This window comes from Zea mays, chromosome 8 (genome assembly GCF_902167145.1).
Source record: "Zea mays cultivar B73 chromosome 8, Zm-B73-REFERENCE-NAM-5.0, whole genome shotgun sequence".
NCBI lineage: Eukaryota > Viridiplantae > Streptophyta > Magnoliopsida > Poales > Poaceae > Zea > Zea mays.
Genome location: NC_050103.1, coordinates 116416358 through 116488446, shown reverse-complemented (window position 1 = coordinate 116488446; position 72089 = coordinate 116416358). Strand labels below are relative to the sequence as shown.

General features: G+C 47.2%; 2 protein-coding genes and 1 pseudogene across 2 annotated transcripts; 2 read left to right on the top strand and 1 right to left on the bottom strand.

Moving 5' to 3' along the window:
- The first annotated feature begins 15127 nt into the window (after positions 1–15127).
- On the top strand, positions 15128–22583 carry LOC100194393 (uncharacterized). The gene is made up of 4 exons (NM_001352342.1): positions 15128–15787; positions 15947–16072; positions 16164–16748; positions 21515–22583. Exons 1-4 carry the CDS (start codon positions 15562–15564, stop codon positions 22207–22209), a joined length of 1632 nt encoding a protein of 543 aa, NP_001339271.1. The 5' UTR covers positions 15128–15561; the 3' UTR covers positions 22210–22583.
- Positions 22584–45644: 23061 nt separating this feature from the next.
- LOC100277664 (uncharacterized) lies at positions 45645–48063 on the bottom strand. Its single transcript, NM_001151171.2, is given in 1 exon segment — positions 45645–48063. A coding segment is annotated over 1 exon segment (1089 nt). The 5' UTR covers positions 47483–48063; the 3' UTR covers positions 45645–46393.
- A 4828-nt stretch (positions 48064–52891) lies between these two features.
- On the top strand, positions 52892–58778 carry LOC109941852 (uncharacterized; annotated as a pseudogene).
- The last annotated feature ends 13311 nt before the right edge of the window (positions 58779–72089 follow it).

Sequence of the window (72089 nt, the reverse complement as noted above, 5' to 3'; positions counted from 1 at the left end):
GGTGGTAGCCTCGGCGCACCCTCTCATCGAGGTGGGGCCAACGGTCGCGGCGGTGGTGCTCGTTGCCGAGGCGACCTGGGGCCGCAGGCGCTGAGTTCCGCTTCCCCCGGTGTGGACCGAGGCTTCCCGCATGAATCGGGAAGTCGCGGCGCGATGCTCCGGGGGGGTACCCCTGCCTTCGGGAGGCAGAGCTTTCGGCCCGTCGGACCGCGGCATCTTCCAGGAGATTCTTGAGCTCTCCCTGGATACGCCGCCCCTCGGTGGTGGATGGTTCCGGCATCGCTCGGAGTAGTATCGCTGCTACAGCCAGGTTCTGGCCGACCCCACTGGAAGCCGGAGGCAGCCTTGCCCTGGCATCGTCGGCGATGCGGTGCTGGACGTCCTGGGCCAGGTGACGCGCTTCTCCGGTCGGTGCTCGGCCTGCCCACTCCTGCCCGATATTTTGCCGAAGCTGCACAAGTTGTCCTGCTTCCTCGTCGAGCCTGGCCTGTACCTTGCGGATTTGCTCGAGCTGTGCGTCCTGACCCCCCGCAGGGACTGGGACCACAGCTAGCTCCTGAAGGATGTCAACGCGAGGCGCAGGCCTAGGGGGATCACCGCCCTTCGGCATACCAAGATGGTTGCCTTCGTCGAGACCCCCTAGATCGACGTGGAAGCATTCGCGACTTGGGCCACAGTCCTCGTCGCCGAGGCTGTGGCTGCTATCGAAGCAATCAGAGAGGCAGTAGTCACATGCGGTCATGAAGTCCCGCATGGCACTAGGGTTATCGAGCCCGGATAAATCCCAACCAGAGTCGGGCTCGTCATCTTCCTCGGAACCCAGAGGCCCGTAGGTCGAGACGGCCGTCAGCCGGTCCTAGGGTGACCGCATATGATACCCCGGAGGGTTTGGATATGCCTTTATGAAAGCATCCACCGAAGCGATCGCTCGGCGGATCGCAGCTGAATTCAAAAGGCATGGAACGGGAAACGGATGGTACCTCTTGATCGACGGGTGGTGACGAAGTCGCGTCAGGGACGGACTGCACCGTTGTCTCAGGTACGAGGCTAACGCCCAGCATGTCCTTCGCGAGTGTGCTGGCGTCGTCCATCTGCTTGGGGTTGGCGTGTTGTGGGGAAACGGCGCTCGTCTTCGTCTCAGACGCGAGGTCGACGCCCGACGTGTCTCCCGCTGGGGCGCCGGCGCCGTCGACTCGCTTGACAGCCGACGAGGTGCCGCCCCCTGCTTGGCCATGCCTGCCCTGCCTCCTCCTCCGTCAGCGGGGAAGGTGACGGGACATACCCGGATGTTGCTCTTCCGCCACGAGGGGAAGACGTCGTCGATTCCGCCGCCGGCGGGCGGGCTGACGGCCGCCATTGTCATTGTCGCGCAGCGGAGGAAGGAGTATCATGGCGTAGCTGCCGTCGAGGGACATGAACTCCAGACTCCCGAAACGAAGCATCGTCCCAGGTTGAAGAGGTTGCTGGAGACTACCCATCTGGAGCTTGACGGGAAGCTGTTCGTCAACACGCAGCAGGCCCCTACCTGGCGCGCCAACTGTCGGCATTTCGACCCCGGGGGGCCCCTGGACCGACGAGTAAATTGTCGCCGCGTGTCCCAGCCCAGATGGGTCGGCGCGAGATGGAGCACGAAGGGGGGAGAAACGGCAAGAGGGGAAACCCGCGGCCTTCGTGTTGCCCTATGCCCAGGTCGGGTGCGCTTGCAGTAGGGGGTGGCCTTCGTGTTGCCCTGCGCCCAGGTCGGGTGCGCTTGCAGTAGGGGGGTTACAAGCGTCCGCGAGGGAGAGTGAGAGAGACTGTCCGCCAGCCCGTTCTCCCGCGCGGCCAACCTTCTCGTGCGAGAGCCCTGGACCTTCCTTTTATAGGCATAAGGAGAGGGCCCAGGTGTACAATGGGGGGTGTAGCAGTGTGCTAACGTGTCTAGCAGAGAGGAGCTAGAGCCCTAAGTACATGCCGTCGTGGCAGCCGGAGAGGTTTTGGCGCCCTGTTCATGTGATGTCGTGGTCGTCGGAGGAGTGCTTGAGCCTTGTGGAAGTACAGCTGTCGGGGCTGTCGGATCCTTGCTGACGTCTCCTTGCTTCTGTAAGGGGCCGAGAGTCGCCGTCGTCATGGAGCACGCGGGGTGCCATCATTACTTGTTTACCGGGGCGAGCCAGATGGGACGCCGGTCTTGTTCCCCGTAGCCTGAGCTAGCTAGGGGTAGGGTAATGATGGCCTTCCCTGTGACGTGGCGGGTCTGAGCCCGAGGTCGGGCGAGGCGGAGGCTCCTCCGAGGTCGAGGTCGAGTCTGGGCCCTGGGTCGGGCGAGGCGGAGTTCGTCTTCCGGGGTCGAGGTTGAGTCTGAGCCCTGGGTCGGGCGAGGCGGAGACCGTCTTCCGAGGCTGAGGCTGAGTCCGAGCCCTAGGGTCAGGCGAGGCGAAGTCTGTCTTCCGGGGTCGAGGCTGAGTCCGAGCCCTGTGTCGGGCGAGGCGGAGACCGTCTTCCGAGGTCGAGGCTGAGTTCGAGCCCTGGGTCGGGCGAGGCGGAGCTTCCCATGGCGCCCGAGGCTGGACTTAGCTGCTGTCAGCCTCACTCTGTCGAGTGGCACAGCAGTCGGAGTGGGGCATGCAGCGCTGTTTTCTTGTCAGGTCGGTCAGTGGAGCGGTGAAGTGACTGCGGTCACTTCGGCTCTGTCGACTGAGGAGCGCGCGTCAGGATAAGGTATCAGTCGATCCTTGCATTAAATGCTCCTGTGATACGGTCGGTTGGCGTGGCGATCTGGCCAAGGTTGCTTCTCCGTGAAGACTGGGCCTCGGGCGAGCCGAAGGTGTGTCCGTCGCTTGAGGGGGCCCTCGGGCGAGACGTGAATCCTCCGGGGTCGGTTGCCTTTGCCCGAGGCTGGGCTCGGGCGAGGCGAGATTGTGTCCCTTGAGTGGACTGAGCCTTGACCTTAATCGCGCCCATCAGGCCTTTGCAGCTTTGTGCTGATGGGGGTTACCAGCTGAGATTAGGAGTCTTGGGGGTACCCCTAATTATGGTCCCCGACAGATGGTGCACGCATGCTGTGAAACGTCCTCGCGGACGTGGAATAACCGCTGCACGGGTCGGTGTCGGGGCTGGTGTCAGACGAATACGAGGAGGAGGCGCCTGCTCCCACGCCCTCTACCGAGAACAGGGTGGCGCGGAGGCGGAGACATGACGGGAGAGAAAAAAGAAGCAGGATGATGAATGAGGTGGTGTCAATTGAGGCGAGAACCATCATTATCGTGCGGAGGTATAGATAGCCAAATGGGCCGTGTCTAACGGGCCGGCCCGAGGCATGACTCATTTAATTGTGCCTGGGCCCGCCCGGCAGGAGCACCGTGTCGTGCTTGGGTTGTAGCCTCGTCCCGTAGTGCTAGCCTGACCCAACACAATTTTTTTTATTTTACAAAAAATCTATATACATATGTGCAATTATATTCAATATTAAAAACACCTAAGCATGATGTTCTACTGGTTAGACGACTTCACCTAGTGTCTCCTGCCCTTCTTCCATTAGGGTGTGGGTTCAAACCCCACCTCCTGCACCGTTTTTAACATTTTACGTTGACTTAACCAAATGCCTCGGCGGGCTAACGAGTCGGGCTTGTCGGACGAATACTGGGAGGAGGCGCCTGGTCCCACGCCCTGAGAACGGGGTGGCGCGAAGGCCAAGACATGAGGGGAGAGAAAAAGGAGCAGGATGGCGAACGAGGTGATGTGAACTGAAGCGAAGACTATCATTATCGTGCGGAGGTATAGATGACCAAATGGGCCGTGTCTGACGGGCCGGCCCGATGCACGCCCCATTTAATTGTGTCTGGGCTAGCCCGGCACGAGTGCCGTGTCGTGCTTGGGCCGTAGCCTCGGCCCGTAGTGCTGGCCTCGCCCAGCACAATTATTTTTTTACAAAAAATCGTATATACACATGTGCAATTTATATTCAATATTAAAATCACCTGAGTATGATGTTCTACTGGTTAGACGACTTCACCTAGTGTCTCCTACTCTTCTTCCATCAGGGCTTGGGTTTAAACCCCACCTCCTGCATCGTTTTTTAATATTTTACACTGATTTAACCAAATGGCCCGACGGGCTAATGGGCCGGGCTGGCACGGTCAGTAGGGCGAGCCAGAACTACGGTCCGCGGGCATCGGGCCACTGTTTGGCCATCTTTATGCGGATTTGTCGTTTGAGACGTGGAGGTTGGCTGCGCAGAGGGGACACAACTGGTTAATTTGAAATAAATGTTATGGGTTATTTGTAAAAAGATGGTGTGGTACGTTGAAACTGATGTTTTAATATGAAATAGACATATTTATTTTGAATAACAAAAGCTTGCCAATATTTATGAAATACCAAATTTTACATCCCTATATCTTTAGTCTTTAGGTTGTCTCCAGCAACGTCCTCTAAATTTCATCCCCTAAAAGAATATTCTCTTTTCTTTACAGCACTTTTTAAAAGATTCTGTACTCTATATCTTCTTCATCTCCAGCAATATCCCCTAAATTTCATCCTCTATATCAACAGTGCTACCCGATTTGACATTCTATATTATTTTGTACCGCTTGTCAGCACGTGCACAGAAATCAGCACAGTGTATAGAGCACCACCGTACATCCTCTATACATAGCGCATGCATGCCATCCTCTAAATTTTAGAGGACCTTTTAGAGTCTCTTGTTAGATTGACTCCAGCAGCAACCTGTAAAGGGTCCTGTACTCTAAATGTAGGGGACGGTCAAGTCCTTTATCCCTCCAACAAGAGACTCTAAAAGGTCCTCTAGAATTTAGAGAATGACATGCGTGCGCTATCTGTAGAGGGTGCTCTATACACTGTACATGCGTGTCATATCCTTTTTGTGTCTGTACGCTCACGTGATGACGAGTAGTAAAAAATAATATAGAATGTCAAATTTAGTACACTATTGATATAGAAGATGGAATTTAGGGGATATTGCTGGAGATGAAGAAGATATAAAGTACAGAATCTTTTAGAGATTGTTGTAAAGGACAAAGAATATTCCTTTAGGGGATAAAATTTAGGGGACGTTGTTGGAGACAGCCTTAGGGATAAATGATCTGATAAATCTCTATATTTAGAGGACAGGATCCTGCTGGAGCCCGCCTTAGGCTGTCTCCAGCAACATCCTCTATATTCATCTTCTATATTTGTTATTTACAGTCTTCTCTAAAAGATTTCATCCTCTATATCTCATTTCTCTCCAACAACGTCCTTTAAATCATGTTCTCTATACTCAAATACCCATATTAAAGACATTTTTAAATTTTAATTTTTGTACATACGTATTTATCATACTCTCAAATATATTGTATACTGTTGGGACTATGCTTCGTCGCCGAAGGTCTTGTAGGAAGAAGCGGCTTTCGGCTGAAGTTGTTTGTATGAGATGGCCGAAGGTTCCTCTTCATGAAGCTTCGGTATTACAAACCGACTTAAAGATAGAATGACCTTTTAGTCCATAAAGGTCTGAGTCAATGTTGTAAACTTTTATGAGGGGCATAATTGTAATTCTTCACAGGCTGTGTCCTGTGTCTATAAATAGTGAACAGTATTCCTTTACTGTTCACGCATTCTGGTAATGGCAATCGCATCATTCGGGAACCAACCTTTGCCAAGGCAGAGGTATAACTATATTCAATGATTCAATATATTAAGTAAATATAATACGATTCGTTTATGATTCATTTACCTTTGATACCCTTTATTTTATGTTATTTTATACAATCTATTAAAATTCAATTACGAAGACTTAACCTTCGTAATTATATTCTCATCAACCTTCGTCCAAGGTTCATTATCCTCAAGGGAATAATGCTTCGTGGACGAAGGACGTTAACATTTAACATTTTATGTTGCCTTGTTCTTAATTCATAGCATTTGAGAACAAGTCCCCAACATTGGCGCCCACCTCCGGTGAACTCACTTCCACTTTTTTGAGCTGATGGCTTCGTTCAACGATCAAGCTGGAGCTGCTTCGGCTCCGAAGCTGCTACTCCCGATAACAGGCGGTTCATGTTCAGAGCCAGCCAACAAGAAGCAGAAGAAGGAAGCACAGAGAAGGGTACAGCATGTTGGGGTGCAAGGACCCTTCATCAAGTCAAGATGGTCTCACATTCCTATTACCTTCTCCCAAGAGGACCTTCAACTCAAGGATTACCCACACAACGATGCCATGGTTATCTCTTGTGTTATCAAAGGATTTCTGGTCCACAATGTCTTGGTTGATACAGGCAGTGCAGCTGATATCATATTTGCTAAGGCCTTCAGGCAAATGCAAGAGCCAGAAGATAAGATTCATGATGCTACACACCCTCTCTGTGGCTTCGGAGGAAGACAGATTGTAGCACTGGGCAAGATCACCATGTCAGTGACCTTCGGGTTCATCAACAACACTAGAACTGAGCAAGTTGTGTTTGACATTGTTGACATGGAATACCCTTACAATGCAATTATTGGTCGTGGCACCCTCAATGCTTTCGAAGCAATTCTTCATCCTGCTTATCTTTGCATGAAGATACCTTCGGATCAAGGACCCATCGCTATTCATGGAAGTCAGGAAGCTGCCAGAAGGGCCGAAGGAAACTGGATTGACTCAAAAGCAATCCATAACATAGATGGAGCTGAAGCTTGTGAACAGTACAAATTCAGAAGGGAGAAAGCAGCTTCAGCAGATCAGCCGAAGCCCATGCTCTTATGTGAGGACATAGCAGAGCAGAAGGTGTTGTTGGGTTCTCAATTATCCGAAGAACAGGAGAAAACCTTGATAAGGTTTTTGTTCAACAACAAAGATGTTTTTGCATGGTCAGCCAATGATCTCTGCGGAGTTAATAGAGATGTTATTGAACACTCGCTTAATGTTGACCCATCCTTCAGACCCAGAAAGCAGAGGCTTCAGAAAATGTCTGATGATAAGGCCAAAGGTGCTCGTAATGAAGTCAAAAGACTCCTCAGTGCAGGAGTTATCAGAGAAGTAAACTACCCAGAATGGCTAGCTAACACTGTTATGGTAAAAAAGGTCAATGGCAAATGGCGAATGTGTATCGATTTTATAGATCTCAACAAGGCTTGTCCGAAGGACGAATTCCCATTGCCAAGGATAGACTCCTTAGTTGATGCAGCAGCTTCGTCAGAGCTTATGAGTCTTCTCGATTGTTATTCAGGCTATCATCAAATTTGGATGAAGAAGGAGGATGAGCCAAAGACCAGTTTCATAACCCCTAGTGGAACATATTGTTATCTTCGGATGCCTGAGGTGCTCAAGAACGCTGGAGGAAGTTTCAGCAGAATGACTGCGAAGGTTCTTCAATCTCAGATAGGCAGAAATGTGCTAACTTATGTTGATGATATCATTGTAAAAAGCACGAAGCAGGAAAATCACATTGCTGATTTGCAAGAGACCTTCGCCAGTTTTAGGCAAGCTGGCCTAAAGTTGAATCCAGAAAAATGTGTCTTCGGAGTCAAGAAGGGGAAATTTCTTGGATGCTTGGTTTCAACAAAGGGAATTGAAGCTAATCCAAGTAAAATTGAAGCTATACTTCGAATGGAGCCACCAACTACAAAAAAGGGGGCCCAAAGATTGACAGGGAGGCTGGCATCTCTTAATAGATTTATATCCAGATCAGCAGAAAGAAATCTACCATTCTTCGAAGTACTGAAATCAGTCGAAGTCTTTCAATGGGGACCAAGCCAACAAAAAGCCTTCGAGGACCTGAAGCAATATTTGATAGATTTAACAACATTAACTCCACCAACGCCAGGGGCTCCGTTGTTATTATATGTGGCAGCTTCGCACTCAGCGGTAAGTGCAGCACTTGTCCAGGAGAAGCTTGACGGCCAAGTCAAGAAGCAGGTCCCAGTGTATTTTGTATCTGAAGTTCTTAGTATATCAAAGAAAAACTATACAGAATTAGAGAAGGTGTTATATGCTGTTTTGATGGCATCCAGGAAGCTTCGGCATTACTTTCAAGCATACAATGTTATTGTTCCTTCTTCGCAGCCGTTGAAGGATATTATGAGAAATAGAGAAGCTACTGGGCGGATTGGAAAATGGGCTGCAGAGCTCAATGAATTTTGCATTGATTATGTGCATAGATCTTCGATCCAGTCCCAAGCGTTGGCAGATTTTATCGCCGATTGGACGCCAGGGGCTCAGGATGAAGAAACAAATAAAGATGCCGAAGTATGGACAGTGTTTTGCGATGGGTCTTGGGGAACCTTCGGGGCAGGAGCAGCTGCTGTGTTGGTCTCGCCATCCAAAGTTAAAACTTGTTATGCGGCAAGACCCGATTTCTGTTGTACAAACAATATTACTGAGTACGAAGCCCTGCTTTTGGGTCTTCGGAAGCTAAAAGCAATGGGAATCAGAAGGGCCATTCTTAAAACTGATTCCCAGGTTGTTTCGGGTCATATCGACAAGAGTTGCAAGGCTAAAGATCCGAAGCTTGAAAAATATCTAGACATGGTTCGAAGAGTCGAAGCTTCCTTCGAAGGATTTTCTGTCAAAAATATCCCTCGAGGACAAAATGAGCATGCTGATTTGCTAGCTAAGTCAGCAGCACAGGGGCTGCCCTTACCTTCGGATGTGTTCTTCGAAACAATAAAGGCACCTTCAGTGGAACTTCTTGAAAGAGCAGTCCTCAATATATCTCCTGTTTATAGCGAAGATTGGAGAACTGAGATCATCTCTTACCTTCAGGGTAAATTCCTTTCAGATGACGAAACTTATAACAGGAGGATAGAGGCAAGAGCTCGTCCATATGTCATGATAGAAGGGGAGTTGTACAAGCATGGAGTTTGTGCTCCGCTACTCAAGTGTTTATCTAGAACCGAAGGCATAGAGTTGATGAAATAAATACATGCAGGCCTGTGTGGATCTCACATTGGATCTAGGCCATTACTTGGAAAAGTTTTCCGCCAAGGGTTTTATTGGCCGAAGGCAGCTTCGGATGCAGCGGAATTAGTTCAAAAGTGCGAAGGTTGTCAGAAATGTGCAAGAGATCAAAAACAACCTTCGTCCTTAACACAGCTCATACAACCCATCTGGCCATTGCAAAGGTGGGGCCTTGACTTGTTAGGTCCATTACCACCGGCCCAAGGGAACTTAAGATATGTTGTAGTGGCTGTGGAATATTTTTCTAAATGGATTGAGGCAAAGCCTTTAGCCACAATAACTTCGGCCACCGTCCAAAAGTTTTTCTGGCAGAATATTGTTTGTCGTTTCGGGGTACCAAAGGCCATCACTGTAGATAATGGAACACAGTTCGACTCCGAAGCTTTCAGAGATTTCTGTGATCAAATTGGTACGAAGATCCATTTTGCATCAGTCAGGCATCCGGAGTCAAACAGACTCGTTGAAAGAGCCAATGGCATTATAATGACAGGAATAATGAAGTTAATCTTCAATCAACCTAGGGGAAAGTGGCCAGATCAATTAATCAAAGTGGTATGGAGCCACAACACAACAATATCAAGGTCAACAGGCTTTACTCCATTCAAACTATTGTTTGCTGACGAAGCAATAACTCCGGAGGAAGCCAAAACTGGATCAATAAGAGTAGTAGCTTCGACAGAGTCAGATTCTGAAGCTGTTTATTCTGTGGAAAAAGATGCTATAGAAGGGATCAGGCTTCAAGCTGTGGAGAACATTAATAAGTATCAAGCCAAAACAATCAAATGGCGTGATAGAAAAGTTCGGCTAAAGAATATTGAGCCTGGACATTTGGTGCTTCGGCGAGTGGCTAACCCAGATACAGTGGGCAAGTTGCAGTTGAAATGGGAGGGACCTTTCTTAGTAGCATCTTCGTCAAGACCCGGTTCATACAGATTGAAGGATATGGACGGTAACGACATTCCTAGATCTTGGAATGCGGATCAGCTTCGGCGATATTATGTGTAACTTGATGTAATTTTTTATGTTTTTTCTTTTTCATGGCACCCTTTTCCTTTCTGAAGGGGGAGAAAGGTTTTTAATGGGGCCATCATATGTAAGTTCCTTTTTTAGTTCTATAAGAGCAAAATCCCCCAAGGAATGTAAATGTAAAAGCTGAGAACACACCATCGAGTGCCGAAAAGTAAAAGGCGAAGAAGCTCCAAAGTCGTTCCTAAGGGAATGCAGAGCTTACAGCGAAAAGTCAACGCTGATTCCGCCGAAAGTAAAAGGCGAAGAAGCTCCAAAGTCGTTCCTAAGGGAATGCAGAGCTTACAGCGAAAAGTCAACGCTGATTTCGCCGAAAGTAAAAGGCGAAGAAGCTCCAAAGTCGTTCCTAAGGGAATGCAGAGCTGATGTGTGATTGTTTCTAAGGGAATAATGGCTGTGAGTATGGCTTCGGATATGTGTTTGGACATTCATTTGCACATCACATTACATCATAGCATTTGCATTCATAAACATTCATCCAGGCATATGTAGGATAATCATCATCATGGCATAACTGGTTGCTTCGCCAAAAAGGAAAAAAAAGAAGAGCTTCTTCGTGTACAAAAAGGAGAGCTTCGGAAGAAAGGGAAATGTTGTTTTCTATGCTTCGCTGTGTACGAAAAGAAGGGAAGGTGTTTTTTTTCGCCTTCGGCTCAAAAAGATAATTTCGTCCACATCAAAGCACCTCTCATACATTAATGGAAGGATAAGAGCATATTACAAGGTATGAACAAAATTCATTAAAGACAAGTTTAGTTACATTTACAAAAGTTATCTCAAAAGTTTCTTGAGTCTGTCTACAGTCTACTCCTATTTAATCTTCAAGGGACTTCAGCTTCGGCGTCATTCTTTTTAACCATCGGCTTCAGCTTCGTCATCCTACATGAATTAAGTTGTTGTAAGTAAAAATCGAGCTTGAAGGAAGAGGTAAGCACAAGGTACGACTTCTTACTGGTTCAAGATGACTCCGAGCTTCGTCCTCAGCCTTTTCTCGCCCGCCTTTTGTCCATATCATCTTTACAAATCTATTGAAAATACTTCGGGCGAGATCAGGAATGTCATCTAGGATTGATGGTGATAAAGTGAAATTGGGCCTATTGACAATCTTTCCATGATCGCAGCCAGCTTTTAGGAAAGCTGCAGCAGTGCCCCGAGAAGCTACCCAGGCATAGAAGTCACCGTGCCCGGCTATAACTTCGTCAAGCTCATCGATTTCACCCTCAATATGTTCGAAGGTCTTTGGTAAATCTTCAGCTGATGGGGTGAATTTCTCACTGCTGGCTGCAACTGAGTGGAAAATTTTTCTTAGTCGTTGAATACATTTGTTGCTAAATTCCAAACATTTTTCTTGAAGGCATGCCAATAGTTTTTTCAAATCTGAATTTTGTTGAACTTCGGCTTCAAGTTTTGCATTAAGTTCTTGCTTTTCTTGTTCAAACTGCCCAGATTGGCAGAGAAGCTTCGTGTTCAGTTCTGTTATTTTAGCTTCGGCTTCCGCCAATAAACCTTCAGTTGCTTGGAGCTCGAAGTTCTTCTTCTCAATAGCAGCTGATTGCTCCTTTATTTTGCTTTCTAAATTTTCAATTATAACTTCGTGTTTCTTGTCTTCCAAATCTTGCTGCATTTTCAAAGCTTTGCTCAACAGCATACTCTGCACGAAAACAACCTTCGTTAGACATGTTTTCATTATTAAAAACAATAAAAGTTAAGGGAAAAGTAGTTCACCTTGAAATTGGAATAAAATAAACTACCAACGATATGTTGTCGTCGGTAGCGGCTAATGTCCGTTTCTAGCTTCGAAAAACCGATACTCTTTGACAGAGTACCGATAACTTTGGCTCCAGTTTGATCTCGGATACAATCTAATTTTTCATCATCAATACCTCCGAAGAGGAGTGCTCCTGGTTTATACCCGCAAGATTTGGCATACTCTTTAAGCTCTTCTATTTCGGGTTTTGACAATTTTTCTCCAACTAAATTTTGAAACATGAAGGCCTCGTCCTCTGAAGCTTCGTCAACAATTTCCTTTTCTTTCCCCAGCACTGCGGCCATAGCCTCTTCGGCGGCAGTGGTAGCTTCTTCTGTGGCCATGTCTAGCAGTATTTTGTCGATGTGTTCGATTGTGCTTTCCAGGTTCAAATCTTCAATTGAGGCAGCTTCGGCAGCCGCGACCTCCGAAGGTGTGATTTCAACATTTGTTCTTTCCTCAGCCGCTGGTGTCTTCTGAGCTGAAGCTCTTGGTGGTGTCTTGTCAATGACCTATGTCACAGTGACGATTCTTTGTCTCTTTGCTTTAGTCGTTTTCTTCGTTTTCTCGGGCTCCTTTTCCTTCTGAAAAAACTTTGTCAGTTGAGGCCCCAATGGACTTAGCTTCGCAGGCAAGGATTCAGTCATTACCTTCAAAATTTCCTCCACGTCAGTGGCAGAGGGTGATGCGGGGGTTTCTTCTTCGTCGGATATTTTTTGCTTCGGAGAAGACGCTTTCCTCTTCTTCGGAATTTTCTTCTTTGATAGTTCTTTCTCATCTTCATTTAAGGCTTCAGTTATCCTTTTCCTTTTCTGGCCCCCGACACCTTTATTCAGATTTTCATAGTCAGGGTATTCAAAACCCAAGGCGTCCAGCACTCGATTCAGTCTTCGTTTCGGACGGGTGCCGAAGTTCGTAGTCATCAACTGATCTTCTTTTTTGGAGTAATTGCCAAGTATTTCATTGCACATTACTTCAATTGTATCCAGCCACTCTTGGCAAGGTGTTTTAAAGTATTTCTTAAACTTGAAATAGTAAGGTAAACACACAAGTTCACCTTTTTTCTTCTCCCCCTTTAGCTTCGGCATTTCCCATTCTTTTAAACTAGGAAAAACCTTGAAAGCCAAAAATTCCTGAACCAGGTCTCTTGTACTGATATGCTCTGCAATAATTCTGAATTCATCCAACGCTTGTTGGGTTGGACCTTCTGGTGTCATGTTGCAACGAGGTCGGGTTTCTCCGAAGATTAATTCAAGTGGACTTTGCACAAGCTTTTCCTTGTCATCATCAACCTTGACATAGAACCACTCCGACTTCCAGCCTGCTGCCCATTTGCTTTGGTAACTGATTACAGGAAACTTTGTGGTTTTCCGATAAGCAAAATTATAGCAACCAAAATTATCATGCAATCCATCTTTTCTAGCCTTCGTCTGATAGTGCAGCTCGTGAACTCGACAAAAGCTGTCCGCAAACGGCTCCACCGCTTGGCTTCGGAGTGCCCAGATATAAACACTAAGCCTAACGATAGCGTTAGGAGTCAACTGATGAAAGTAGATACCAAATCTCTTCAGTACCTCTGCAATAATCCCATGTAGGGGGAATCTTAATCCAGCCTTTAGAAAGCTCTTGAAAATGACTATTTCATCCTTCTCCGGCTTTGGGGTAGTTTCTTCTCCCCCGAAGCGTAATAGCTTCTTCTGATTTTCACTGAAAAAACCCGACTTTACCATCTTGGAGAGATCAACCTTCGAAACAGTAGACTTTCCGAAGTCCAAGTGGCTGGGCTTGCTCGGCATGGCAATACGATAATCATCTTCGGGATCAGTTTCCTCAATATTTTCTTCTTCTGCTTCGGCAGTTGCCTGTTCTGCTTGTTCTGCATCATCGCTGGGGATCTTTTCCGAAGTTACCAGCCCGGATCGTTGCATCGCTTCGAAGATGGGAACAGTCTCCGAACCTTCAGCTTCGCCCCCTCACGCTCAACCCCAGCGGTAGAACGCACTCTGGCCATTTAATTATGAATTTGTGGAAATTAAATACTTTTTTCTTCCGAAGTTTTTTCTTCTGACAAAGCAGGCTTCAAGTTGGAGCTTCGTTCGATTCCGAGAGTCAAGCTTCGGCGATGGTTAAAAATTTTGGCAGCAAAACAGTGCAAATAGCAATGAATGCTGTGGTAACTTCACACCTACTCGTCTGTTTATATAGTACTGCAGGTAAGAAGGCGAAGCGCCAGGATTTTTACACCAGGCGGACACCCGCTTGCACTCGCTGCGTGGTGGACCGCAGAGACAAACAGTAACTCTGCAAGGTGGGACCGCTACGCGCTGGGAAACTGAATCGTTTCTCGACAACGAGCTCAGGGAAGGTGTTTTTTGGACCTTCGGCTCCCCGAAGCTTAAGAGACTTTTTTCACGGATCAAGCTCGTTACGAAAAACGATCTAGCACCACGAAAGGGGCTACTGTTGGGACTATGCTTCGTCGCCGAAGGTCTTGTAGGAAGAAGCGGCTTTCGGCTGAAGTTGTTTGTATGAGATGGCCGAAGGTTCCTCTTCATGAAGCTTCGGTATTACAAACCGACTTAAAGATAGAATGACCTTTTAGTCCATAAAGGTCTGAGTCAATGTTGTAAACTTTTATGAGGGGCATAATTGTAATTCTTCACAGGCTGTGTCCTGTGTCTATAAATAGTGAACAGTATTCCTTTACTGTTCACGCATTCTGGTAATGGCAATCGCATCATTCGGGAACCAACCTTTGCCAAGGTAGAGGTATAACTATATTCAATGATTCAATATATTAAGTAAATATAATACGATTCGTTTATGATTCATTTACCTTTGATACCCTTTATTTTATGTTATTTTATACAATCTATTAAAATTCAATTACGAAGACTTAACCTTCGTAATTATATTCTCATCAACTTTCGTCCAAGGTTCATTATCCTCAAGGGAATAATGCTTCGTGGACGAAGGACGTTAACATTTAACATTTTATGTTGCCTTGTTCTTAATTCATAGCATTTGAGAACAAGTCTCCAACAATATTGTATATATTTTAGTTTTACTAAACCGGTTATTTAAAGTAGTCAAATGAATAGAGAATCGTTTAGAGAAACTCTATATATAGAGAATCCAGCAGCGTTCTCTAAATTTAAAGGACCGTTTAGAGGACGTTGCTGGAGAGTGTAGAAGACCGTTTGGTCCTCTATATTTAGGGTAGAGAACCCTTTAGGGGACCTTGTTGGATCCAGCCTTAGCCCGTATAGGCTGGACGCTGGATTACTCGACCTGGGTTGACTGACCCTGGTGCTTTTGGACCAGGCTGTTTCAGGCTCAGGCCCATGCCCAGCCCGAAGCCACACTAGGCCTGTTGTGTGAGAACGGAGAACCTGCAATAATTATTAATCTAGAATCTAAACAACCCATTTCTCACACCGTATGGCTTTGACTTTTGACCAGTTGGAACTACACGGATTAGCTGCAGACAGAGGGGAGGAAGTTTAGCACACGTCATCAAAACACCCTGTTTCTCCTTGTCTTCCATGTGAGCCCGGTGCTCTGCATTCTCCTTCGTCATTTCCTCCACCGCTCACCTCTTCTGCTCCCCACCCCAACTCCGCCCCCATGAATATGATCATCAGATGCGGCTAGCATCATATCTCGCCTCCACTTCGTCACCTCCTCGCCATTCTATCCCACCAGCTGCATATATCCCTGGTGTGTGAGGTCAGCTGTTTTAGCTCAGCGCGCGCGGCGTGGCAGCAAAGGAAGCAAGGAGGGAGAGCAGCGGCGGCGGCGTAGCATGCGGCGGTGAGAGCGAGGGAGCTAGGGAGGAGGAAGGGATAGCCGAGAGAGCGAGAGCCAGAGGATGATGCAGCTGCCGCAGCATCACAAGCCGTCCGCCCACTCCTGCTGCCCGTCGTGGATCCGGAGGTCCCCGCCGTCGCCGCCGCCGCCGCCGCACAAGAAGCTGGGCGGCGGGAGGAGCCGGTATGCTTGCCGCCTCGTGCCCCTGCTCGTGCTCACCGTGTACAGCGTCGTCACCGTGCTTCGCATCCCCAGCGCCTCCCTCGTCGTCTCCACCGCCGATTCAGGTAAGCCGGGCGCCCGAGTCCCCAAACCCCTTCTTGCTCTCTCGCCGGGTCGCAGCCATGGAATGCTGGATTGGTCGCGTCTCCTTCCGTCCTTCGCTCCCTGCGTTCGCGTGCGCTGAAACGGCGACTCGTCCCCCCCCCCCCCCCCCCTCCCCGCAGAGCGCGTGGACAGGCGGGAGGACTTGGAGGCGCTCAAGACCCACCTGCCGTCGAACCAGAACAGCCTCGAGGCCCGCGAGGAGACGCGGTCGGTGGCCTCCCTCCCCTGCTCCGCCTTCATCAGCGGTGAGTTGCTTATTGGCTTGGCTGGGGGATCAGCTTGGTAGCTATGTCCGACCGGATCGAAACCCAACCGAATCGAAACGAACTGGTGCAGGTGAGGCGGGGCACGGCGAGGAGGGCGTCCTGTGCTGCGACCGGAGCCACTACCGCAGCGACGTGTGCTACCTGCGCGGCGACGTGCGCACGGACCCGTCCACCTCGTCGGTGCTCCTGTACAACGCGGCCCGCGGGAGCGGCCCCGAGAAGGTGCGGCCGTACACGCGCAAGTTCGAGGACAGCGTGATGAGCAGCATCGACGAGGTGACCATCGTGCCCGTGCCGGGCGGCCACAACGCGAGCGCCAGCGCCCTGCGGCGGCGGTGCGACGTCCGGCACCCGCGCGGCGTGCCGGCGGTGGTGCTCTCGACGGGCGGGTACACGGGCAACGTGTACCACGAGTTCAGCGACGGGCTGATCCCGCTGTTCGTCACGGCGCAGCGGTTCGGCGGCGAGGTGGTGCTGGTGGTGCTCGAGTACCACTACTGGTGGCTGGGCCGCTACGGCGCCGTCCTGGAGCAGCTCACCAACTACAAGGTGGTGGACTTCCGCTCCGACCGGCGCGTCCACTGCTTCGACGAGATGATCGTCGGGCTCCGCATCCACGGGGAGCTCGTCGTGGACCCCAAGCTCATGCCCAACGGTACGCGCCACAAATCCCTAGCTAATCTCCCTCGTTTTGCAATCACACCACATCAGACGATGATGGCAATGGCATTGCATTCCCCCCGATTTGCGGTGTCGATTTGTTAGTTAAGTTCCGTTAGGGATTCGGGATCCACCTGTTAACTAGTAGTAGCTAAAAGCTTAGCTTGTGGCTGAAGAAGGGGAACGGCAAAAAGGCGTGCCGAAATCATTGGGTGAACTTGATAGAGCTCGAGGGCGTCGTGCTTAGGCACTCCGTCTCCTAACTAATCATTCTTTGGTTGGTGCCCGTGCCCCTCTGTCTCTCTCAGTCGCGGTAGTTCGTTAGGGTGGTTCGTTAGGGAGGGGCGGTAGATTGCTGCTGACGCTTCCGTCTCTCTCCTCTGCGCTGCGTCGCTCCCTGCTGGTCACCCACCGGCCACCACAGCATCCTCCTACGCCCGCCGGTTCCTCCAAATCCTTCGCAAGTGACGGCGACAGCCGCGGGTCGCTGTTTCGGCTTGCCGACACGACATGCTCGCACCGCACGGGTTTGTCGCATCGGGCTTGCCCTCTCCCGCACCTGCCGCTCACGGTCACGGCGCACGATTCTGACCCGGCGCACCTACTGCACGGGCAAAAGGCATCGTCGTCGACGGTCGGATGCCGAAAAGGCGAACGGAGCGGGGCGCCGAGACCCGAGACCGAGAGGGGGGGGGAGTAACGGACTAACGGGAGGCTGAGGTGGAGAGGAAGCATCGCCCGCGCGGGAATCTTACAGCGACCGATCATGGGCGCGACCGCGAGGTAGCAGTGACGGAGGATCATTGCGCGGGGCAGGAGGAGGGGAAAGCGGGGGTGGCGGCTTTCGCAAAAGCGTCAGTGCAAAAAAAGCGGGTGTGCTCCCCGCACAAAAATGAGGAAGGAGAGGGTCCCTCCCGTGCCCGCGACGCCGGCGCATCGTGGCCAGCCCCCCGCGGCTCGCCACTTCGAGCGTGCTCCTGCCCACGCACGGAAACGGCCGCGCGTCGTGCGAATCTAGTTGGGTATCAGCATTAACAAAGCTCCTAGTGCCAGGGATTTTAGTGGCCACAAACGCATGCACTAATTCGGCGTGACCGCAGGGATTTTTGGTAACGGATCCACGAAGCTTTAGGTCAGGTCTGCACGTCGATTGACTATGGGGGGGTAACTAGTACTGTACCCACCTTCGCCGCTTCAGGACGAGCTCTCGCGGAGCCAGTCCCTACTGCGACCTGAGGTGTTCGCATCCATTCATGGGCTCATGGCATGGCCCATTTTAAAACCCCCTTGTACGTACTGTACTGGCTGTGCCTCCGGATGTCGGAGGGAGAATGATGCTCCCGCAGGCTGCACGAGCAGTAACGGATTGGAGGGGCGAAAACCCCTTTCTCTTATTCAAACTAGTAATCCTAAATTGAATAGAAATGGATTTAATCATCATCAGGGGCGTTCGTTTATGCCGGATTTGGCCAAGAATCATTCCAGCTCATCAACCCTTATATAAATTAGACTAACAATACAACTAGGAATCATTCCGGGTGCTCAATCCACTGAAACCGAACAAGCCCTCAATCTCTTTTGATCGAGACGTAACCGAATAAGACCTTAGTGTCTACGGGGTTTTAGGCTCTCAGTCCTTATGTGGTGGAGTAGAGCTGCACGACCCCGTCCAGCGATGGTCTGCCCCCCTTTTTTTCTATTTATCTTCATCACCTTCTGCAGCTTGCTTGTTGTGACAGCACGGCGCTACAGCACGCACGCTGATTAATTTGAAGCGTTACAAGTGTCCTAAGTAGCTGGTACCTGACAGGAATGCGATGGTTCTAATTCTAAGTGGCCGTGATCAAACTTTGTGCTTGTGACTGAATTGAGGGCTTATTTGAATGCACAGGGTTTACCCTCCAATACCCATGCATCCAAACAAGCCCTAATATGATGTTGAATGACGTGCTCAGATGGGTTGGGTTTAGATATTTTAATAATCTGCCTGCTGCTCTCGGAGTGCAAGCTTAGGCCCTGTTTGGGAACAAAGTTTTTGAAAACCACAGTTTTTGAAATACTATACTATACTTTAGTTATGACAATACCGTAGTTTATAATACCGCAGTTTTGAAAACTGAGGTCCAGAGCTAAGTTTAGAATGCCTTAAAACAACTATAGTATTTGCAATACTTCAGTTTTAAAAACAGAGATTTTACCCAGCTTGCCAAACACCATTATGTATATAATACTGCAGTATTTGAGAATACTGCAGTATTCTTCCAAAACTGCAGAAAAACTTTGTTCCTACAACGAATGCGCTTGCTTAAGACCCCGTTTGGTTAAAAGGGGCTAAAGATTAGTTCCTCTATTTTAGTCTTATTTAGTCACTAAATTGTCAAACGGTGGGACTAAAATTGGGACTAAAATGTTTTTGTCTCTAGTCACTCAAGGGGTGACTAAAAGAGACTAAACCATATAAATTTCACCTTTTTCCCATACTTTATTTCAGTTACACCAATGGCGGGAGAATGTTATGTGATATTTTAGTCCTCTTATGATTCTTTTAATGTGTTTTGAATAGGTTTAGTCCCTAGAACCAAACAGAGTAGGGACTAAACTTTAGTCTCGTAACTAAACTTTAGTGTCTGGACTACAGGAACCAAACGGAGCCTAATTATGTCTTAGTAATAAGAAGGAAAATTGCACGAGTAACAGAAATGAAAGATTCAGCTGTAGTGAACAGGAATGTGGTTACCGAATGGAGATAGCTAGTGCATGTTTGATGCTAGGAGTTCAAGAAATATGCGCTTACTACTTAACTATCGAGTGCCATGAAGCAAATATTTTCAGATTGATTCAACTTATCTATTTAGCAACGAGAGAGGCTGGGAACTTGTTATAGCCATATAAAGGCAACCAAACTACCGAAAAACATTCTGCAAAGCGGGGGAGAAAAAAAAAGAGAACTCTCCCGTCCGCCCAAAAGGGTAATAGTGGGCAGGAAAGAGTTGAGTTGTTGATAGAGTACTAACCGCTGCTGTTGTGGCATAGCTCTGTTTTGGCCATTGTGCCGGTGGGTTCGAGGGGGTAGCCAATTTGGTGGGGGCACTGAGCTAACCAATAGTAGTGGCTATTTTTATTTTTTTTTGCAATGTTTGTCTTGGTCTTTTCTTTTTTTCGTCTTAGTACTAACCATCATGCCTACCTAAGGTTCCTCGCTTATGCACCACTTGTGCATTGACAGTTAAGGCCCTGTTTGGGAACAAAGTTTTTGAAAACCACAGTTTTTGAAATACTACAGTATACTTTAGTCATGATAATACCACAGTTTACAATACCGCAGTTTTGAAAACTGAGGTCCAGAGCTAAGTTTAGAATGCCTTAAAACAACTATAGTATTTGCAATACTTCAGTTTTGAAAACAGAGATTTTACCCAGTTTGCCAAACATCATTCTGTATATAATACTGCAGTATTTGAGAATACTGCAGTATTCTTCCAAAACTGTGAAAAAACTTCACTCCCGAACACCCCCTAAGGATTGTTTGCATACATGATAAAAAACAGGTAAATATACTACATTCATTCCCTTCTATTCTGCAAGGCATGCTACTACTCTCTCCTGTCCACATCTCCAAGGCATGCTACTTACTATTCCACCGGCGTTTTTTATTATTATTAATGGGGCAGGAATAATCGAATAATGCCTTATATACCTAGAGATATAGTGTTCAGGACACTCAGTGGTGGATATAGATTTTGTTGGGGCGGCATACAAAAATATTTACGTAGAGATAATAGTACCGTGTTTTACGCTTACTGATATAACTAAAAATCTCCGTTTGCATTCCGGTGGCAAGCCAGGGGGCGGCCGGCCTTCTGTATTCAGTGAGGACAATCCGATTAGTTAACTTAATGGAAATTTTTAATATAGTTAGCTTATTCCAGGTACAATACATTTAAAAACGAAGGGACGATGTAGATAAATTGAGGCTATCTGTTTACCTCATCAGATTACTCCCACTGGCCACTGTTAGCTCCAACTAGGGGTTGACAATAGGTTTTAAATTTTACACGAAATTTAGGATTGAATCGAGTTAGGATCGAGCTCTAATCTTATTCTTTTTTGAACTAAAATTTATGTAGAGTCTTAACAAGTTGTGAAGAAATATTTGGATCGCGATCTATTACCACTCTTAGCTCCAACTTGCATCCTTTAAAACGCGGGATATTTTTTTTCTATTCTTTGTTTTCGCATAAAAATAAATTGATTCCTATAGAGTTTGTGTACAATTATTGCGTCTAAAAAGAGGCTCCTGTTGGCCCCCAACAGCTCCCATTCAAGCCTCCCGCCTGGGCCCCTACCAAACCAACCACGGCAAAATCTAGTTTAAAATTGATTCCTGGTTCATTTGGTTGGTGGCATTAGTGCTTGAAGAGGTAGAGCGGCGGGGCACACACGGTTTCCGGAGCCAAAGCCAGTAGTAATGCGAAGTGGGTCAATTGGGGATCTGGGAAGGCAGCTCGCACGGACGACACGGGAGTGGACCAAGGCACGCGCTGCCGGATCGCTGCTTGCTGCTCGCTGATCTGAGTCTGCAGTTTGGTGTCATGGACTGGTGGTGATTGATGTTTTCCGACGACCCGATCGATTCAGTGGCTGTGACTTGTGTGAGCTAGTACGATGTGATGTCAGTGATCCATGTCCCATATGGCCATGCCTAACACAAGACATCGAAGTTGGGGAAATCCTTAACGCAAGAATGCTGATGGTACGCAGGCAAGAGCATCAAGGATTTCCAGGCGCTACTCCACCGGAGCTACAGCCGGACGACGACGACACCGTCGGCGTCGCCACCCGTGCCAGTGCCGCTTCCCCTGGCGCCGCCGTCCCGGTCCCGGTCCCGGGCGTGCCCGCGCCCGGCCGCCAAGCCGAAGCTGCTCATCTTCATCCGCAAGCAGAACCGCGTGCTGCTCAACCTCCCGCACGTGGTGACGGCCTGCCGGCGGGCCGGGTTCGCGCCGCACGTGATGAACCTGCGGCGGCAGACCCCGCTGGCCGCGATCCACGCCGCGCTGGCGTCGGCGGACGCCATGGTGGCCGTGCACGGCGCGGCCGTCACCCACTTCCTCTTCATGCGCCCGGGCTCCGTGCTCCTCCAGATCGTGCCCGTGGGTCTCGACTGGGCGGCCGACGCCTTCTACGGCAAGCCCGCGCAGCAGCTCGGCCTCGAGTACCTCGAGTACAAGGTGGCGCCCGAGGAGAGCTCGCTGGCCGCCGAGTACGGCCTCGACAGCACCGTTCTGAGGAACCCCTGGGTGATCAGCAGCCGCGGCTGGTGGGAGATGAAGAAAGTGTACATGGACCGCCAGAACGTCACCGTTAACATCAAGCGGTTCGGCGAGCTACTCAGGACGGCGCGGACGCACCTCAAGAACACCACGGCGTGCGCCGCCGCCGCGGCGCTGAGGTAGAAGATGCTAGTTGAGCTTGGTCAGGTGCTAATGACTTAGTCATACTTGTCAATTTCTTTGTGTTTTCGTCGAGATCCTGTAAATATGATTGGGTTGGTTCTTTTGGTCGAGAGATTGGTGGGGATCGATCGCCTTCTTCTACAGTGCATTCGTTTGGTTCATGGTGTTGCTAGAGCAGAAGCAGATGAAGAATAGTTTATGGCAGGGGCAGCTGTCCTCAAACACCTTGTTCACACTAGTTCATAGGGGTAGCAGCTCTTTTTATTTCTCTTCAAATTTTCTTTTTGTTCTTCTCATTCTTTGGGTGTCATGATGATGTATAAGAAACTACATGTCTTTCTCTGTAACAAAGATCAATAGTCCAGACTCTTTTACAGATTGTCGCGTGCCTTCTCTCTTCCAGCGTGTGGCACGAACCAAAAGAAGCAGCACGAAACTACAATGCAGTTCTTGTGGATCCTTTTGAAGTTCGGTCCACATGGAGATGTATAGTTTGTCGATTTGTCTCCCAACCTACCCTAGTGAACACCGAGGCAACGTTGCTCGCGAGCAGTAGGGTGTAATCGGATTATGATAAGATTTGAATATATATTGATATTTTAAATGTCTAACTTCGACCAGAACCTGCCAAATGAAGCTCCAACGACTTTTAGGTCCTTTGAGGCTATAAAAGGACCCCTAGACGTATAGATCATAACACCAAGCATCCTTTGAACATCCAACAACACCGAGACACTGCGACCACACTTTTACTTTGTTAGATTGATATTCGAGCAAGTGTTTGAGCTATAATTCTGTTGCGTTGTCTCTTGTGCTCCTCTCTCAACTTGTGTGCGTGTGTTGCTATGATTTTGTCTCTTACGTGTGTTTCTACTTCCCCTTACTCTTGTGGTTTATTTGAGATTAGTTGTGTAAGCTGTGAGAGACTCCAAATTATAGAGATTTCTCACAACGGGAAAAGACTTGAGATAAGAAAAAGAACCGTGATACTCAAGTTGATCATTAGATCACTTGAGAGGTTTGTATTTCGACCGTTGATTTTCATTTTCGTTTTCGTTTTCGTTCCGGCCAAAAAATATAAAAACAAAAATAATTTAGCTGTTTTTTTGATCGTTTTTGACCGTTTTCATCCCTATTGGTATGATACTCTGGTGATCTGCTCTATCGGCTTCTATATTCAGATGAACTGTGGAGACTCGTTCCGAACCTGTGCACAGCCTCCAGCCAGCATGCCAACACACGCGTCGTTCAAAACTTGTAGCCCAAACTTTGGACGGCTTCCATTCCATTTCGCTGCAAGGACTGGACGGGCGTATTCTGCAAATTAATAAAAGGGCCCAAGTATGGATACAGCTCCCGTCAACACGGACCTTCTCAAGTTTAGATGTACTGTCTGTGTACGTTGTTGAGTGAGTCGTATGCAGGAGTGCAGGACGATGAGGCGTCTACTAGACTAGTGATGTGATTCCGTGGTTGGCTGAGGCTGACCACTCCTGCTAACGAAACCGCAAAGCAAGACACGATGTGTGGGAAGTCAGCCGGTCACTATAGTGTGTTGGCCCCTGTTGGGTTGCCAGCTTCGGAGCTCTGGCTAGGTAAAGCTTCATCATCATCAATGACGACGAATAGCGCTGCTTTATAAGTGCGCGCGCGCTTGTGTGTATCTTTCAGTTTCAGCTCTAACGTGAAATTGTACTTTATAATATAAATTAACTAATTTAAAAATAATTTTAATCTAAAAAATAAAAATGATCGGTCGTGTTCTAAAAATACACTAGAGCTAATTAATTGTTAGTTGGCTAAAAGTACTAACAAATAGTTGACTAACTATTAACTGATTTACTAAGAGTATCTAATAACTGAACTATTAGCTAGCCGGGACGTTTGGTTTGGATGTGTGCAGAACAGAACATAAATGTCTTTCAAAAATTTATAACTTTAGTTTCACCAAGAGACTCTATATTGTTGACTCTCTATTTGACTTTTTATTTATATCTCTATAAAGATTAAACTATATATATAACATCTCATTCCAATAGACTCTCTAACATGCAGCTTAATTTGGAGAGCCGGATGGTTTGGCTAGTTAGATGGCTAGTCTGTTTGCAAAGTTATTTTGCTGTGTTAAATATTTAAATTTTAACTTGACGAGTCAGTCCAAATTTTTGGAGATGCATGCTCCGATAATCTATTTTATAAAATGTACTAATTTTATTTAGAGCTGGAGCAGTCACACTATATATAGTCTATCTACTCCCGATGACCGAAACCACGATTGGAAAATGAACTGCCAGGAACCATAATTAATGTTTCTAAAGTTTATGACGAAGAAGAATAGCAATGAAATGACCTGGGGAAGCTGCTCGGAGGCTTCTGCCGCTATCTGTTAGTAGCAGGGGTCAGGACAAGGGCTCTCGGTCCCAATGCATCGCGCGCGCCTGCAGAAGCAGAACCAGTGCTTGCTGCTGGCTAGTAGTAGTGTATGAGCCCCGCCGCGTTCCTTACCCTCACGCAACGACGCACTCGGTTGATCATGCTGCTGATCAATCCCCACACGCCGTTGTCTCTTAGCTTGGAGCAGGTCCGCTGTCCCCAAGCCAAGCCTGCGGGTGCCGGGGAACATGGCCGTCATGGACGAAAGGGCTAGCCTAGACGGACTGCCGGAGCGCCCACGCGTCACCACGTGTGTCGCCGCGCGGCGCGCGTACATGTGGTGTCAAGTGATTTATAACAAATATTTTTATTAATCTAAATAATAAAAATGATCGGTCGTGTTGGAAAAATACACTAGAGCTAATTAATTGTTAGTTGGCTAAAATTTACTAGTACAATTAGCTAACTAAGAAATAGTTGACTAACTATTAACTGATTTACTAAAAGTATCTAATAACTGAACTATTAGTTAGCTGGGACGTTTGGTTTGGATATGTGCATAACAGAACATAAATGTCTTTTAAAGATTTATAACTTTAATTTCACGATTTACTAGAGCATTTCCATGAGACTATATATTTTTGACTCCCTATTTAACTCTTTATTTATATCTCTATAAAGGTTAAACTATATATGTAGCATCTTATTTTAACAGACTCACTAACATGCAACTTAGTTTGGCTAGCTGGAGCAATTTGGAGAGCCAGATAGCTTGGCTAGTTAGATGGCTATTATGTTGCTAAGTTATTTTGTTGTGTTAAATATCTAAATTTTAACTTGACGAGTCATTCACTACCGGAATCCGGGTCTTTGCCAAGTGCTCGGCGCTTTGCCCAGTGCTTTCTATCGGGCACTCGGCAAAGACGTTTTTGCCAAGTGTCACACTCGGCAAAGTCCTGCTCTCGGTAACGTCAACGTTTACCGAGAGCAGGACACTCGGCATAAAAATACACTCGACAAAGAAATCTTTGCCGAATGCCGAACACTCGGCGAACGGCGGCTCTCGACAAAGGGCTGTCAGCAGCCGTCCAAAGCTGACGACCGTTATCTTTGCCGAGTGTCAAGCTTCGACACTCAGCAAAGAAACTTCTTTGTCAAGTGTCAGACGTGAGACACTCGGCACAATATTCTTTGTCGAGTGCCATTCCTAGATAATCGGCAAAATACTTTTTATTTTTTTTATTTTCCTAACCAAACTTTTTGTGGTATGTTCCTACACTATGTATACCTACATGTATCGTTTTTGTATGCAGGATTTCTACAGATGCGAGGCTGGATACGAGGCTAGGACGGATGTGGTGGCCACCACGAGCTATAAGAAGCTCGTCGTGGACATGCACTATGAGGCCCGAATCTAGGCCATCGTCAGCTACCACAGCTCCGTCCTTGGGGAGAAGGTGACCAAGCAGCAAGCCCGAACCATGTCGTTGACCAGGGACCAGTACCTGTAGGTAAAGTCATGCATGTTTGGTACCAGTACTCCATGCATGAATTTAATTTTATCTTCTGATATGCAGTGTACGTGTTTACTTTGTAGATGATTCCATATTGGTGTGCCACACATCCTCTGTGCTGGGAGCAGATGGTGGATAGGTGGTGCTCGCCTGAGTGGGACGAGGCGCACAACGCTAGCCGGGAACAAACGTCTGATGATGCAAGGTCCCTCGCACCACCAAGGCAGCCGCATCCTCGGCATATATGCAGAAGCATGGGTACACCCTCTTTTTTATTTAGGTATATAACACTAGATTAGATATTATTTCTAACTATCTCGTTGGTTTTCTTGAAGTCGGCGTCACATGGTGGCCAACCTTGCTCCATCTTCTCGGCCTATGCTATGGCCCATAAGGGCAAGGCGACGTCCGATGTCACCTACAACCTAGATGATGGGGCCGAGGCGTACAACAACCATGCCGTCTACAACTGCCTTCATGACTACATCGACATGGCACAGGAGGTCCATGGCCCAGAATACGATCCGAGGACCGAGGAGATCGACCCCGATGTGCTCATGAGGGTCGGAGGAGGAAAGAGACATGGGCTGTACTGGATTGCCGACGGGGCAATCGACTCGTCATCCACTCCCACTCTGTCTCAGGTGCGAGCAAGGAGCACGGGCTCGAGTCTAGCCATACGACCTCGGCACGACAACTCATAGCATCGCATACAACAACTCGAGGTTAGTGCTTCTGTAACTCGTTATTCCTTGAGTTATATACATTCTCTTTGAGTTACTATAATATTGGCTTGTAATATTACAGACCCAACTAGAAGAAGATAGGAGGGAACGTCACGAGATGGAGGCGAGGATGATGGCGAAGTGGGAGGCGGAGCGGGCGGCTCACCTGGCAGATCACAAGAGGATGGAAGAGATGTTCCAATACATATAGAGCCTTAGCGCCACACAGGGTTTCGCTCCGCCACCTCCATTGTTCCCTATAATTGACCCTGCTCTATTCCATACCCCTGTGAGTATCAAAATTGTAGTTAGATGTTGATAATGCATCTGGTATAACACATGCAATCTCTTCTCTGTGCAGGGCCAATTTGGGGCGGCATCCAACAACCCTCATGAACTGCCCAGCCCATCGCAGCACCAGTCGAACCGCCCACCTCGATGAGAGTTATGTTTTTAGTGTTCAGACTTCAGAACTTGTGTTGAATACTTATGTGAGAGCCTGAGACTTATGTTTTGATACTTCTGAACTTGTGTTGATACTTATGTTTGTGTTGAGAACTTGTATATTAATGTTTGTGTTGGATATTTATGTCTGTGATGATATCTGTGATGTATATATGTGATATATGTGATAATATCTGTGATGTATCTTTTGTTTGTTTGGATGAAATAGAAAAAAACAAATAAAAAGGTGTGTATTGTTCACTTTGCCAAGTGTTACACTAGGCAAAGAGGGGGTTTGCCGAGTGTCAGGGCCATAGCACTCGGCAAGGAACCAATATCTGGGCACTGGTATTGTCGGCGTTTTGGGTCCTACCGCACACCCGGGGTTGCCCCTCGAGGTGTTTCTAGGAGTAGGATGGTGTCGCTGACTGTAGCAAAATGGTTCGTGCCAGACGCACGAGAGACAATAGACAATGTTTACAGGTTCGGGCCGCTTAGAGATGCGTAACACCCTACGTCCTGGCGAAGATGCTTTGTGTAATGGGTTACAAGGTAGTTCTCTAGAGCGAGGACGTGGAGGGTTGAGGTAGATGGCTGGGTAGTGTAGAGTTGGAATCGATCGTTCTGAAGGGGTGCCCCTGGGCCTTATATATTCGACCATGGGGCGATACATATGGATATGATAACAACGTGCGCCTAAAGGATAGTGAACTGTTTGAGTCTATCTTCCTATGATTCAGCCGACCTATCCTCGCCTGGCTCCGCTGCGCGGGGCTCCAGCGCGGGAAAGTCGGATCTTCTGTTGTGGTTTCTTGCTCAACGTTGTGGGGCCATCTGGACTCTCGTCGATCCGGCCTTATGTCGATCTGCTTTACTGATTGTCCCTCCCCAGGCCCGTGAAGGAATGACCTTACGATTTATTGGGCCCTTGGGCCTTCAGTGAGGTCTTTTACCCTTCCAGTGGACCCGGGGGATATCTGTCCCCTACAAGCCCCCGATCTTTGGGTTGACTTTGAGATAATCGGCCCAAAGATCCTAGGCCCAACTTGCAGGTTTTGGTTACGACAAGAAAGGCTTCTCGGGCAGTCTGGTGAAAATGGTTTCTTAATGTCTTCTTCTGCCCTGCTTCACTCGAAATCTGTAGTTTTGCCTCACACTTGTGCCTTAGAGGTCGGCTTCTCATTTTGTAGGACCCTAAACTTCATTGGGTGCACCAGAGGTGCACCCAATGGGTGTAGCCCCCGAGCTTCGAGTAGATTTTAGAAGATAATCTACTCGAAGGTCTTCATCAGAGATTATTTTTATTTTCTTCTCATACTTTAGTTGAGGGCCATCCTTGTCTTTTAATCTGGTCTTATGCCTTAGAAGTCGGCACTATCTTGGCTTGAAATGGTGATCCATGGGGTGCACCGAATGGGTGTAGCCCCCGAGCTTTGAGTGGATTTTTGAAAACAATCCTCTCGAAGGTCTTTACTTCATGTCCTTTTGCCGAGAGTCATATTTTTCTTTTTTTTGAATGCCTTAGGGGTCGGCGCTATGTCATCCATATTATGCTTTAGAGGTCAGCATTATGTCATCAGTATTATGCATCCGAGGTCAGCACGTATTTTGTCTTTTGCAGCCGAGTTCATGATCCGCCCATATCTTGCTAGGTGGTGCAATTTATTTGCTCTGCGACCGATTGGACATTTGATGGACGTTCCCTGGCTACTCTTCACGTTGCTTCCATCGGTTAGATTTTGTACTTCACCGGCTATATTTGGCTTTCCTCTGATCCTTACTGATATCTCATTTTGGTCTTGAGGTGTTCATTGCATGCTCTGCACGGATGTGACAGTTTTTTGAAAAATATATTGATAATTCCTGGGCGTCCCCCCCCCAATGGGTGTGGGCAAGGGACGGCTTGGTACGCTGAGCGTTTTAGCCCGCTGCTTCTGAGTAGTAATGTGATGTGACGGCGGGCGTAATCATATCCCCCGCGCTGTTGACTGGAGTCCCAATGGGTGTTGCATTGCGTAAAACGGCGTCAGCCGCGCGTCTTCAGACGGGTTGAAGTGCGTATTGAATGCCTCGCGACTGTTCAGTGACCGCGGTTGGAGGTAAGCGGTTGCCTTCTTCTCCTATAAATAGTGCCTTTGCCTCTCTGATTTTTTCATATCTCTTACTGTTCTCCACTGCTCGTTTCTTTCTTCTCCCTGCATTTCCACCATGGGCAAGAAACGCAAGCGCGAGCCGACTCCTCCGTCTGAGGACTTTGGTGACTCGGAATACTCAGAGGAGGAGTTCTCCTCTGAGTCCGAGGGGTCTCCGGCTCCCATCCCTCTGCGCGAGTCGTCTGACGATTCAGACAACTCCCAGGGGCTCGCGGCGGAGGTCTGGACTTACATCCGGGCCGTCGAGCGCTCCGGGCTCGCAGGCTCGGATGAGTCGGAGTACTCCTCGGATGAGCAGGACTCGTCCGAGGAGGACGACGGCGGCGGTGGCGACGACGACGACAACGACGACGAAGGCGGTGGCGGCGACGACGACGGTGACGGCGGCGGTGGAAGCAGCAGGGGCGGCAGCAGGGGCGGCAACATGACCAGTGGCTAAATGCCACTGGTTTTTAAATATTAGTATAGATTAGAAGTAGTATAGTGAAATAATGTAGTAGTATTAGTAATGTAAAGTAGTATAGTGTTGCGTAGTAGTAGTAGTAGTAGTAGTAGTAGTAGTAGTAGTAGTAGCAGCAGTAGCAGTAGAAGTAGGGAAGTTATCAACTCATAATGAGTTGATTTGTAAGTATGACAACTTCCCTTTAATGAAGAGTAGTTTCGTCTCCTCTGTGCAGATCATCTTGCTGTTGTGTCTGTGGCATAACTTAGAGTTTTTGAGTCCTTCCTCCGCCTGCCTTATTCATGAAGTTAACTCCTTTGGGATAGTGACTTAAACAACTCGGGCATCATATCGCCGCTTCAGGGGTGATGGCCGAGCTATTATTGTCGATATTTTACGCATTTAAAATAGAGTCCGAGTGATGACGAAACCATGTCAGTGTCGGAATAACTGTTGACCACGTCGGCGCTCTTAGATGTGACAGCCGAGTGACTTGTAGCGTCGTCGGCGTTTTAGGAGCAACTGCCGAGAGACTAAGGACATCGTTGACGCTTTAGAGATAGCTGCCGAGCGACTGATGATAACGTCAGTGTTTTAGAAATAACAGCCGAGTTAAAACGGGTCGTGTCGGCTACTTTTGAGGATAATAGCCGAGTGATGATGTGGCACACCGGGGTTTTAGAGGTAATCGCCGAGTGACGACGTGGCACACCGGCGTTTTAGAAGTAACCGCCGGGTGCTGACTGGTCGCTTTTTGGAAACGGTATCCAGCTCGGGAATATCCCGCTTATACAGTGCTTTCAGCCGCCTCTGCTTTCCGTGCCCTAGTTCTTGTTTTTCTGCCTCCAAATCCTTCCTGCAATTCGTCTCTCGCTCTGTTCGCTAATAGATTTGAGATGGCGCCCAAGAGAAAGGCCTCGAGTTCATCCGCTGTGGTAATTCCCCCTATCGACCCCAACAGCCAATTGCCTTTCGCAGGTAATCACATGTTTGTTGTCTCCGAGTCTGATCTCCTCCACCTCGTGTCCATCGGGGTTCTTCCCCCGAGGGAGCTTTGTTCTTGGCGGATTTGCCATGGGGTCACTGTCCCGACAGAGGATACCCATGAGTCCGTGATTTACGTTCCTTTTCTTCTCCGCGGTCTCGCTCTCCCCATTTCACCTTTCTTCCGCGGCCTCCTTGATTTCTATCACCTTAACTTGACCCACCTGAATCCCAATTCTATTCTTCAAATTTCTATTTACGTTCATTTGTGCGAAGCTTTCCTGGGCGTGCTGCCACATTTTGGGTTGTGGAAGTACTTGTATCACTGCCGCCCTGGAATGGCCGGGGGTCAGCATCAGCTGGTCGGGGGTGCTAGTTTGGAAATGCGCCGTGGGAGGAAGACTGAGTATCTTGAAATTCCTATCAAAGACAGTATCAAGGGATGGCGCTTGGAATGGTTTATTGTTCCATGGGAATTCCCTCCCCCCACGGTCGGGAAGACAACCGGATGTTCGCACTCTGAGTTGGACTGAGTCTCCCACGGATCAGGAGGTAGCTGAAGCGAAGGCTTTGCTAGCTGAAGTTGGTATGCTGAAAGAAAGGGGTCTCACTGCTGAAGCTGTGGTTGCTGATTTTGTTTTCAAGAATGTTCAGCCATTGAAGGACAGAGCATATCCGGCTTATCTGTATAGAGGCCTAGCTGACCCGACTCGGGTTACCAACAGGAGAATTCCCTCTGTAGACTTGGTGAACCGACTTGAGATGATCCTTAGAGGCAAGGCATCAAATATTGGCGCCCCAGTGGCATATTCAGCATGGAACCTGCCTTCTCCCAAGACCTTCACTCTTTTTGTGTCGAATCCACCTATCACTGATGGCAGTTTGGGCCTTAGAGTGCGACCCTCTATCGACGAGGCTAACACTTTGGTTGCTTCGCTCGGGGAAATTCCTGACGATGAACGGCAAGTCCACTTTGAGGTGCCTTTGGATCCTAGTGACGCAGAAATAAGTGCTATGCTTGATTTGCTGGCTGAGGACTCTCCTGATGCTGCTCCTGCTGGGACATTGGTGGTGGCGCCTCTCCCAAAAGCTAGTATAACTTTGGATGCTCAGAAGCCTGCCAGTGCTCGCCCGAGACGCCCTTGCCGAGCCAATCAACTTGATCCTTCTGCGGATGAGCAAAAAAAGAAAAAGAGATGTCTCCGGCAAGTATCTAGTTTGGATCGGGGTGCTGGTCCTTCGACTCCTGCTGCTGAGGAGGTTCCCGTGCCTGATTTCACTGACGCCGACCCCAATGGGTGTGCTCCATCTGCTGCTGATCCCAATGGGTGTGCCCCATCCGATGCTGATCCCAATGGGTGTGCTGCTTATGTTGTTGATGAAAATGACAGGGACGAAGAAGATGAGGTCCCTCTGACCCGGAAGAACAATCGGCAGTATATTGCCAGTGGGGAGAGTAGTGGAGTTCCTTCTCCTGCTTTGTCAGCCCTTGTTGGCCTACATGAATTATCTCTGGCAAACTTTGATCAGACCCTGGAGGATATGGTTCCAGAGGACCTTTTGTTAGAGCCAGCGGATGATGGTGTGATGGAGGTTTGTGCTGATGTGCTTGATGCTGGGTTGAGGTCATCCCGCGCCTCATCGACCTTAGAGCGCGTTCTTGAAGGCCAGGAAACTGATTTGGATCGTCTCGGTCCCATGGAAACAACTGAGGGGCCTTCAGCCTTAGAGGTGGCCACTGCAGAGAACTCGGCTCTCAAGGATGGTGTTGACGCTTACCCAGCCCCCGAGGGTGTTGCCGAGGGTGACTCGGCCCGGGTGGGAAGTGCAAGCCACTGTCCAGCCCCCGAGGGTACTGCCGGAGATGATCCGGCTCGCGTGGGTAGCGCAAACTATGACCCAGCCCCCGAGAGTGTCCGAGCGGAGTCCCCCTCTTGTACTTCCATGGACGTTCATGCGGGATCACCCTTGCACTCCGACTGCATGGTGATTGCCCAAGCTTCGAACCAGGGAGTCGCTCTAGAGGGCAGCGTCCCCGCTGGCCAAGTTTTGAGCTCTGTTGATGGCACTGAGTTGGTTTCTGCCGGTTTGTTGCAAACTGCTTCGGGTGGTGACCTTACGCCAGGCCATCAATTGATCTCTCATGATTTGGGAGTCCTTTCGTTCTTTTCCAATCTCTAGGTATTGTAATATATCTTGTCTTGACTTTCACGCTGTGTGAACTGCTGTCTTACACTCATCTGTTCTTCTTATCAGGCTTTGGTGGACGGGATGGCTAGCCAGCTGAGGTTGCAGGGTGCTTTTGTTCCAGAAGGAGCTTTGTCTCTTGCACGTTGGAATCCAGTGTTACTTCAACAATGTGTCTCTGACTTGGAGGTGGCCAATGCTGGTCAGTGCCTTTCTGCTTCTCTTTGTCTGCATTATTGAACTGCTTTACATCCTGATCCTTTTTGTTTGATTGTCTCCTGCTAGATATGACTCGGCAAATTTCCACTCTTGAAGAAAAACATTCTCGAGATCAAGCTGAACTGGTCCAGCGGTGCTCTGATTTCGAAGAAAAGTATTCTCAAAGCCAGACTGAACTAGCCCAGGTTTTTGCTGCCCTAGATGATGCCAATGCACTGAGCTCTTCCCTTCGCACTCAGCTTGATTCTGAAAAGGTGACTTGTGAAGCCGTACCTTGCATTGCCGTGTTCCTATTGCTTGTTTGATGCTTGAAAGGAGTTGATTCTTGTTTGCAGGAAGAAAAACGTGTCCTTGTCGCATCTCGCGACAATCTTGACAGACTGTATCGTGATTCTAGCATCTCATTGACCATCCTGGAGAGGAGTCATCGCTTTTCCATGGAGGAGTTAGATAATCTTCGCTGCAGACTGCAGGAATCCATAGATGACGTGATCCGTCTCAGACAGCTGATATCGGCTAAGGATGCTACTATCAAAGAACTCCGTGCTTCCAAGAAATACATCACCCAGGAGCTAGAAAACGCTCGACTGGCTGCCAAGGTTGCTGAAGAAACTTCCACTACTCTGAGGGCCCAGCGCGACAGGGCCATGGATAAGGCCATTCGAGCGAGACGAATCTTGATGAGGAGACCCGATGTAGTCGTTCCTGAAGATATAAGGGCTGACGTGAATGCTGCGCCTGATTCCTCAAGCCGCCCTTCCTCGTCGGTTGCTCCTGAGAAAGACATCGCGAAATAGAGAAATGTTTTGCGTGCTTTGAGCGCGTGGTTAGCACGGTCATATGTTTGTTAGAGGACACCAGTTTAGCATTTGAATGATATTGCTATTCTCCTACTGTTTTAGAATTCAACAGTGCATAAATTTGTAGTAGTAAAAAGGCTGTGTGATGGTTTTGAAACTTGTTTACGGGATATAGAAGTCATCCCTGTATGAGTAGTCGTAAGCATATCAGATCGCCTTAAATCGCTGCTGGCATAAGTTAACTGCTTCTGTTTATAGGGCATAATGGTCACCCCGAGTTACGTAAGCATGAGCATGTCGCACCGTCTTAAGTCGTTGCCGACTTAAGCCGATTGCTCCGTTAGCAGGGCATAGTGGTCACCCCGGATTAAGCAAGCGTGAGCATGTCGCACCGTCTCAAGTCGTTGCCGACTTAAGCCGATTGCTCCGTTAGCAGGGCATAGTGGTCACCCCGAGTTAAGTGAGCGTGAGCATGTCGCACCGACTTAAGCTATTGCCGACTTAAGCCGATTGCTCCGTCAGCAGGGCATAGTGGTCACCCCGAGTTAAGTAAGCGTGAGCATGTTGCACCGTCTTAAGTCTTTGCCGACTTAAGCTGATTGCTCTGTTAGCAGGGCATAGTGGTCACCCCGAGTTAAGTAAGTGTGAGCATGTTGCACCGTCTTAAGTCTTTGCCGACTTAAGCCGATTGCTCCGCTGGCAGGGCATAGTGGTCACCCCGAGTTAAGTAAGAGTGCTAGTCAAGCATGAGTAAATTGAGTATCTTTGAGACCTTCTTTATTGATGACATATCTCCCGTTTTACAGAGTATATTGTCATCCCGATAGCCTTTGAAATTCAGCTAGGGGTAAAACTTCCTGAGGTGTTCTATATTCCAGGAGTTCCCAATTTCTGTGTCGTCCATCTGAGTTAGACGATATGATCCTGGCCGAGTGGCTTCTGCTATTATGAATGGCCCTTCCCATAAGGGTGACAACTTGTGTCGTCCCTCCCCCGTTAGAATTCGGCGAAGGACGAGATCTCCTACTGAGAAGGATCGTTGTCGCACGGCCTTGTCGTGATAGCGTCTCAGAGTCTGCTGGTACCGTGCTGATTGAATTACTGCATTTAGCCGTTCTTCTTCGAGTACATCGATGTCCTCCAGCCTAGTAGCTTCGGCTTCTGCTATGCTTTCGAAGACCAACCTCGGCGCCCCGAACTTGAGATCGGCGGGTAATACTGCCTCTGATCCATAGACCATGAAGAAGGGAGTGTTTCCATGTAGAGCTCGGCTAGGTTGAGTTCTTAGGCTCCAGACGACATAGGGCAGTTCCCTTATCCACTTTCCTGCGAACTTTTCATTTTTTCGAAGACCCTTTTCCTAAGTGCCTCCAGTATCATCCCGTTAGCTCGCTCAACCTGCCCGTTGGCCCTCGGGTGCGCTACCGAAGCGTACTTGATCTGAATGCCCTTTTGCTCGCAGAAATCGAAGAATTCTGAACTTGTGAAGTTGGATCCCAAGTCAGTTATGATATTGTTTGGTATTCTGAATCTGAATATTATGTCTTGTATGAATTCCACGGCCTTGGCTGAGGTTAAGGAAGCAATGGGTTTGAATACTATCCATTTGGTGAATTTGTCGATTGCTACCAGTACATGAGTGTATCCTCCTTGAGCTTTCTTAAAAGGTCCAATCATATCCAGTCCCCAGCATGCGAAGGGCCAAGTTACTGGTATGGTCTGCAATTGCTGTGCTGGTAGATGTTGTTGCTTTGACAAGTACTGGCAAGCTTCGCACCTCTGAACTAACTCGGCTGCATCGCTTTTTGCTGTTGGCCAATAGAATCCTGACCTGAAGACCTTTCCGACTAGTGCCTTGGATGTTGCGTGTATTCCGCATTGCCCAGCATGGACCTCATCTAGAAGTTGCTTCCCCGTAGATGAGAGAATGCACTTCATGAGGACGCCTGATGCACCCCTTCTGTATAATGTTTCCCTAATGAGTGTGTAGTGGGCTGACTGTCTGGCGATGCGCTCGGCTATATTTTTGTCATCTGGCTCCTCTTCATTCTTTATGTATCTGATGATCGACCTTCTCTAGTCGTCAGAGTCTGACTCGGGCTGATCCACGATATTACATTCTTCTGCTTGATCTGTTGAGATGCTCGGTCGTGGTATTTCTTGTACGAAGACTCCGGGTGGGACCTGAGTTCGGCTGGATCCTAACTTGGACAATACATCAGCTGTCGTGTTTCGATCTCTCTCTACATGATGAAATTCTAGACCTTCAAACTTATCTTCTAGTTTCTGGACGGCAGTGCAGTATTTTCCCATCGAATCATTCGAACAGTCCAATTCTTTGTTTATCTGGCTTATGACCACCAGAGAATCTCCGCATACCATTAATCTCTTGATGCTCAATGATATGGCGATGTTTAGTCCATGTATCAGAGCTTCATACTCGGCTGCGTTATTAGAGGCTGGAAATAACAGTTGGAGGGCATATTTGAGGTGTTCGCCTCCAGGCGCGATGAAGAGAATTCCTGCGCCTGCTCCCTGCAGCTTCAGCGATCCATCAAAATACATCCTCCACACTTCTGCAGTTTCTGGGTTCTCTAGTATTTGTTGTTCAGTCCATTCTGATACGAAGTCAACCAATGCTTGGGACTTAATGGCAGTACGAGGTCGAAATTCGATGTCATGAATCCCAGTTCACAGGCCCACTTGGCTATTCGACCAATGGCTTCCTTGTTGTGGAGAATATCCCCTATCGGAAAACCGGTGACTACTATGACTTTGTGGTCATCAAAGTAGTGACGCAGCTTGCGGGCAGTTAGAAGTACTGCGTATAATAGCTTCTGCACTTGAGGATACTTTTTCTTCGAGGGACCCAGAACTTCACTGATGAAATAAACGAGGTGTTGCATAGGGTAGGCATGTCCTTCTTCTGCTCGCTCGACTACCAACGTGGTGCTTACCACGTGAGTCGTGCAAGAAATATATAGTAGCAGATCTTCAGCTGGTTGAGTTGACGTGGCTCGCCGTGGTGGTTTCAGTACTGGTGGGGTTGTCAAGATTTTTTAGTGCGTCCAGGGCTTCCTGCGCTTCTGAAGTCCACTGAAACTTGTCCACCTTCTTGAGTAGCTTGTAAAACGGCAAACCTTTTTCTCCCAGCCTGGATATAAACCTGCTCAGAGCTGCCATGCATCCGGTAAGTCGTTGAACCTTCTTTTGTGATCGTGGAGCTTCCATTTTCATGATAGCTTCAATCTTTTCCGGATTAGCTTCAATTCCCCGGTGGCTTACAATAAATCCGAGTAGCTTCCCTGCTGGTACCCCAAAAACACATTTTTCGGGATTAAGCTTCCACCGATACCGCCGTAGACTGTTGAAAACCAGCTGCAAGTCTTCGATGAAGTTTTCCGAGTTCTCCGTTTTGATTACCACATCGTCTACGTAGGCTTCCACACGCTTGCCCCAGTGATCAGCTAAGCATGTTTGAATGGCTCTCTGATAAGTCGCTCCAGCGTTTTTGAGGCCGAACGACATGGAGGTATAACAGAAAGCACCAAACGGAGTGATGAACGCTGTTTTTTCCTCGTCTTCCTTTGCTAAGCTGATCTGATGGTATCCGGAATAGCAATCCAGGAAAGACAGCACATAACATCCAGCGGTGGAGTCTACCACCTGATCTATCCTCGGGAGCCCAAAGGGATCCTTCCGACAATGTTTGTTGAGATCAGTATAGTCGACGCACATGCGCCAATCCACTTTATTCTTTTTGAGTACAAGAACAGGGTTGACTAACCACTCGGGATGTAACACCTCTCTGATAAACCCAGCCGCGACCAAGCGGGCCAGCTCAGCACGAATGGCCTCTCTCTTGTCGGGCGTGAAACGACGTAGTTTTTGCCGGATCGGTCTTGCTTGGGGGTAGACCTTCAGTTTGTGCTCGGCCAGTTCTCTCGGGACTCCCGGCATATCCTCAGGTTGCCATGCGAATACGTCTCGGTTGTCTTGCAGAAACTGGACGAGCGCGCTTTCCTATTTATCATCCAGGCTAGAGCTGATGATGGCAGTCTTGCGTTCATCAGCAAATCCCAGATTGATCCTTTTAGTTTCTTCAGTCGACCGCATAGAGGTCGCGGCTTGAGCTTCATTCACCGGTGCCGTATGGTCTTCCTCAGGCTTAGAGTTTGCCTGGATCGAAGAAGTTGCCGACGGTTTAGTGGTGAGGGCTGCTTGGATGGCCACTCGGAAACATTCTGCGGCGCCTTGGAGGTCAGCACGCACAGTTATGATTCCTTGTGGTCCTGGCATCTTCAATATCATGTACGTGTAATGCGGGATGGCCATGAACTTTGCCAATCCCGGCCTTCTAATGATGGCGTTGTACCCGCAGTCGAAGTTTGCTACCTCGAACCTCAGGAACTCGGTTCTGTAGTTCTCCGGAGTTCCGAAGGTGACGGGCATGTATATGTGACCCAGTGGGTATTCTCCCTCAGTCGGCACGATGCCGAAGAATGGAGTGTCTGACTCGTGGAGTTCTTTGAGGTGAACTCCCAAGCCTCGGAGTGTCCGGGGGAAGGTGACGTTGATGCTGCTCCCCCGTCCATTAACACCTTCTTCACCCTGCTCTCTTGGATCACCGGATCGACGAGGAGCGAGTATTTGCCCGGGTGGTCAAAGTTGAGCCATTGATCTGCCCGAGTAAAGGTGATTGGGTGCTCCGACCATTGGTATGGAGCGGGTGGACCGGTGGTTGCCACCAGTATCTGGCGATCGTTGAGCTTTTGCTGTCTTTTGTTCTCCCGCGATCCGTGTCCACCAAAGATGACGTTGACTTCCATGTCAACGCGCGGGAAAGCTCCTCCTCCTCCCTCCTCCTGCTGCTGGGGTTGTCGTGGTTCTTCTGGTCCTCACCGCGGCGGAGGAGGAGGTAGAGGTTGGAAGGGTCGGCCGTGTCCGACGGAATGCTTGAAGTCCCGGCAGTTCCGAAGGGTGTGGCGCATGTCCTTGTGGTATGGACACTGGGCGTCAAGGATGTCGTCCAGCGTGCGCTCGCCTCCGCGAGGTCCTCTCCGGGCGCGAGAGGCAGGTGGTCCGGCGGCATGCACCTCTTCGCGTGGTCTCTTCTCCCAGCGTTTGTCAGGTTGCTGGTTCGTGTCGCGTCGTGGCGCTGCCGGTGCGGGCTTTGCTCCTCCGATGAGGTCCTGGGCTCGCTCGTCGGCGGTGATGTAGAGGTCGGCTTCCCGGAACAGCTCCTCGGAGGTAGTTGGCGCCTTCTGTAGTATGGCTCGGACGAAGGCCGAGTCATTGGATCCTCTGTAGAAGTCCTCGATCACGGCCGCCTCCGTGACCTCGGGGATACGATTTCTCATGGTCTGGAACCTTTTGAGGTATGATCGGAGAGTTTCGTCCCCCCGGCGCTTGATGGATTTGAGGTCCCATGGTTGCGCCGGTTTGTCGGAGAGGGACTGAAAATTGGCAGTGAAGCGTCGACTGAAGTCGCTCCAGTCGTCGATGCAGTGTCAAGGTAGATGTCGTAGCCATTGCAGTGCGTCTTGCCCGAGGACAATGGGTAAGTACACGGTCATCACGTCTTCAGATGCTCCGGCGGCTCGAGCGGCGGTGGTGTAGACGGCCAGCCAACCTCCTGGGTCCTGCTTAGGTTCATATTTATCGACATTGGATACCTTGAAGTTAGGGGGGCATTGAATGGCCCTAAGGCGTGGAGTAAGGGTGGACACCCCGCATGTGTCCTCTTGTCGTCGGGGATGATGCCTGTCCCGAGGAGGGGAGTAGTTGTTGTGGTTCCTCGACCGTCCCCAGGTAGTTCCACCAGTCAAGGCCGTCGTTGATTCGGCTCTGGTGGCTTGGCTCCAAGTTGGGATGCCATGATCCCTGTCGTATTCCTCCTGGCGGCGGATCTCGTTCTCATGCCGTCGTTCACGCGAAGCGTTGATGGAGCTCCGCGCGCCTCGACGACTGTTGATGGCGTGTCGCAAGTCGTTCGGCGGGTGAGCGAGAGGTAGAAGATGGTTGACGGCTTGGGTGAACAGGCGTCGATAGCCCTCGGCGTCTGGAGTCCGAGGAAGTCTGTCGGCTATCCAAGCTAGCACTCCTCCGACTTCAGACGACATGTTCATGGCTCGGGCGAAGTCGGGGTTCAGGTTGCGACGAAGAGTGGATTTTCCCGGCGTTGCCTCGCGTCTTGCTCGGCTTGTTCCTGAGCTCGTCGACGATCGCGCCGTCGGGAGTTCCTTCGTTCTCTGAAGACGCGTTCTTCCGGAGTTTCTCCCATCTCCGAGACCTCGTCTCGCGAGACAGGCTGCTCCGGATCCCGTTCTCCGGCTTGGTGATGTCTTCAGATGTTTCGGCGCCGATTTCTTCGTCGACAGGATTCCCACTGAGGTGGTTCTTCCCCAGGCGCAGTCGGCTCGTCGTCAGAGATGGGAGGTGACTCCACTCTCCTGATGAAAAGAACGTCGGGGTAGAATGGCGTGGCTGTCGTGGCGATCTTCTTTCGGAGAGCTGGAGATTGCGCTTCTCCGGTATTTTCGGAGTTTGTTGGAGGAGGCTTCTTTCTCGGCGGATCTGCGACGCGGTGTAGAGTTCCCTCTTCATCGGCTATGGACGAGATCGTCCCAAAGCAGAACGTGGATCCGGGACGGAAAGTGATCTTACTGTGGATGGTGACGACCATTGAGCTAACTTAGATCGTTGACACCCCCCCACACCTGGCGCGCCAGCTGTCGGTGTTTTGGGTCCGACCACACACCCGGGGTTGGAGAAATTTGCTATTTTGCCACTCTCAATTTTGGCTGTCTGTTATTATGCCATCCCGTGTCTATGACTGGTGGGACCGTCTGTGTCTATGATTTGTGGGTCCGATGGCATATTGGCGAAGCCCACAAATGATAATGGCAAAATTGCCAATGGCTCCCCGGGTTGCCCCTCGAGGTGTTTCTAGGAGTAGGATGGTGTCGCCGACTGTAGCAAAATGGTTCGTGCCAGACGCACGAGAGACAATAGACAATGTTTACAGGTTCGGGCCGCTTAGAGATGCGTAACACCCTACGTCCTGGCGAAGATGCTTTGTGTAATGGGTTACAAGGTAGTTCTCTAGAGCGAGGACGTGGAGGGTTGAGGTAGATGGCTGGGTAGTGTAGAGTTGGAATCGATCGTTCTGAAGGGGTGCCCCTTGGGCCTTATATATTCGACCGTGGGGCGATACATATGGATATGATAACAACGTGCGCCTAAAGGATAGTGAACTGTTTGAGTCTATCTTCCTATGATTCAGTCGACCTATCCTCGCCTGGCTCCGCTGCGCGGGGCTCCATCGCGGGAAAGTCGGATCTTCTGTTGTGGTTTCTTGCTCAACGTTGTGGGGCCATCTGGACTCTCGTCGATCCGGCCTTATGTCGATCTGCTTTACTGATTGTCCCTCCCCAGGCCCATGAAGGAATGACCTTACGATTTATTGGGCCCTTGGGCCTTTAGTGAGGTCTTTTACCCTTCCAGTGGACCCGGGGGATATCTGTCCCCTACAGGTATAGCTTCTTTGCCGAGTGTGGTGGCCCTGACACTCGGCAAAGAACGTGACAAAGGGACCCGCTGACGGATTCTTTGCTGAGTGCCACCTAGAACACTCGGCAACGAGGTAACTTCTTTGCCGAGTGTATTAGATGACACTCGGCAAAGACGTCGTTTCTGTCATCCCGGCGCTGTGACATCCACTTTTCTTTGCTGAGTACCATCTGGCACTCGGCAAAGTCTGTGCCGAGTGCCCGAGAAATAATACTCGGCAAAGAAGCCTTTGCCGATGTACTGTTCGCCGAGCCCTCTTTGCCGAGAGCGACACTCGGCAAAGGCTTTGCCGAGTGTTTTTAGGGTTTCCGAGTGGTTCAGGCACTTGGCAAAGCACCCGATTCCGGTAGTGGTTACAATTGTTTCGTTGATGAGAAAGTCAAAGATAAGGTAAATGGAAATGCAAACTGTTATGCTGCCATAGCTACTAACGATAGCTATACCATTTCTTTACTGGTAGCACCATTTGATTGCCAACATTTTTGTGAAGCAATGTCTAACTTTTGTTGACAACACCGCCTTAGCAAAATGAATGCTTAATATGATTATCTTTTGACAGATCCAGTGTTGGTGTTTTCATATATTGGGCTAATATCAGAAATCTATACAAGATTATTTTTTGTAGATTTGAGTATTTTAAACCTTTGTGCTGTTCTTACTATCTTGTCAGCTTTATGATGCGCGATAGTAAATATGATGAGAGATTTATTTCTCTTTTTTACAGATTTGGGTTATGATCTTTATTTTTTGTATACATGAACCTATAGGTATGTTCTTATGTGCATCAACTTCTTGCAGCTATGCGAGCCAAAGATTCTACCATGCACGTACATCGCCGCCACGAGGGTCATGTGTCGCAGATCTAAATCTATACAAAAGGTTTAACTCCCTAATGCTAGCTTTGTTTGAGCAATATCCTCCCTAATGACATAGTAGATGCTATTTGGTTGTTATATTTGATTTATGAACACACTTGTTTGGTGTATTGCAACGGTTTCACAAGATGTAGACAACGATGCCACTTGCTTCATTTCTCATTACCACCAGAACTACCACCACTTCTCTAGGTTTTTTTTGCAATTGCAGACTAGAGCTACAGTTAACCATGTAAATCTAGTTTGATTTATTTTCAAACATCCTGTGCAAAGGAACAATATAAAGCAATAACCTTTTTGTGTTCTCAGGTTGATGGGAGCAAAGTTTGTGAATTAAAACAGTGGCCCATCCTCTCCTTTGCAAGCTATCTAATTTATAGTTAGAATTTTTGTTTGCTGGAGAGACCCGAGTGGTGTGCTTTACCCTTAGGTTCTTCCTCTTATTTTGCCAATTCTACTGAAGGAGTATTCTCCTACTCAAATGTTTTACTATTTGTAGTACTTATTGATCATTGACATTTTTTGTTGTTGTGCCAGGTAATGCTATACGTGGATATGAAAGTCAATGGTGTACATTTGAAGGGATACAAAAATAATTTCCTGTATCATCCATCATCTTGCTCTTGCATATAACTACACCTTTACATATTGTCCGTGTGGCAAACAAATATATTTTGTTGTTCATAACCTTTTCCTCTCTAGCTCCTAGCCTATAATAGTTTTCTTACAGGTGTACTTTTGGAGTCTTCCAAGTTGTGCTGGGAACTAGGTACTGTCATGACTTATTCTTCCCAAATCTTCTTTCCTTGGATACTTTGATGAATTGGTGATTGATAAGTTGTTGGTCTTAATTAATAATTGACAGTAAGATACAATATCAAGAAATAATACCTTTGTTCCATGATTTTCGAATGATGGGTATTAAAGAACATTAACTTTAGGACCTTTTCCAGGCATACAGGAAAAGGAAGGAGCCTAATGTAGAGAAGCAAAAGGAGCATGTCACAGTGTCACTTGCTAGTCATTATCACCTAAAATTTACAACTCGTGATGTGTTTCTTCCCTTTGATTTATGTGTAAGTAGGTAAAGAATGAAACATGGACAAGGGAGCTGATGATTTATGCCATATGTTTCAGAAGATACCTACCTGCTAGGCTCCAGAGTTGGATGTAAATAAGTTTTGAATGTTTTAAATGCAGGAAGCATCTTTGTTGAATTCAACAAATCAAGCTTGTGGGCTTTTCAATGAAGCTAAGGTAGGTTACCTCTGGACATCTATTGTGCCATGCTTCATGGTTGAAATTTCTTATTTATCTATCTATAATGACAACTTTTTCCTTTTTTGTGCTTGGTGGACAGAAATGCTGCATAGATATTATGCATTGATTTTCGATTTTGTGAAGTCCACTGCATTTTCAAATAATGTATCATCTTCATGAGTGGTGTTGGTTATTATGCTTTGGAAAAATAAAGATGATCTTTACATGTTTTTAGTAGTTGTATATTGGTGAGTTATTTGGTTCAATCAAAGTACTTAGTCAAGCAGTTTGTGCTGCTCAAGCTATTCGTGCAATTAAACCTCTCCATTTGGTAGACACTGAAATTTTCTAATTCGGTCATTCCTCGACTAGAATTCATTAATTGTTCCACTAATTGTTTGGTTGGTTGAGAGAACTCTCTATTAGATTCAATTCGTGTGTTGATTGTGAACTCAACAAGGCTACATAAAAATGTGTCTTAACAGTATAACACATTTATACATAAGTTATCGTGACATTATATGTTTCCGTTGCAACGAACGGGCACTCACCTAGCACTACATTAAAGTTAAAGGCGCTCAAGATTGTTGGTCGGTCGTTATAAATGTTTTTTTTTGAAAGGTGTTTGAACAGTTGCACCATTTATGGAGTGTTTGGTTTGAGGAATGATGTACTCCATCATCTTCTCACTCCTTACTTTTTTGTTTGGTTTGTGGAATGGAGTGAGTTAATCCATCACCACATCATTCCTCATAGTTAGTTGTTTAGTACTAATATGTGGAATGGAGTCATTTCACTAAATTTGAGGAATGGACCCATGATGCACCACTTCATTTTGGATAGAGTGATTCATCAAACCAAACATCTCATTAAAGATTCTACCACATGTAGAACCCGTACGTAGATTCAGTACTGAAACACCAGCGATATCGTCGAATGCCGAACGGTCGTTCTGATTTCTGAAATACGGGGCCGGGGTGTTGAATGCCGAGCGGTCCGTTCTCAATACAGCGATGAGCTGTTGAGTGTTCCTCCATAAACTATTGCAACGTCAACACACTGTAGCATTAACTGGCTGTTGGGCCATGCATTTTTTTTTTTTTTACTCCTGCTCCTACCGACGCTCGCTGCTACGGCAGGAGGCACAGCATGTGGCACCTCGTCTCGCCTCGGCACGGCAGCCGCGCGTCTCTGTCTCCGTCTCCGTCCGCGGGAATCTATCCTCACCGCGCCGCTCGGCGGCATGCATGGCCGGGGACGGGGACCTTGTTTGCCACTAGGTAAGGTAACCCCCCACACTACTTTATTATTTATTAATCGGCATTAACAGACGTCCAGCGGCCACAGCCACATGGCTATCGACGGGCACGGCGCTGTGTGCTGACCGGTCCAGCTAGCTTAATAGTCTACAGGGGCAACGTCTCGTCATGTCCGATCCATCGGGCTGCAGCACTACACACTGCATGCTCTGCAGTTTGCACATGACCTGTGCTGTGCGTGGATCACATCACATTCTAGTCACAAGCCTCTCGATCTCCTTGTCGTGGCTGTACGAATCATGAGAGGAGGGGTGGCATGGCATGGCACGTCCCGCCTGGCCGGCTGTTGAATGAACCCCCTACCTAGAGATTCCCCCCAGCCCTAACCGACCTTCTGCCTCTGTCTGCTTCAACAGTCAGTCGGTCAACGTCTCTGATGATCTCTGGGTACAAGCTAAGATTAGTAGTAGCTAATAATATTGTTTCACGGACCTATCAGAGGGCATGTAACCATGTGAATACTACAACATCTATATGCAACAATGCAATGCAATGCAATGCCCCGCCCGCCAGATCTAGCGAAGCCCACTAGTTGTTGCAACCACTTTTAACTCCTTGTGGGTATTTTTTTTATATATATGAGATGCAGTTTACCAAAACACACAAGTCATCAATCCAATAAACAAAAGCTCGACCCCTTTCTTTTCCTTTCCTCGGTCACAGCGAGCAAGAATAAAGAAGCCTTCCTTTTTTTGAAGCAAACAAAACGAATACATTGAGCGGCGCGGAGAGCAGACAAGGCGAACTTTTTGAAGCAATCAATCATGCCAAGTACCACAGGTTTAAAGCCAAACTATACTACTAGCGTTAGCTTATAGTATTATTATATTATTAAACTCACAGCAAAAATATAAAAATAAAAATAAAATCGATACCACCTACTGCCACATCAGAGTCCCAGATCCCCCAGCTTTTACATGAACTACTACGGAGCTTTGCAATGCATTGGAAGCTAGCATCAAATTAAGATGAACGCTTGAGGCTGTTTTGTGAATTTTATGTAGTACTGTGTTAAGGTTGCCCCAACATTTTGTTCAGTGGTGTAGCCGTGGGTGCTAATGCAATTAGAGCTACAATTTAGAGGGCGCTAATGCAAATTTCCAAACCAAGGAAGGATAAGGAGAGATCGAAAAAGGCTCCGACTATCATCTTAACCCCCTCCGAACTACCCCTATTTACGACCATGACCATAGAGTCTTACCCAAAAAAAAAAAAGGAGACGGACGAAATTAAATTTGCTAATAACAGATAAGTACTGCTACCGATTAAAACAGCCTGCTTTACTTAGCTCCCCCCGGAATCCTAGCGTGGTCGCGCTCAGAACGTGCAGATCTCGTCGGCGGCCGCCGCCGCCGCCTTGACCGACACGGTTCCGCCCATCGTGTTCTTGCAGTGCGCAATGGCGCCCTCGATAGCGCTCTGGAGCTCCTCCATGGACGATGCCGTGGACAACGACACCGGACCGACGCCAATGCCGCTGGCAACGGCCGGCACGTCGGGGAAGCCCACGCCGCCAGCCCCGCCAAAGGTGAGCAGACCCGAGTGGCTAGGCGACGACTGCATCGATGACGGGCAGCTCGCCGTGGCCCGCTTCTGGCGCGGGAACCAGAGGTTTCCGGAGAAGGAGCTGGAGTGCGCGTACTTGTTGCCGCCAACCTCTGCTGCCGCCTCCACCACTGCCGCGACGGCGTCGCCCTTTTTCTTGCGGATGGAGAAGGTGAAGGGCTTCTTGAACCTCTGCTGCGGTTGGCTGTTGCCGTTGACGACGTTGTTCTGGTTCTTGTTGGGGATCTGGGAGAGCCTTTCGTAGAGCGGTTTCACCTTCTTAGCGTACTTCTTGATCACCTCCTTGGCGAGCGACTTGGACGGCTGCTTCTTCGCGGCCGGAGCGCCGGCGCCGCCGCGGTGGAAGACCGAGGAGAAGCGCGTGGCGAAGGACGAGAGGTACTGCTTCCCGGTGCGCTTGGCGGGTGGCAGCAGCCCCGCGGCGGCCGACGGCGGATGCAGGTGGCGGTCGTCCTCGGTGGCGGAGCTGGGGCGAGACGACGAGGCCGCCGAGTCCGGGCCCAGGAGCGCGCCGCAGTCGGCGGAGAAGGACGACGACGTGCTGCCGTTGGAGTCGCGGGAGGAGGAGTTGGTGGAGTCGGACGCGGAGGCGGACGACGTGGACGCCGAGGACAGCAGCAGCGTGCGCACCATGGAGATGCGCGGCGATAGCTGCAGCGGCAGGAGCTGGCCCTTGTAGAAGAGCTCGTCGGCCGGGCACAGCTGCTCCGCCGACCGCTGCTTGGACGCCGGCGACAGCGTGACCGTGAACTCGAACTCCGACGACGAGGCCGAGGACGACGCCGGCGACGGGAACGACTTCGCGCCGCCCACGCCCCTGTTGCCTCTGGTCCTGCCCATGGTACGTGTGCCGTTACAGACTCATGGCGTTGGGGGAGTGACGGAGAGGCGCGGTGGAGGCGGCCAGCATAGCGAGCCAGCGAGGAGACGGAGACGGGAGGAAAGGTAAAAACTTTTCGGGGGTGGGGAACCTGACGTCTTTATGTGACTGTGAGGGGTCGCACCTGCGCCGAGTTGAGGCCGGCAGGGACGGGGGCCATGACGCTGACGGCCGCGATCGCATGTGAGCGATGACTGATCACTTTCCATAGACGCCTGGACGGGGACTCGAGTCGGCACGTAGGAGTATAGGTGTCAACTGTCAACTACGACGAAGCAAGGCAATGCTATCCACGAGCTTCACTTGTCGAAGTACTCCTGAGAGACAAAAAAAAAAGAAAAGAAAATGCGTCCTTTTTGTTCCTATAATTTTACTGAGAAGGAGATATGCATCGAATGATCGATAGCGGACGTAGCACGACAAGACTGTAGATGCAGTTGATACAGACCGGTTTGAAGCAGCCTAACAACCGCATCGTTAGACACAGACCGGTTGAAGCAGCGTAACAACCGGTGCCTGCTACACAAAGAAACCTGATTTCAAGAAGAGAGAACGCTACTATGGCCGAGGCCGACGTAGCAAGAAAAGCAGCTGCGCTTTATGAAGCTGGCATGTGGCATGCACTGCACTGCACCCACTTCCTTCTTACACCCATGAAAAGGTGGACAAGTCACTGGAGCGCAGCAACACATGCAAATTTGCAGTGGCACAGTTCCTGTTCCTGGATTCCTGCATGCAGCTACCAAGGAAAGGAACTAGCCCGTGTTTGTTTCAGCTTTTTGGAGCTTCGGCTCACCAAAAGCTGCTGCGAACTGCCAAACGCTCAGCTTTTTAGTCAGCTTCTATAAAATTCATTTGAGTAAAAGTCATTCAAAATTAACATAAACACATAATCAGTTGAGTCGTTGCAATAGTATGAATCCGTCACTTTCTATATCCTGAGTCTTATGGACACTTTTATCTTCCTCAGCACGTAATCCTAATAATACTAAGATTCTCCTCACAGCTAGATTCTCCTCACAGACAGATTCTCAGAAAAGCTGGTCAGAAAAAAGCTGAACCAAACATGCCCCTAGCCTGCTCACTTGGCATGGCAATCGCCATGCATCGTGCTGTGTCACCTGTTGAGATCCCATCCCTGTCGACGCCGGCCGCCGGCGACTTCGGTTTGCCAGAGTTGTCGTAGTTCGTCATTGTTTGTTCTTTTTTTTTTAAAAAAAATCTTCTTTCGATGCTGTTGTTTGTCCAGTCTAAATCTTCTTCGTTATTTGTCGACAGCTCTCCTGATTCTATTCGTTTAATTTCCTGCCGCCAACACACACACACACACAAAAATGCCAGGCAGTAATGAAATACGGCCGGGGCCGGGGCCGGGGCCGGGGTAGATCTCGGCAAGTCTACAGAGGTTGCCTCCATTCCACTCCTGCGACGTTGTTGAATGCCGAGCGGTCGTTCTCAATTGTTCAGTGTTTCCTCCATAAACTGTTGCAACGGCAAGGTACTGTAGCATTAACTAACCGTTGGACCATGTATTTTACTCCTCCTCCTCCTACGGACGCTACTGTTGAGAAACCTAATGGGCCTAACGGGCCAAAGAAGGCCCATATACCTGTAATCCTACTTTTAGCTTAAAATAGAGGAGTCTTCTTCACCGTGTAAATCAAGATTAAACCAAGACTAGAAAGGGTGAAATACAGCCACAAGTAATTTACTCGTTTGTCTCAAGAGTCCTTCGACTACATTTGGTAGCAAATGATCCTTAATACGTTATCGGCACACATTTATCTAAATCATGTGAAACTACACCTTCTTTTTATTTTGTTCAAGGTAATACTTTATTTATCGAAGTGTTTATTCTTCTCATGACTACTTTATTCATTTTGTAAAATGGATTGCACGAAGTAAACCTAACCATTGGATCTATCATGTGTAGCCGATCGATATTGTGAACCGTCCATTTAAGGGTGTTAGCCCGCGGTACCAAAATTGCCTCACACAGGTATCTGATGTAAAAATAGCACTTGGAAGGAAAAAAAAAGCTCAAAGTTGCCATCGGGGTTGGCAACAAAGAAGTAGCTGCTGATGAGCAGAATTACCAAGCGCTACACTTTCTTTAGCACCACCATCTCTCACCAACCGTAAAAAAATATGAATATATGGTAGAGAGAAAGGCTAACAAACTTTCAACCATGCAGAAAAATCGATTTGAAAAGATAAACAACACAATCTTTCCCTAAGCACAACAAGATTGGGCTCACCTTCGGTCCGCTGATTCCAAGACTGTGGCCGAATATAATTCGCCATTACAGTCTATTTGCACCAACCTATTCCCATGTAGTAAGAATATCATAGAAGATGAAAAGATAGAAAAGACCTTGTCCACTTTTCATTCGAATGTCACTCAAAGTGCCTGCAACTATCGTCAAGACGCTTACATGAAGTTCAATAACTTGATTGATATCATGCGAGTAAATGAGACACACGATAAAGTATCGAAGACAAACTTCAATGATTATTCCAATGGCAAAGGTATTAGCACTAAAGTTAATGCAATCTCATACAAGATATAGGAAAGCCCATTCAAAGGAAGAAGCAATTTATAGTCATGGAAAAGGCAAGAAGCAATTTATAGTCGAACATCCTCATACTCATGAGAACAAATAAAAAGAAGCTACAATAGAAGCCATACGGTCTGCAAGACCAAGCATGCTATAAATGTGGCATTTAGGGACATTGGCCCAAGGTATACCGTCTGCAAAAGCACATTGTTGAAGGATACAAGGCGAAAAACATGCACAAGAAGAAAGTTGAGGCACATTTTACCATGACTGTCAACAATGAAGTCAACTTAGAAGAGCCCATGCCTAAAGCATCTTTCCTAGCTCTTGATCTTGCAAATGAAGTAAAAATGATTTCAAAGGAAGAAAACACCTACACATATGAAGTAGAGGCTGATAGTGATGCCTTCCTTTATTCTATTTGAAGCGCTTGGATGCACACTTATCCCAAAAATTGAGAATAACTTTTGTTTAATGGTCAATAAACTCTATGAGAGCATTATTACTTTTTACTTTCATGAATGAAATTGAATAGCTTTGATTTAATATGAAATTTTTTACGGTATGGGCGACCCCTCCCATGGGGCTCGGGCGTACGGCCAGCCTCTCGGCCTCGACTTCGGCTCTCAGCAGGAAATAAGCAAGCACAAGTCAACAACAGATTACACTGTCATATCACTCACAGGACGCCATCTCCCTTGGGAATACGACGGCCCCGGGCTTCACAGCATACATCTCCTAGGTGTATAAATAGGGCAGTAGTAGTCCCTTCAAGGGCAGGCGAACACTTAGTAGTTTTCCACCAAGTCTTTCGATACTGACACTTGCCTCAATCGGTTCTAGGGACTTGGGGACTTCCCCTCTCCCGCTGTGCTTGTAATCCCTACTACGGACACCCCGGTGCGAGTAATATAAGCATCATTCCCCCTCTGCTGGAAGTAGGGCTTTGCATTGCCCGAACCAGGATAAACTGCTTGTGTTAACTCGCACACCATCTAGATTCTGGGCACGCAGGATTATTTACTAGTTCGTTAGGACCTTTAGTCCGAACACCGACATATTAGATGTAGAGTTTCTAAACGCTTCGTTAGGAAAATGATTATCCTGGTCTATAAACTATTGTTATTGACTAGATAATTTGTTGAATATGCATGATTTCTTGTGTAATCTTGTATCTAATAATGCAATACCACAATCAGGGGCGGACCCAGGCCCATGGCCGCCTGGGCCACAGCCCGGGGCGCAGGCCCATTAATTTTTTTAGAAGATCCGAGATCTTGGGCTAGCAGAGCGCCGACCGCCAAGCGCGTGACGGCTCGCCGCGCGCGAACCCTAGTTCGCCACTTCGCCGGCTCGCCGCGCGCCGCGCCCTGTCCGGCCGTCCCCGTCCTCCGCGCGCCGCGCCCCGTCCCCGTCCGCCACGGCCCAGCCTCCAGTGCGCCGCCACGCCACGCGCCGCGCCCCATCCGCCGCACGCCGCGCCCCAGTCCACCGTGGCGCCATCCCGTCCAGGCGTCCAGGGTCCGCCGAGGCCGAGCGCTCGCCCAGCGGCCAGCGCGGCAGCGGCCCAGCCGGCATCCCAGACGCCCAGTCCGCGTCCGTCGAGCCAGCGCCCGCCAGCAAGCCGCGCACGCCTAGCGATTGCCGATTGGGATTTGGGTGCCTCTCCGCCGTGCCCCAGCCCAGTCCCTGCAGCCTGCATACTGTAGGTATGTAGCTCCTCGCTCGGCTTCGCTTTCTTAATTAATTCGCTCGCTCCAGACCCGGACTACTCGTGCCTTGTGCTAACCGTGCTTTCCGCTGTTTGTCTGCAATAAACAGCCGGCAAATCTTTAACATCTATGACAATGTTGTTTCGCCATACATTTTTTTATATGCTACTGTTAGAATTTATGGTCGTTTCGGGCCGGGTCTTAGCTAATTTCTGGGTCCGCCACTGACCACAATGTTGTATGTATGTATGTGGTTAACTGTCTGTAACAATAAATATAAAGTATAGCAGTAGTCAACACTCTCCACTAAAATATCTCTACTACTATGAAGAATACAAGGGGGTAGGCTGCCTCTCTGGTTCTGCCTTCCCTCGTTCTGCCTTTCATCAATCTCCACCGTCCGACTGCCACGGACTGCCTCTCGTCAATCTCCACCGTCTGACTCTCCGCGGGCTCAAGTTGTGTAGTTCGGCCTCCACAGAACCGACGACGCCACTGCTCCCCTCCTCTCTCTCACTGCATCTCCCAGCGCATCTCGCGCCTGCTCCCCTGAACCTGCCTCCCGACATCATCCGAGTCTCCGACGGATCAGGATCTACTGACATTGGGTGGCGTGGGTGGTTCCCTCCGACGACGACGATCCCTCCGCCTCAACCTCTGCTGCCACGGCCGCCGCGCCCCCCACGACACCGAACGCCTCGGCGACCTGCTCGACCGGGACTAGGTGCGGCCCGATCTCCAGTTCGCGGCCGCCGGATTCGACGATGTTGTCCTCCCGTGGGAGGGAGACGACGAGCCCACAGGACCGGCGAGGGACGAGGAGGATGGGGGCCTAGAGGAGGACAGGTCAGATCATCGGACCCAACGCTGCCTTCCCCCACGCACCTCGCGCCTGCTCCCCTGATTTTGCTTCTCTTAAATACTATTTTCTCAATTAGAGAAGACATCTGCTATGCTTCAGGTCTACATGACCCAAGGTATTGGCTTTGCTGTTGCTACCTCAATCATCATCCTTGCAACTGGCTGGTAATGTCATACATAATTCGTATTTTGCAGGTAATTGTTAGTAAATATGATGTGACTAAAAATGATGTTGGCCATGCTGAGCCCCATCGCCGCTGCCTATGACGAGGGCTTGCTCCCCTCCCTCTCCGTGGCCAACTTCAAAAACTACCAAGATGTAGCTCTTTCGGTGCGTCCCTCACCCCCACCCTCCCACACACACCATTACATTGCCCCTTAAACTTGTACTTATCTAATGGGTAAGCAGGCAGTGTGTTTCACATATTGAAGAAGCTTGGGATCTTGCATATTTTCTATTGGCAGCTATGTGTTCAGTAGTGGTTCTGACCCCAAGTCACAGGTTTGCAATTTTATCATACTTCTTGATACATGAGCACCCTGAAATGTTGAAACAACCTTTTGTCTCATGATTTGTTTGTGTTGTTTTGCTGTGCTTAAAATTATTTAAAGCGTGATATGTTATTACTCCACTCCAAATAATAACCACAAATCAATGCAACTCTGAAATGTTAAATTTCGTCAGATTCGTTGGTACTGATCAATTACTTGAGCCATCAATAGAAAATGTGCAATGATTGAACTGCGAAGTGAATCATAAATAATGATTCCTTAGTACTGATTTGTTCTTCCTTTTTAGTTTTCACAATGAATATCATAAAATCCATTTTGCACATGCTTGAGTGTTCAATATGGATAATCTCATTACAATGCCTTGACCTTACTGTGAGCTGCTCCTCGCCGACGTAGGCCAACACATCACATCTTTACTATATGGTGTTATGAAAAAACATATCAGATTTCATCTCATGTTGTGTTTTGGCCGTAGCTTGATGATGGTATATCGTTGATAATTGATTCTTTTTTATTCTGATACCCATCTTACGGCTGCCATTGTGCTTTGTTGATTTATAACTTTTCGATGGGCACAACGAATCAGGAGCTGCCATATACGCAAGGGATAATATGTTGAACAATGTCTTGCATGCCATTCGTACATGTGTTCTGCATGGAGGAGTGCCTTGTCGTACTCCCACGTGCGCTTGTTGCAGCGTTCGTCAAAATCGACAAAGATTTCCAGGTTGTGGGTATGACAATACCGACGAAACAAATGTACTATTTGTTAGTGCTTAGGCAGACATACATTTTCTTTATATCTTCTTAAATCCAATGCGGTGCACAGGTGTATCATTTGTCAGTTTCTCTTTTCCTGTGGGAGGAGGACATTTGATAGCTTTGTTTATAGTCCAGAGTTTCCTTTGTTAATTGCCTTTCCAAACACACTAATGATGGATTTCTGTCTTTCCAAACAGATTCCAAGCAAATATGGTTGGATACCAAAACTTGATTACAAAGTCAATGTATGATAAGTAGCTTTGCTTAACTCTTCGCCCGCAAAAAGCGCCACAAGGTATTCTCACATCTTCACTTCCCTATATGCTATGGAAACCGAGTTCTCAAACTTTTTTGTCATTAACCTCTCTGCTAGACCCCCATGCTATCAAATTTTATAATAAGTAAAATAACTTCCTTGTAGTCCCAACCAAATTGGTAACTTGGTATCCTCCTCCATTCTTAAATAAATCAGTTCTTACAGTTGTATTAGGTTAAACTTTTAGATTTTTAGTAAAATTTATAGAAAACACCACACATATATTGGTATCATTATATACACAAAAATATATAACAGTTCTCTTTTTGGATCTGTCCAAGGTTATTAGTATTAAGAAACTACAAAGGGTTTTTTGGCTCCATTTTTTTCTAGAACACGCAGGAGAGCTGCGTATTTTTTAGATCAAGAGAAGAAAGGTCTTATAAAGACCAAGTACAAGGCGCTATATAAGCAGCCAAGAAACCTATACACACCACCACCAGAGGTCTCCACACACATCCCAACAACACCCAGCAACAACACCCAACAGGCTCCATAGAAGCCTAAGACCTAAGGCCACAATCTTCTAAGAGCTTTTGCTCCATCCATGCCCCACAAGATAACATCTTCTCATATGTGTTGTAGAATGACAGTGCTGCTAGGAGATGCCCTCTCAAAAACACACAAAGTCCTGTGTTTCCAAAGCCACCAAACCGCGAGAATTATAAAGGAATTGAGGCCCTTTTGAACTTTTGGCACTTGGCTCACTGCTGCACTCAACCACTCTTGTTGGATAGAGTCACATATCCCTGGTGTCAAAAATTGCAGCCCCACTGTACTTAGCACTTTGCACCAAATGTCTCTAGCAAAAACACAAGACAGTAAAATATGTTGGGCTATTTCTTCCTCCTGGTCACACAGTATGCATTTCTCTGGGTGATCAAGCCCCCTTCGTTCCAATGGGTCAGCCATCTATAACATGTTAAGAGAAGCAAGCGAGATAAAAACCTTACAACATGGGAGTGCCCAACTTTTCCAAATTTGATCCACCGATTCAAAAGCAACTGAACCAACCAGGAAGCGTTTGTAAGCTGATCTTGCTATATAATTTCTAGATGTTGTTGGTAGCCAATGATGAACATCAGAAATCCTAGGCTGCAGCTGAACATTTTGCACTAAATCTCGCACCATCAAGAATTCCACATTCACTTGAGCTGGCAATCTACCTGAAATGTGATTCACCCAATTATTATTCATTAAGGCTTCTTGAACTGTTCTCTGCTTCCTAATTCTGCTCGAAATTCTGCCCATAAGAGACATAGCAATTACATCTATAGATCGGCCATGTAGCCACGTGTCGGTCCAGAACATCGTATTAGTTTAGCCCCTGTTTTCTCATACTAATTAGAATGGTTAAATATAGGCTAATTATGAACTAATAAAAACTAATATATGCTAATTGTTAATTACAACAATTAGTCGTTATTAGCCCATAATTATTCCTTTTTAATCAATTTCCATAAAGTATGCTAATTTATAGCGCCGAGAACATGTCCTAAGTAGTATTGTTTGAGTAGCATCATATCAATCAACAAGATCTTATGAGATTTTTATTTTCAATTTTATTTTATGTTTGTATCAGTTATGTGTAACCACTAACCACTCTGTAATGGCATTGATCAGTCAGCACGAAAAACAACGACATGTTGTTATTAGGACTTTTAGTATGTTTGATCGAGGATAGATGTATACTAATATGTCTAGATTTGTGGAAAGTGGATAGGTTAGTAATATGGCAGAGATAGATTAGACTCACCCAAGCTTAGTCATTGGTGGACGCCACATGCTGCTTGCATCATGAATATGGTGTTGTTTAAAACAACTACAATATCTTATGTAACTTGAATGAATTATACCTACGAAAATCTCACTAATTTTTTTCTTTTTAAATTATTTTAAGAAAAGGAAAGGTTCAATGCCGCCTTTTATTTTAGGAAAGAATTAGTCATACAGACCTTTGTTTATGGCATCTTTTTATTTGTAGCACCTATACACAATATTTAAATGAGTTTTGTTTCTCATCACCTTGTCTCCAACAATAACTTTACCTCAATCTTTATTTGTTTGTTCATGGACTTCCACAAACCTCCAAAATTCTCAGTGTAACATGTCTTAATATTGTTGTGGTCTACCTCAACTCTTTGGTCTGTGCCATAGGCCGCTATATGCTCCAAATAATTTTCTTTTGTACTGGATTTTTCTCTACCATTTATTTACTTGATCACATGGATTGTATTATTGTCACATGTTTTTGTTTTTATGATTGGATATTCTAGCAGTAGCTAATGGAGAAGTTAAATATGTCATCTGACGCCCGTTTCCTGTCTTTTGTCCATAGAGTTCAGTTTACAAACACAATAGTGATTTTACCTGCAATTGATGTATTCAAAAAACTGATGTATACCTTTTGATTTCTTATTTGTTCCGAAGGTTAAAACCTCTTTTAGAAGTTTTCTTTTCCTTTAGCCTATTAGATAAAATTTGCAGCTTATTTCTATATTTTTGTCAGTTTAGGCACAAAAGGAGTTGTACCTTTTCAATGCTTATATTATAGCCACATTATTTTCTTATGATCATTTTAATACCTTTACAAACTTGGAGACCTTCCGTTGATTCAGGAACTTAACAAGGTAGATGAAGGAATAAGGACTACATTAACATGAGTGAAATAATCAAGTTAATTGTGCATGAACTCTTTTCAAAGGCAGCACAACACTTTTTGTTGGTTGACTGCATATAATAGTCTCGCTTATCAGTTAAAATTGTGAATTTGCGGGGTATTTGTTTAGGTCGTTATCAAACATGTCAAGAATGAGTAATGTTGCAGATCTGCTCATGCATTCTAATCAATTCTGCTATTTAATTTTAATCTAATGGATATCAAAAAATCTTGGGGAGTTTTTTTTGTTTTCTCCATCATTATGATAGCTAGAACATCTTCGGCAGTTTTGTTGTCTTCATCAAAACACAGTTACTTTCAAGTCTTCACCAAACAAGGTTACTTTCAATCTCTTTTTTCCCACTCTTCCTCAATCATCATTTTTTCCATTGCCTGTTCTGGACACTTTCCCGTGCAAAGTCTGATCAAGGTCATTTTTTGAATGTAACGGCAGCAGCTCTGCCTCTCAATTAAGAAGAAAAGAATTGACCCAGCTTTAATGGAAACCGGGCCCAAAACCAATACAGGGCGCACAAACAACCCAGACAACGGCAACCCCACACACATAGTGCCCATCCTGAGTCATCGTTACCGAGCTCAACACAAGTGACGAGCTCCGACTCCCAAGACGGGCATCACAAGGCCAAAGGAAACACGACGACGATTACAAACACCAGCACAAGAGAAGGAAGACTGCGGCACACCGTTGTTGCCAAGCCACGAGGCACCCCACTCGAGGCAGCTCCGAATCTTCACCAGCGAGACTTCCAAAACCTTGATCCACTGCCTCGCCTCCGCCAAATGCCTCATCTTCGAAGCAGACCAGCCCACAAAGAAGGGGGTTCGCCCCACGTCATCGTTGCCGAGCCACATCCCCTGACGTAGCAGCTTCGACTTCATGATGCAAGCCCCCAACTCCACACGCAAACCGGGACCCAAAAGACGAAAGCAACCACCAAAGGCTACGACGTGGCCGAGACGAACTTCAGTAGCGACGCCTTCAGGAAGGGAGTGACGTTGGGGACACCAACGTCGTCGGTCCGAGATGGACCGGGCTTTCGCCCACGAAAGACAGTGCTGGGGAGCCGACACCCTCAACAGGGGAAGCGGCACCCAGGGGCGTCGCCATCGCCAAAGCTTTTGCCCAAGAAAACCCCAGCACAACGTCCGGCCAGGAACCCGGGACAAAGCAACCACATCCACCGCCATCGCCGCCCAGACAACCCACACAGACCCATCCAGAGGGTCATCGACGCGCCGGCTGCCACAATAGCCGCAAAGTTTCGTCGACCGCCACCACCTCTGGCTGGGCCCATAGACCTGGTCGAGTGGCGACAACACCTCGCGTCGCACCACCGCACCTCCCGTCGGCCATCCCTGACAGCAGCCACTGCGACGCGCCAGATTTGCTGGTACGCGCACCACCGCAGATGCCACTATGGCACTACAGGTTGCTGTCCACTTGCCGTCGCCACACACCACCACTAAGGAGCCAGATCCGGTGGCAGCAGCCCCAGATAAGGCCTCGACGCCCGCACGAGCATGCCATAGGTCATTGCTCCATCCTCCACTCCTCACCGCCCCTCACCACCGCAACCACCGGAAGCACTCAACACAGCAGCCACTCGCCTATAGCCGGGAAACTCGCCACTGCCGTCAGACCACTTTGTAGCCCCAGCACGCAGCAACAGCGCTGCGACCACACTGCTAGAGCTCCACCACAATCACCACCCAGTGGTCTTCCTCGCTGCAGCCAGTGCACCAGCACCGCCGAGTCACCCATGCCGCCATGCGCCGACCCCCGCTCAGATCTGCCCGTCGACGCACGCGTCGACGGCCTCCGCATCGAAGAAGCACAACTCAGCATCGCCCTAGCCCCCACCGACAGCGCACGGCGGCGGTGACCGAAGCAGATCCTCGAGCGAGGCGTGGAGGTAGGCCGTGACGCCCTCATGGTGGCATCCCGCCACACCTGGCCGCCTGGGCCTCAGCCGCCGCCCGATGAGCTCCGTGGCACGCGCCACGACGTACCCCAGCATGGCTACGACCACCCGTAGGTATCGCGCCGCCGCGCTCTCCACTGTCGATGTGCCGCGCCATCTCCTACCAGATCCGTGCGAAACACTCCGCCGCCGCCAGGTAGTTTTGCAAGTTCTTGGAATTAATTACAATCCCCCTAAGAATAGTATTGTGTTGGACTGTCTAAAGTCCCCTTAGAATGGTATTGTGATAATTGTAGCAGTCTTGTGCTATTTAATATATGTCTTCTTAATCTAGCTCTTCAACATGGATGGAGTATTATTAAATCACCCATGGATCTTTGACATTCTTTTCTCCCGTGTTGTTCGTACATGTGTGTCCATGACAAATGATAACACCCAAAGGATAAGCTCACGCACCGCTTGTCCTCTTCATTTTTATCTTTTTGTCATTTTGGTTATGAACACTTAAAGCAGCAATAGTTACATTCAGATTCGCCTCCCTGACGCCGCCAAGAGGCACCAGATCCTCGCCCACGGAGTTCTCCATGCCTCCGTCACTGCTCACCGACGGGCGACCAACCCCATCGTAGAGCTCACCAGCATGGCTGTCATCCTCTACACGCTCTGGATGCTCCGCGTGTGGTACAAGGAGGTCACTGATCTCCACCAACGCCTTCCAGTCCCCTGGTCAACAACTGCTCTCCTTACCCCTCCTCATCCTCCTTCCTACCTCTCCCTCCCTTCTACCCCCACCGTAGCGCGGAGCTCCGCCAGACGTCGGCCCCGATGCGGCTTTGCTGGCCGCTGCTCCATCCCTTTGCCGGCTCCCACGAGCACCTTCTCGACCGCGCTCCGCCGCGGCCAAGGCCATCACCGTCTCCCGAAGTGTTTTCCGTTCTCCCTCATCGAGACTCCCCTGCCCTCCGGGGGCGGTGCTACACTTTATTATTGGTGTCAGCTGACACCAACGAATTTCAAATAATTCATTATAAAATATTGTTTAAACATTGTTTATATGATTCATGACACCAGTGTGAAATGATGCTGACACCTGTGAACTTGGACGCTGGCTTCGCCCCTGCCGCCCTCCACCTTGCGCGCCTCGCAGACGGGCGGCCTCACACCGTGGAATCTGAAAGGGAAATATGCTTTAAACCTTTTCCTAAATGATTTTGGTGGTTGAATGTCCAACACAAACAATTGGACTAATTAGTTTGCTCTAGATTACATGTTCAACACGTGCCAAAGATTCAACTCAAAACCAGTAAAAAGAACAAGACAAGGTTCAAAAGAAAGGAGCAAAGAGAAACCGAAGTGCTCCCTGGTATGGCGCACCGGACTGTCCGGTGTGCCACCGGACAGTGTCCGGTGCACCAGGGAGGATTGCCTTCAAACTCTTCACCTTCGGGTTTCTCAGGCGCAGCCCACTATAATTCACCGGACTGTCCGGTGCACCACCGGACAGTGTCCGGTGCTCCAGAGTGAAGCGGCTCTGAACTGGCCAGCTTCGGGAAAGTGGGAGGTCGCTCCGCTAAAATTCACCGGACTGTCTGGTGTACACCGGACTGTCCGGTGTGCCAGCGGAGCAACGGTCATCTGCGCGCAACGGTCGACTCTGCAAAGTGTACAGTTGAATTCAGAGTGTCAGAGCAGAAGTCAGAGGGGCACCGGACTGTCCGGTGCTGCACCGGACTGTCCGGTGCCACATGAGGACAAAGCCTCCAACGGTCGACCAGCTCCAATCTCAACGGATAGGATGACGTGGCTGGCGCACCGGACATGTCCGGTGTGCACCAGACTGTCCGGTGCGCCCATCGCCAGCAGCTTCTCCAACGGCTACAATATTGGATGGTGGCTATAAATACCACCCCAACCGGCCACTTCAAAGTGTGGGAGTCCAAGCAACATTCCAAGTCATCTAGTTGACATACTCAAGCCCTCACCAACCACCTATATTCATTGATACATCCTATACACAAGATCTAGCCCACTACAACCAACACAAGTGCCACAAAGAGAGAGCGAGCAATTGAGAGCTACTCAATTGAGTTTAGCCCTAGTGCCTTGTGAGATACATTGAGAGATAGTGTGTGCTTCATCCTTGTGTTCATTTGTGCGTGGAGTTTTCACTCCCATTCAAACTTCCTCCAAAGTGTTGGAGGCTTGTAAAAGCTAGCAAGAGACACCAAAGAGTGTGGTGGTCCTTGCGGGATCGAGAGTGATCCTTGAGAAGAAGAAGAGCTCACCGATCCTTGTGTGATTGGTGGAGAGAGGGAAAGGGTTGAAAAAGACCCGTCCTTGAGTGGACTCCTCAACGGGGACTAGGCCTTCGAGGGCCGAACCTCGGTAAAACAAATCACCCGTGTTCATTGTGTTTCTTGCTTGTGATTTGTTTGATTTCCCTTCTCTAAGTTTTCTTGCACCATTCTCCGCTAACATCTTTTGGTGTTGCTTCAAGTTTAATTCTCATTTGGTGGAGCAACCCTTCGCAAGAAAGAACTTTACTTATTGCTCTTCTCATCTAAGCCTTCTTGCTTTACTATCCATATATCTAGTAGTTGTATTGTTTATCAATTCCGCATTATTTCATAGCAACTTTGGTTACAAGCAAAGGACTTAGTTCTCATACTCCGATAATCATATTTCTTGTTCTAACCACTAATCAAAGGATCTAGTTGGGGATAAAGTTTTAATCTACAGGCTTCGCCTATTCACCCCCCCTCTAGGCGACTTTCAATTGGTATCAGAGCTAGGCACTTCATCTTGAGTCTAACAACTCGAAGTGATGGCTCGTAGACGATCCCGCAAGAACAAGAAGACTCAGGAGAACTCAACTCGGAAGGAGGTAACTCTTGAGATTTTATTTGATGATTGTTCTAACTATGATTCATGGTCTACTAGTGTGCTAAATGCTTTTAGAACAGTAGATCCACGATTAGAACAAATTATAGACAAGAGTATCTTCACTTCTAGTTATAATAAAGAAATTATTTCCGAGGAGGATCAAAGATGTTTTCGCTTAAACTATCTAGCATTTGACATCTTAAGCAATTCTCTTAGCAAAGAAGATTATCATGCCTTCATATCAAACTATGACGAATCCATTCATGATGCGCATGATATTTGGACTAGAATTAGAAGCAAATTTGATGAGTCCAAACATGATAGTTCATTTGATGCTTCTACTTCCTTTAGCTCTTGTGATACTAACCCTTGCAAGGAAAAAGAAGAAAATGAACGATGGAGACCAAACGATGAATCCACCTCTCCAAAAGGTTTGTCTTCCCATTTCGATTCCCACATGTGTTGTGTGGCTAATGAAAATGATAGCGGAAGCACAAATGGGGATGAGGAGGAAGAAAGAAGCTTTGTGCAACTCTACGCTCGCCTAAGCCAAGAAGATAAGGCGGCCATGCTCAAACTTCTAGAAAGAGCGAGAGAGCAAAGCGAAGCTCGTCAAAGGCTAGAAGACATTCTCTCCATAAAAATGCAACACTTTGACGAGTTGACTAAAGAACATGAGGAGCTAAAGTGCTCTCATATTGATTTGGTCCAAAGGTATGAAACTATTTCAATTGAGCAAGATAACGCTTTACATTGTATCACTCAATTAGTAAATAGGAATACCTTGCTTAAGGACCAAGTAGAAAAGCTAAAAGTTGAAAATCTAGTTTTTCAAGATAAATATGATATGCTTCTATGTTCTCATGAAAATCTTATGGATGATCATATCATATTAAACATTGCTCATGAGGTTGTGATAGAGAACTTAAAATCCCAACAACCTCATTCATGCACATGTATTCAAATTGATACTATATTACCATGTGCTAATGCTTGTTGTTTGTCAACAAGCAAATCTTCCTTTGAGCTAGAATTTGCAGGAACAAATGATGATACATATCAAAAGCTCAAAGAAGAAAATGAGAGGCTAAAGATGAGCTTGACACAACTTAAAGGGAAATGCATCGCTCAACCTTCTCAAGATAACCGTGATCACATGGTGAAGAAGCTTGAGACGGGAACAACCGTGGCATGCACTACATCCCTTGAAGAAAATGTCAAGGATTTGAGGAGTGCCAAGAGGAAGAAACAAAAGATGAAATTCAACACCTCCTCCAAAAGCCTCAACCATGCCTCCACAAAAGGTAACATCCAAGGTAATGATCAAGCCACACTTCACATTAAGAGGTGTAGTGATTGCTTTGAAGAAGGGCACTTAATTAGGTCCTGTCCCTATATTAATGGCTTGATTATTAACAAGGATGATAGACTTTGTTTTACATGCTCCAAGAAGGGACACTCACTTAGATCTTGTCCCCATTTAAAACAAAGAGGCATAGGGTTAGAAAAGAAAATTTTTACTAACCATGTAGCAAGCAACAAACAAGGAAGGAAGAAAGTTTCAAAACTTGGAAAACGCCTATGCTACACATGCCGGGAAAAGGGACATCAATGCAAAGATTGTCCCATTGGTAACAATCTCACTCCTAACGTGTCATTTGATTCATATATAACTAGGCAACCTAAGATTGCAACTTGTGCTAGAAAGGTAACAAGTTTACCAAGCGCTAGCACAAAGGACACTTGGGTTCCTAGATCTTTGTTTACTAACCTTAACGGACCCATCAAGCGATGGGTACCAAAATAGCTTGACAAGATTTATAGGAGAAGGAGATGGTATGAACCTTTGGAGTGCTTGAGGGAGTTAATTCAATTCTTATCAACTCAAGCTATCAATCTTCAAATGATCTACATATTCAAGATTGACCCAAGGTTACTTCAGTTTATCATATTCAAAACTCATATCATCTCGGGAAGATATTAATGTTGTAGGAAATAAAGAATCATCATGTGCGGAATATCAAAGCCTACAACATGGAGGAAAGTCAAGGGATGGTAACATTTATATTCTTACGTGCAATTATCTTAATTTGTCATGTGTCTTGTGTAGTCACATAGAAATAGAAAGCACTTAAGGATGTTTTAAAATTATGTCATCATTCTTTGAAGAAATTCCTCTCATATGGTAGATTGTGTATTTATCAAATTCTATATTATGACAATCTACATGCTTTAAATTATTGCAAGTTCTCATGGCATGTTTTTACATTAATTATTCTATTATTGCCATGTTCTAGATATAGAGAGATACTTCATGTTCTTAAAAGAATAAGGTGTCATGTAAAGAATTCAAATACTTAGGACACTTATAAAAGGAAAATTCTCTCTATAGCTAGAAAAGTGAGACTAATGTTTTTATCTAAGTAATTTAAGTAGTCTCACTTGTAGAGAATAAGTTTCTTTATGGAAATGCGTATCTCATCATGTCTAGGAAATTCTATCCAATAATTCATGTTGTATCTCTTATTGCTTAATTGGATATGATTCTTCTACATTTATCGCTCTCCATGTCATGAATTAGATTTATTCCCTTAAATCTCAAGAATTTAACCATGCTTGTTTTATGAGTTAAAACTAGGCATACTTCATGGAATAATCTAGTTCATATTATAAAGTTTCCATGCTTTAGTAATTCACCTTTTCATTTCCTATCAAAATGATTACTAAATGGAAACTAGTGCTTGTGTTGCTAACGTATCTCTTGAGCTTACTTATAAATATGCATAAAAGGGAAAGTACACAAGCCTCATGGGTTGATCTTCACCCAAAAGAAGAAAGATAAAAGCAAAGGTATGGGAACTCATCTTCTTAATTAAGTTTAGTTCTCATCTCAATGGGTATTTAATCTAAATTATCATATTCTACCCTTGTGAGGAATAGATTCGCTATTGGACCGAAATTAACTAAGTGTGCATTCAAATATCATTTTCTTAATGCTCATGTCCATTGGAATCTATTTAATGCCTTTGCGATATTTATATATATGATATCATATTGATTTCCTTCCAAGTGATGATTAACTAACTTCAATATGATAAAGTAAAATCTCCAATGATTATTAAAATACTTAAAAGGTGCTCACTCATTTTTCTCAAATAAAATGCACTAATGTTAAGGATTTTACTTCATGTCTGTGTGACTTGTGGATGATAGATCATGTATGTTAATTATCTAAGGTAATCATCTTTCACCATATACTCCCTTGCGCTATTAACATCTCTCTTGAGTATTTTCAATGAGCTTGGAAGGAAAAAGAGACAACTACAAAGGGAGGACACTCAAATGAAAAAGGAAGAACATCAAGAACAATAACATCTACTTGGACAATAAGGTCTTCACAACAATCGATGGTGTGGTTGTAAGCATTCCAAATCCTTTTCATTATGGAATTACTAGGCTTAAGTTGATTATTGCAAATTTTATAAGCCTTGATCAAGGTGTGTAATGGGTCTCCCTTTGTGTCTTTAAAGGTGAATGCATCAAAATCAATTCTTTCAATTACTTGATGCATATCTTTAGGGGGAGTCCAGTCTTATATTTTGATTATGTTGAGACTATTGCTTTATCTTAATAATTTCATATAGTCTCTTGCATGAGAATAATGTTTCTCTTATAGTATGCTACTTCACATCAATCCAACTTGTTAAAATAATGTCGCGTGTATCAAGGATTGTTGCTTTCATTTCTAAAGTAGCATGCTTATTGGATTCTCCTATTTTTTGAGCTTAATTGTAAATCTAATGCCTATGTTGTTCTCTTGATCGCATCGATTGGTTGATCATTGAACAACTTCAATTATCACTGATACTTCTTAGTGCCTCATGTAATTTCAATTTGATTTCAATTTAATTGACATCTATCTTGATATGCACTAAAGAAAAAGGAGAATTCATGATTCATTCATACAATTTGTGATCCACTTAATATATGTTAACCATGACTTAGAAAAGGATCACTAGTTGTAAGAACTCTCTCTTGTGCAAAATATTTCCACACATTGTCATTGAGCATAGGTCTTAAGCAAACAAGACTAAGGACAAAAGCACAATGAAGAGAGCGTCTACAAGTAAAGGTACAAAACGGGTAAAACTTATTCTATCATTTACATATGTACCTAAAATCTTCCTCTTATATACACTCTTTGCATATCTTGTATAAAAGGAAGATAAAGCATGTCCTTTGCATTTATCCCTGCTTCATACCTAGTTTAACCCCTTAAAATTTCACTCATGCATTATTGCATCTTTGCTAAAACTAGATGAAGTGGTTCTATTGTCAAAGAGCTTAAAGCTTAACCTTGTAACGAGAATAAGCTACCTTTGTTCCAAAGGTGGATGGTCCTTAAGTCTCTTTGAAATCTTTAAAGGAAAATGCTTAAAATGTTTGCAACATGCTTTCATAAGTGCATAAACTGTCTTGAGCATCACACATATACTATGACACAATGCACTTCACTTTCTCTATGATATAGACTTGTTCTCATTAACCTAATTATGTGCACTTGGCATTTAAGGCCAAAATATGTATTCCTCTCAAGGCACATATTTAGGGGGAGAAATCTATATTATATAGAACTATGATCATGCTTAATTGACATATCTCTTGATCATATCTCTTTCATTTTGGTACAAATGCATATATCCTATTATTCCCGTACCATAACTATGACTAATATGGTTCCAAGTATATTACTATGCTAAGTCGTAGATTGAAAGGGAAATGGAGTCTTCGGCGAAGACAAGGCTTCCACTCAACTCTACCCTTCGCCATCACTCCATACTATCTCTCCACATTGGTATAATCTTTCACTCATATATTATTTACCAAAGGGGGAGACAACTTATAAGAATGGGCTCTGATGACTCCGTTTTTGGCGATTCATGCCAAAGGGGGAGAGAGTATTAGCCCAAAGCAAAAGGACCGCACCACCACCCTAATTTTAAAATGAGTTCAATTGAAAATTTCAAATTGGTATCTTATTGTGTTCAAAAGGGGGAGAAAGTAGTATTTCAAAAATCAATATCTTAAAACCCTCTTGAACTCTAAGAGGAGGATTTAATCTAAGGGGAGTCTTGTTTAGTCAAAGGAAAAGCATTTGAAACAGGGGGGAGAAATTTCCAAATCTTATGATTCATTTACCTTTGACTATTTACAAAAGACTTTGGAAAAGAATTTCCAAAACATTTGCAAAAACAAAACTTGAAGTGCAAGCTTGGTCCAAAATGTTAAAAACAAAGAAAAGCATCCATGCATATTTTATGAAATGAATATTGGTTTAATTCCAAGCAATCTTTGCACCTATCCTATGCAAACTAGTTCAATTATTCTCTTATATATTTGCTTTGGTTTGTGTTGGCATCAATCACCAAAAAGGGGGAGATTGAAAGGGAAATATGCTTTAAACCTTTTCCTAAATGATTTTGGTGGTTGAATGTCCAACACAAACAATTGGACTAATTAGTTTGCTCTAGATTACATGTTCAACACGTGCCAAAGATTCAACTCAAAACCAGTAAAAAGAACAAGACAAGGTTCAAAAGAAAGGAGCAAAGAGAAACCGAAGTGCTCCCTGGTATGGCGCACCGGACTGTCCGGTGTGCCACCGGACAGTGTCCGGTGCACCAGGGAGGATTGCCTTCAAACTCTTCACCTTCGGGTTTCTCAGGCGCAGCCCACTATAATTCACCGGACTGTCCGGTGCACCACCGGACAGTGTCCGGTGCTCCAGAGTGAAGCGGCTCTGAACTGGCCAGCTTCGGGAAAGTGGGAGGTCGCTCCGCTAAAATTCACCGGACTGTCCGGTGTACACCGGACTGTCCGGTGTGCCAGCGGAGCAACGGTCATCTGCGCGCAACGGTCGACTCTGCAAAGTGTACAGTTGAATTCAGAGTGTCAGAGCAGAAGTCAGAGGGGCACCGGACTGTCCGGTGCTGCACCGGACTGTCCGGTGCCACATGAGGACAAAGCCTCCAACGGTCGACCAGCTCCAATCTCAACGGATAGGATGACGTGGCTGGCGCACCGGACATGTCCGGTGTGCACCAGACTGTCCGGTGCGCCCATCGCCAGCAGCTTCTCCAACGGCTACAATATTGGATGGTGGCTATAAATACCACCCCAACCGGCCACTTCAAAGTGTGGGAGTCCAAGCAACATTCCAAGTCATCTAGTTGACATACTCAAGCCCTCACCAACCACCTATATTCATTGATACATCCTATACACAAGATCTAGCCCACTACAACCAACACAAGTGCCACAAAGAGAGAGCGAGCAATTGAGAGCTACTCAATTGAGTTTAGCCCTAGTGCCTTGTGAGATACATTGAGAGATAGTGTGTGCTTCATCCTTGTGTTCATTTGTGCGTGGAGTTTTGACTCCCATTCAAACTTCCTCCAAAGTGTTGGAGGCTTGTAAAAGCTAGCAAGAGACACCAAAGAGTGTGGTGGTCCTTGCGGGATCGAGAGTGATCCTTGAGAAGAAGAAGAGCTCACCGATCCTTGTGTGATCGGTGGAGAGAGGGAAAGGGTTGAAAAAGACCCGTCCTTGAGTGGACTCCTCAACGGGGACTAGGCCTTCGAGGGCCGAACCTCGGTAAAACAAATCACCCGTGTTCATTGTGTTTCTTGCTTGTGATTTGTTTGCTTTCCCTTCTCTAATTCTTGCACCATTCTCCGCTAACATCTTTTGGTGTTGCTTCAAGTTTAATTCTCATTTGGTGGAGCAACCCTTCGCAAGAAAGAACTTTACTTATTGCTCTTCTCATCTAAGCCTTCTTGCTTTACTATCCATATATCTAGTAGTTGTATTGTTTATCAATTCCGCATTATTTCATAGCAACTTTGGTTACAAGCAAAGGACTTAGTTCTCATACTCCGATAATCATATTTCTTGTTCTAACCACTAATCAAAGGATCTAGTTGGGGATAAAGTTTTAATCTACAGGCTTCGCCTATTCACCCCCTCTAGGCGACTTTCAGAATCGACGCGCTCGACCGCGGTCCGAGTTTTGCTTCAATGCCATCCTAGACGGCTCACGAACGCCATCCTCCATCCCATAATAGTATAACACACATTTGTACAAAAGTTGTCGTGTCAGTATATGTTCCCGTTGCAACGCACGGACACTCAACTAGTGAAATATGAAATGATCAGATGACCATGATGATGGAGGTGGCCGCGCGCCTGGCCGGGCGTGGCGCCTGCGTGGCCATTTGTCGTCCTAGCCTAGGATGCCCTCGCTCTTACGTCGTGGCCGTGGTCCCAGAGCGCAGGCGCGACACCCTTTAGTGAGCTCGAAAAACGCCAAAACCTGCACAGTGCACGTTAGCACATGCAGTACGTACAACGTACCTCCGTGACTGGCATGCAGTGGCGGCGGCACGGAATACGGTGTGGATCCGTTGCCAATGGAGATCTGTAGATCTGCGGAGTACTTCGACGTCTGTTTGACTCCACATGTACGCGCAGCGCCGCTGTACGTAGATCTACGGAGTACTACTACTATACTAGGCCCGGGCGACGTATCACTTGACACCACATGTGTACGCGCGCCGCGCGGCGACACACGTGGTGACGCGTGGGCGCTCCGGCAGTCCGTCTAGGCTAGCCCTTTCGTCCATGACGGCCATGTTCCCCGGCACCCGCAGGCTTGGCTTGGGGACAGCGGACCTGCTCCAAGCTAAGAGACAACGGCGTGTGGGGATCGATCAGCAGCATGATCAACCGAGTGCGTCGTTGCGTGAGGGTAAGGGACGCGGCGGGGCTCATACACTACTACTAGCCAGCAGCAAGCACTGGTTCTGCTTCTGCAGGCGCGCGCGATGCATTGGGACCGAGAGCCCTTGTCCTGACCCCTGCTACTAACAGCTAGCGGCAGAAGCCTCCGAGCAGCTTCCCCAGGTCATTTCATTGCTATTCTTCTTCGTCATAAACTTTAGAAACATTAATTATGGTTCCTGGCAGTTCATTTTCCAATCGTGGTTTCGGTCATCGGGAGTAGATAGACTACAGTGTGACTGCTCCAGCTCTAAATAAAATTAGTACATTTTATAAAATAGATTATTGGAGCATGCATCTCCAAAAGACTAGACAATTCACTACTGGAATCGAGCGCGCAAGCACTCGACAAAGCCTGGAAAACGCTCGGCGAAGGCTTTGCCTTGACGAACAGTACATCAACAACGACTTCTTTGCCGAGTACTTTTTATCGGGCACTCAGTAAAGACTTTGCCGAGTGTCAGTCGGTCCTCGGCAAACAAAAGCGTCTGTCACGGCGCCGGGTGACGAAGACGGCGACTTTGCCTGAGTGTTCTAGGTGACACTCGGCAAAGAACTTACCTTTGCCGAGTGTCTCCTAATACACTCGACAAAGAAGTTACATCTTTGTCGAGTGTCTACCGACCTGCACTTGGCAAAGGATCCACCAAAGGGTCCCCTTTATCAGGATCTTTGTCGAGTGCTCTAGGAGGCACTCGGCAAAGCTTGCCTCTTTGTCGAGTGCCGGGGCCACAGCACTCGACAAAAAAGCTTTACCGGTGCCCAGGTATTGGTTCTCTACCGAGTGCTATGGCTCTGACACTCGGCAAAGCACCTCTTTGCTGAGTGTAACACTCCGCAAAGTGACCAGTATACACCTTTTTTATTTGTTTTTTTATTCCATCCAAATAAACAAAAGATACCACATATACATCACAGATATCATCACAGACATAAGTATCCAACACAACTATAAGTATCCAAGTTCTCAACACAAACATAAATATCAAGAACATAAGTCTCAAGTTCTCACATAAGTATCCAACACAAACATAAGTATCCAAACACAACATTAACAACAAGTTCTGAAGTTTCAAGTATCTCATAAGTTTCAACACTAAGAACATAAGTCTCATCGAGGTGGGCGGCTGGACTGGTGCGACGATTGGTCGGGTGATCCATGAGGGTTGTTGGATGCTGTCTCAGATTGTCCCTGCATAGAGAAGAGATTGCATGTGTTATACCAGATGTATTACCAACATCTAACTACAATTTTGATACTCACAGGAGTATGGAACAGAGTAGGGTCAGCTGTAGGGAACAATGGAGGTGGCGGAGCGAAACTTTGTGGGCGCCAAGGCTCTGCATGTATTGGAACATCTCCGCCATCTTCTGCTGATCTGCCAGGCGGGCCTCCCGCTCCGCCATCACCCTCGCCTCCATCTCTTGACGTTCCCTCCTCTCTTCTTCTAGTTGGGTCTGTAATATTTCAAGCCAATGTTATAGTAACTCAAAGAGAAGGTATATAACTCAAGGAATGACAAGATACAGAAGCACTAACCTCGAGTTGCTGTATGTGATGCTGTGAGCTGTTGTGCCGAGGTCGTATGGCTGGACTCGAGCCCGTGCTCCTTGCTCGCACCTGAGATAGAGTGGGAGTGGACGACGAGTCGATTGCCCCGTTGGTAATTCAGTACCGCCCATGTATCTTGCCTCCTCCGACCCTCATGAGGACATCGGGGTCGATCTTCTTGGTCCTCGGATCGTATTCTGGCCATGGATCTCCTGTGCCATGGCGGTGTAGTCATGAAGGTGGCTGTAGACGACAGTGTTGCTGTATGCCTCGGGCCTGTCATCCGAGTTGTAGGTGACGTCGAACGTCGCCTTGCCCTTATGGGCCATAGCATAGGCCGAGAAGATGGAGCAAGGCTGGCCACCATGTGACGCCGACTGCAAGAAAACCAATGAAATAGTTAGAAATAATATCTAATCCAGTGTTATATACCTAAATAAAAAAGAGGGTGTACCCATGCTTCTGCATATTGGCCTAGGCTGCGACTGCCTTAGTGGTGGGAGGGACCTTGCATCATCAGACGTCGTTCCCGGCTAGCATTGTGCGCCTCATCCCAATCAGGCGAGCACCACCTATCCACCATTTGCTCCAGCATAGAGGATGTGCGACGCACCAATATGGAATCATCTACAAAGTAAACATGTACACTGCATATCAGAAGATAAAATTAAATTCATGCATGAAGTACTGGTACCAAACATGCATGACTTTACCTGCAGGTACTGGTCCCTGGTCAACGACATGGTTCAGGCTTGCTGCTTGGTCACCTTCTCCCCAAGGACAGAGCCGTGGTAGCTGATGATGGCCTGGATTCGTGCCTCATAGTGCATGTCCACAACGAGCTTCTTACATCTCGTGGTGGCCACCACATCCGCCCTAGCCTCGTATCTAGCCTCGCATATGAAGAAATCCTGCATACACAAAAATGATGTATCCATTGTGTTTGAGTCATAACCAAGTAAAAAAAGC

Coding starts and splice junctions, on each gene's coding strand:
- LOC100194393 (NM_001352342.1), top strand. CDS start 15,562: ATGATGCAGCTGCCGCAGCATCACAAGCCGTCCGCCCACTCCTGCTGC. Junction 15,788..15,946: donor CGTCTCCACCGCCGATTCAG/GTAAGCCGGGCG, acceptor CCCTCCCCGCAG/AGCGCGTGGACAGGCGGGAG. Junction 16,073..16,163: donor CTGCTCCGCCTTCATCAGCG/GTGAGTTGCTTA, acceptor GAACTGGTGCAG/GTGAGGCGGGGCACGGCGAG.